The sequence below is a fragment of the Lactuca virosa genome, chromosome 8, assembly GCF_052849685.1.
Source record: "Lactuca virosa cultivar CGN04683 chromosome 8, Lactuca_virosa_CGN04683_v6, whole genome shotgun sequence".
In the NCBI taxonomy this organism is placed as follows: Eukaryota; Viridiplantae; Streptophyta; class Magnoliopsida; order Asterales; family Asteraceae; genus Lactuca; species Lactuca virosa.
The window spans coordinates 336,893,144-336,965,232 of NC_136433.1; the positions used below are offsets into that span (position 1 = coordinate 336,893,144).

Consider the following 72,089-nt stretch of genomic DNA (forward strand, 5'->3'; position numbering starts at 1 on the left):
GTCTTTATAACCATACTAATATGACGGAGTGCCGGTCTAGCTGTAGCGAACAACGAAGGTGCGGGTTGTCAACCCCGTATAGATCTATACACAAATTCCCGCTCCCCCTCCAGGAGACTCTGGTTATAACTCTTACAGGACTTAAAGCGTACACTATTATATATATATATATATATATATATATATATATATATATATATATATATATATATATATATATATATATATATATAGGTACTATGAAGATGCGTCTGACTAGAATACTAACAGGTGTTTGTATCAAAAATCGTTGTAATCCGTTATTTATTACATAAACAACAACGGTGTACTCGTTGACAAGATATTTCGTTTTCGTTTGTAGAAAATATTCCTTTTTAAATCAGGTTTGTCAAAATGACCCAATATTCTTGATGTTGGCAAAATGGTCCTGTATTTTATAATTTGTCAAAAGGTGGCTCAAAGCTATGTGAATTATTAAAAGTGGTCCATTTCCTCCAAAATACTTGTTTAAGCAATTTTTGACGTAAATACTTATGGTTTTTGTCATAAAAACTTGTAACTTATATTTTGTAACATACCAGTTCTTGCTTCTTTGTATAATTTGTGAAATATGATTCAAACACTTGAGACTTGCCCAAGATTTCGAGTTCTTGGAGTTTTCATAACTTTAGCACATATAATTTAGCATACAAATATAACAAGCAAATAAATTAAGGTTTAAAACAAGGTTTTGACTTGTATTCTCCCCCAAAAACAATAAAAACTCGAAAAAGTAGGGGTATGAAGCTCACCTTGGTTTAGCTTGTTGGATGATTTGAAGAGGCGTTAAGGAGTTTCCAAGTTCTAAAACTTGAAGGGTTTGATAACTCTTTGAACTTTAGAATATCCTAAGAATATGTACCCAAAATTTTTATGTGTAAATATAATGAAATTTACAGAATAATGTGGAGAACCACCAGTCAAGAAGATGAGATACTTACAAAAAAAAATTCTAGGAATTGCTTTGAAGGAGTATGACTTGAAGCTTGAATAAGTTGAGAGCACACTTAGGAGTTCCTAGCTTGTGGATATGAGCAGTGGGATATGGAAGAGTAGTTCACGTTTCTAAATAGAGAGGATAAGGAGTGACTTGACACTTGCTTGGAGTATTGGTGGACAAGGATTTGTTATCTATGGTTATTTTGTGTTTTACTGGGATTTGCATGGGAAATGGGGGATCACATCAAATCATAAAGTCAAACCCCCTTATCACTTTATGATTTAATATAATACTTTTATAAATATTAATTATTATTTTATGTAAATATGTTTTAAATATTCAAATTTGGCATAAAATAAGGGTTTAAGGGGTCTAAGTTATGAAAAATACGAGTTTGGTGGGATTCCTGACATTAAAATGCCTTAAAATGAAGAAAAGGTCCGAAATGGTCTAAAATCCGGAGCCAAATAGTGAGTTCCGGAGCCACTTCACAAATTCCGGAGTGGGTTCAAGAGGTTCCGGAGTAAATCCTTGAGTTTCGAAGTCAGGCCAATCAGTTCTGAAGTCCTTCTCGAATTCCGGAGTCGCACAGCAGCTTCCGGAGTGGCTGATCTTCCGAGAGGGTTTGGTCCGGAACATGCGAGATTGTCCGGGGCAAAGCCTTCCGAAGTGTGCGAGGCCTTCCGGAGTCAACAGGAGGTTCCGACGCAAGAGGAAGTTCCGGAGCGAGATTGTCCGGGTGGGAGGGTCCGAAGCCACCTAAGGGGTTCCGAACTGGGCTTGCTCCTTCAAGTTTTCTCCTTTCATTTTGAGTTGGTTTCGACTAAGGTAACTTCATAGGAAGATTTGAGAGCGATTTGAGGTACATAGAGAGATGTGGGAGAGATTTGAGATACATAGAGAGATTTGCATTATAACAATACACGGTTCATTAGGAATCATAATGTAAACTTTAATGCGTTGATACAAGCCTTACAATAGTTGTGCTTACATGAGAACAAAATTTCCTAGCTAAAAATGCTAGTTGTGACATTTGGGACCTTAGATCCCGCTGGAAAGGACTGAACACAAAAGGACTGAAGGAACTCGTCGAGTCCATTAGTCGACTCGACGAGTCGGGGTAGGGTTTACTCGTTTTCGAGTTTCTGAATGAGCGTAGTGAAGGATTAGAGTGTTGGTCTGAATGAACTTTTGGTTTTCTGGACATTGGATGACCTCGACGAGTCGCTTAGGTGACTCGGCGAGTTGACTCGCGATTCAGTGGAATGGACTCGGGAGGAACTCGACGAGTTGTTGGATGCACTCGACGAGTTGAGGTCAACATGGACTGTTGACCTTGACTTTGACCAGGGTTGACTTTGAGGGTATTTATGGTATTTCGGGATTATGACAAGTTAATCACATGTTGATTATAGGCAGTTGAGTTGAAGCAGTGTATGGGATATATCTGATCTTAGCTTGCTAGTTCAGCATTCGAGAGGTGAGTCTCCTCACCATACCAATGGGTCTAAGGTACCAAGGCCGACCCATTTTGTGATATGTGGTACACTAGTTGTAGTAGAGATATGTGGTATGATAGTCAACTATATGCTAAGTGGTATGCTAGTGATTATATGATACTTGCAGGGAAGACCTTTTAGACAACCTATGCTCCTAAGACATGATGCCCCACATGCTTGCAAGAGTGCCCTTACTTTTGATTAAACTAATCAAAAGACCATATCACTTTTCTTTTCTCTAACTTTCGGCCATAAGTATAAAAAAAAAATACATGAGTTTTATAGGAGTATTTTATAAACCAAGTTTATAAAATATAAACTTTAACCTTTTGGTAAAAGACAAAAGTCCTTATAGTTCAAAATGTTGTACATGACTTAATAAATCATACCTTATGATATATTATGTTACTTGCCATTGAAAATTATTTCCATGAAATAAATAATTTACAATTAATTATAAGAGTTTACTCAATATTTATTAAAATCAATTTCTAATAAATAATCAATTGTATCAAGTTGTTGTTAGTGAGACCCATTAGTATCATATTAATTAGCAATATCACTTTAATATGATTTTTGAGCATACTAGATCTTTCATAATCAAGGTCAGTGTGTGTGTGTGTGTGTGTGTGAAATGAAGATCAACTAGGCTTTTTATACATAATCAAAATAACAAATAACCTGATATTCTAGGGTTCCTCATTGATCCATGCTTGACCCGACTTTTTTGAGGGTCCTCAACCGCTCAACGTTCATCCAGATTTGAACACGTGCTACTGACTTGGTCTTATTCTTTTTCTAGTCAATTTTGATATTGTGACATCCCCATTTTCACGGCCAGAAAAGACCGATTTTTGTTTATGCTTTATAAAAATCAGAGTACTTCTTTTAATAAAAATGTTGCGGAATTTGTTCCCAGAAAAACATGATAAATACGTTATCAAAGCATTTCCGAAGAAATGTATTTTTATTCATTTAAAACATTTGGGATGTCATCGTCAATACAGAAACATAAGCATAAACAGAACTTACATTCATTTACACTAGTGATCTACATCTCTTTTAAATCTCTCAGTGCAAAGTAGCTTCGTATCGACACCTGTGATACAAATATGCTGGAGTGGGTCAGGTTGGGAAACCTGGTGAGTACATAGGGTTTTCAACCCACAATAATATAATTATTATATTTAAACATCAAACAATCAACCCGATTACCCATCCCTGTTATCTTCTTTAATATTCCTTAAAGAATTATCTTAAGGGTTATCTCCTATATCATATTTACCTCTCATCTTTCTACCTCACATTTCCTTATATGCTCATTCCTAAGGCATGAATACGTAGTTACAACGTCGCCTGAACTCGTAATTCATAGTAAGGGTTAGAGTATCATCGCATGAATATACAGTCACCACATCACCTGGACTCGTAATTCATCACCTATAGGTTATAAGCCTGCTGGTGTTTCCACGGGTTGTCTAGAATATTCCGTGGTCGCCATCTATACTCTAGTAGATGACTACATCTCCAAATTGTTGGACAAGGTTATAGTATCTTTCATCCTACATCACCGATTCATCATCACCTATCCATCACCTAATTATCATCACCTTCCTATCATCACCTATCTCTCATCATTTTATTTCATCACACACCAACTATTTCATCTACCCATGTTTTATCCCAACGTATTTGTAGATATAAAATAAATATATATTTAAATCATTTAAAACATGTATAAAATCATTCATCCATCATAGACAGCAAGTATTCAGATAATATGCACACATAGCACGTAATTTATATAAAATACTTCATATCTATGTGTAAGATGAAAGGGACCATGCACTCACCTGTTAAAGTGATGATTCCAAACTCAGACAGCGCTTCGTTACTCTTAAAACAATTCCTTCGACAAAACCTAGTATCAATACCACTAGGGTTTAGTCTAACGTTAACCGCGACTAATTAATAGTCTAGCTATTATTATTATTATTATTATTATTATTATTATTATTATTATTATTATTATTATTATTATTATTATTATATAAGCGTTAAACAACACTCTTATATAACTCATAATAATATCCCAAATAATTGTTTTAAGGTCCTAATAATGTTACTATAATTAATTAGAAGTTATATTAAAAATAGCGTAGGCGTAGCTCACTTACAGCGAGTTTTTATTAAAAACCGGGCTTCGTTGGAGCAGCGTTTCCGAGCCGAAAGCTTTTCTTCTCGGAGCCGTCGGGCGCTCCGGGGCTTTCTTCTCGTGCTAGGGAGGTTCCCTAGACTTGGGAGGGGTTTAGGGAGGTTAGAGAGAAGTTAGAGAGAGAAAGAAATGTTTGAAGGTGTGAGGAAATTATGAAGAGTTCATCTCTTATTTATAGGAATTGTATAGTAAAGTAGTCTCCAAGCTTCGTCCGTAACTTTCGCATACGAGCTCCGTTTTTGTCTGTCTTTTTACCGTTGAGTTCCTATTAATGAGATCTTCAACTCTCATTTAGACCTCGTTGGCTAATTCTCATTCTATCTCGGATTTACAAAACTGTATCGAATTCGCCGCGCTCGAAAAGTAGAGACTAAGCTTCGTCCATAACTTTTGCATACGAGCTCCATTTTTGTCTGTTTTTTTTCAGTTGAGTTCCTATTAATGAGATCTTCAACTCTCATTTAGACCTCGTTGGCTAATTCTCATTCTATCTCGGATTTACAAAACTGTATCGAATTCGCCGCGCTCGAAAAGTAGAGACTAAGCTTCGTCCATAACTTTCGCATACGAGCTCCGTTTTTGTCTGTCTTTTTACCATTAATGAGATCTTCAACTCTCATTTAGATCGCGTAAGCCAAAAACCGCTCGAACTAAAATTCGAGTTTCGGGCTGTACATTGCTAAGCCGAAACTTCGAAAAATCATAACTTCCTCATACGAAGTCAGATTTGGGCGTTCTTCTTATGGACGCTCTCGGTTTAACATTTTCTACGACTTTTGTTTAGATCACTAAGGCTAAAAGTCGCTCCATCGTAAATTCATTATTTACGTTTCCCGGTGTCGTGCCGATTTTGCCGTAAAACTTCGACGGGCCATAACTTCTTCGTTATAACTCGGATTTCGGAGTTCTTTATATGTACGGAAACCTTGAGAAATATTCTACAACTTGGTTAAGATTATTTATTATAAATAATCTTTTGCCGAAAATTCGTTTTCGACACTCATTGCCTCTAAATTGACTAGCCCGGATCTACGGGCGTTACAGATATACCTGCATAAGAGATTACAAGCAAACGAAGGCAGTCCCAATATATTGACTAAGTCCAAGATCTTGGGTTACTCATGATCTTAGCATGAGTTCAAGATACTAAAAATGGTAAGATAAAATTTTTATCCATAACAATTACATATGGAACAATAGTCTTGGAATAACCATGCCCTTCATCCATATCCATTACCTACGACTGGTCAACTACATACTTGACAAGTTGGTTTAAATCAAGCTTTGTACTACAAGATACCGTTTCTCTTCTACAAGGCTTCTTTCTATTCAGTTCTGGTGACACACTGTCAGGTTCCAACTCCTCATTAACAACTTTTGAAGGAGACTTAAAATAAGTAGGTACCCTAGTTTGTCCATTTTCAGTATACACCCTTATAAGTATGTGTTTAGGGTCATATAAAACCATTTTAAGTACATCTTGGTCATGCCCTTAAGGTAATAAGCCATAGTCTAAGGGGTACTCAGGGATACAAAAATGGTAGTAAAGGGACTGCTCGGTTTGGTACCCTAATTCTCGAACCATGTCATAAAGTTCATGGATTGAAAATAAATCAATGTCTACGTCATCTATATATAATACAATATCGTCAATGTATTTTCTTTCAAGTGACTTGGTGAAGATACCACTATAGTGTATCTTCAATGTGAAATAGTTGTCATATCCTTCTGCAAATATAAAAATAGATAGGGTAAACACAATGATTTCTCTTCATGAACACGTACTACAAATTTTTTTTTTTTTTTTTGTAGAATCATACCGTATCTGGCTTGCAAGTCCTTCAAGCTCGAATATTTTTCATGCAAAGTCCATATTGAGAGAACCATTGTCGATTCCTTCTGAATAAACCCTAAAACCCAAATTTGCTTCCTATAAGCGAACAGTTGGATGAAGACGAAGCTTTGTGTTTTCTTGGGAGAGGGACGCGTCTTGGAGTTGACATGAAGATGATCGAATGCATGATCATTTCCTTTATCTAATCAGAGGTTACAAGCGAAATGACGGAAATACCCTCTAATTATTTTAATCAGATAGCAGTTAACGGTCAAAACTTGACAGGGTGAGTAAAAACAACTCTTTGTTAAAAGTTTTGAAATCACTGGAAGGGACCATCTATGAGGTTTTTTAAACTTAAAGACTATATCCCAAATTTTTAAAAACCATAGGGACCATTTATGAGTTTTGTCTATTACTTATTAGAGTAAAAGTTTAACAATACCCAAATCGTGTAGGGACTTATTTGCAAATTTTCAAATAATGCGAAGGTCATACGAGTAGGTATAAAAGGGCAATTGAGTCACAACACAAAGTAAGTGGTTAGTATTCATTTCACGTCATTATATACATTCCCGAAACGGCACCGTTCGCTCAAGCCAAACACGCCACTATTTTCGTTGCTAAAACGTTTTTCTATACCCATTCCACGTCACTAACAGATTAGCTGCTCGCCAGTCATTCGGCGACGATAACACCCTCAATCGGCAGCCATTTTTTTTGGCGGCGAAAACGGCGAGATTCGAATCTACGAGCTTCAGTATCCGTTAATTTCTGTTTAATTTAATGAACAATGACTTTGATTCTTAATAATCATCATCATCGTCATCCTAGCTTCATTTACTCAAATATTCATACGAAAAAGTTCAATTTCACCACCAAATTAGGGGTAAAATACTCTTGCCGGAGAGCGAACAGAAGACTTGTTTTTACGCCGGTGAATTCGGCGTCGGTTAATGGATATTCACTGCGGAATCATGATAATAGTCCAGAGGTTTCAGATGGAGTGGGAACGAATTACGGAGAGGATAATGCCGTTGGGGTGTCGGAAAGGTTGTTGAGATTTGTTCATCTGGTTTCGTCGGTGCTTCCTGGTGGAAATTGGTGGAGGTTTTCTGATGAAGTGGAAGTCTCGGTAACTGCGAAGCCGGTGACTTTGGTGCGTGCTCTTCGACGGATGTGGGGATTGATTGCGAATGATCGTTGGGTTATCTTTGCTGCCTTCTCTGCCCTAATACTAACCGCGGTAATGCTCTCTTTTTTATTTTGCATTGAAGGCATTAATTATCCTGGTAACAATCTCACTGAAATGAGGCCAGAATTGGACTTAAATCAGGTAGAATTAGGTCGAGTCATTCCTATTTATTGCCATAGAAATTCGAGTTGAATCAGTTTACCTTTTAACTTGCCGAAATTCAAACTATTCTTCCATTAACAATCCCTCAGTTGCAAATTTGGTTTTGAGTTCGAACCTTGCAAAGAACTGTATAATGATCTAGCATAATTGTCCTGTAGCAAACAGTCATATTCTTGATAAAATAACTGTATAATGATCTACAACATGAGCGCTATTGATTTCTTATTATCTATTTGTCTTCTTCACAATGTTTATTGGGTACTCTGCTGATTGATTTACTATTCAATTGTGTTGTTAATTTAATCCTTTTTTCTGCGCCACTAACTTAGATTTTGTTTTTTTTTCATTCAGCTTACAGAGATCTCCATTCCTCATTTCCTTACAGCATCTATATTTTCAGCCCAAAGTGGTGAGACAGCTGTGTTTCAGGGTAATGTGAAGCTACTGATGTTTCTATGCATCACTTCCGGTATTTGCAGGTTAAAACCTTGTATGGTCAAATCTTCCTCTTCTTTGAAACAAACTAGTGGCTTGTTCTTGTTTGCTTCCATGACTATTGCATATAAGATTAACTGTTTAATGTCCTTTAATAGCAGTTATAGATTTTAATAAGAAGTTTCTGACATGTGATCTTTTATTTAAATTCCCAGTGGATTAAGAGGTTGCTGGTTTGGCATTGCAAATATGATCCTTGTGAGTTCATTTACTACATGTATCTTGATATAAACTTATCTATTTCAACCAAAACCATTTCAACGTTAGACTTTAAACTAATTTTACTAAAAGGGTTTGACTTTTAGTTCAAAGAAGTTTTATCAGAAATGTTGTTCACTGTAGATGTTGATCTTGGTTTTATTTATTGAAGGTAAAACGAATGAGGGAAACATTATACTCCATCCTTCTTCTCCAGGTTTATAAACAATGGTTCTATGAAGCTTTCTGGACTAAAACATCATTATGATATATCAACATCATCTGTAACCTCACTTTTTTCACAGGATATAAACTTTTTTGACTCTGAAAGTATTGGAGATTTGACTAGTAGACTAGGATCAGATTGTCAGCAGGTTTCACGGGTTATTGGGAATGATCTTAACCTAATATTACGCAATCTTCTTCAGGTATTTGTATTTCAAAACAAATAAAAAGTATCCATGACCTCACCTTAAATTACATAACTTAGTTTATATATTTTATTTCAGGCCACAGGGGCTTTGATCTACTTGTTAGTGTTGTCTTGGCCACTTGGCTTATGCACATTGGCCATTTGCTCTACTTTGTCACTAGTTATGTTAAAATATGGACAGTAAGTTCTCCTAGTTGTCTTCTAGTAAATGTAAATATTGATGCTTTTAACAAATACAAAAGTTTAAATTGAAACACACATCATAAATAACTCTTTTAGTTGTAAAAAATGGTGACTGATTTTTCCATAGGTACCAGAAGAAAGCAGCAAAGTTAACACAAGAGTTCACTGCATCTGCAAATGAAGTACTACTACAAAAAAGTTTAATTATGTTCCCAAAGAGTGCAACTCATATATATATATATATATATATATATATATATATATATATATATATATCTTTTTTTTTTCTTAACAATCTAAAAGGTGGATTTTTTTTTTTCTTATATAGGTTGCACAAGAGACATTTTCTTTGATGAGAACAGTTCGAGTTTATGGAACTGAGCATAAAGAACTTGAAAGGTATACTTCTTTAAAAAGTATTCAATTGGTTTCATTTATGACATACACTAAAGTTGAATTTAATATTTATTTATTTATTCACAAATAGGTACACCACCTGGCTGGAAAAACTAGCTGATATAAGCTTGAGAACAAGTGGTGCATATGGCATATGGAATTTCAGTTTCAACACTCTGTATCATTCTACACAGGTCATGCTCCTTGTATTCTTAATAATATCATAAAAATGTAAAATTATATTAAAAAAAGGTTTGTAATTTTTTTATAGGTTCTTGCTGTATTGGTAGGAGGAATGTCTATTATGGCTGGTAAAATAACAGCCGAACAGCTTACAAAGTTCATATTATACAGTGAATGGCTGATTTACTCAACATGGTTTGTGGGTGACAATTTATCAAACTTAATGCAATCTGTTGGAGCAAGTGAAAAAGTATTCCAAATGATGGATCTTGCGCCTAGTCAGCAGTTCACATCCAAAGGCAAGCATTAAGCAACCAATTTTTTCATTTCCTGATTTTTTTTTGTAATAAAGAAACACAAAATAGTACCCAATTTACTAAATGTTAAAAACTAGTATCTTTATTGCATATTGACTTGTAGCAGGATCAAAATTGCCAAATTTGAAGGGTCTTATTGAGTTTGTGAATGTATCATTTAGCTATACATCAAGGGAAACGGTATGTTTCTAATTTTTCTCATATCCCTAAACAAGTAGTAGAGTCTGTTTGATTGGATGGATCATGGAATGGAATGAGTGATTCCATTCCTTTGATTCTTTCTTAATATTTTGAACAGGTACATGTGTTAAAAGATATAAGCATTACTGTGAATCCTTATGAAGTAGTTGCACTTGTAAGTAAGTCTATAATTCTATCCGCCTAATTTTGTTTCTTCAACAACTACAAAAGACGTAAATGCCCTCCTTCTTCATTAGGTTGGTCTTAGTGGTAGTGGGAAGAGCACAATAGTAAATCTCCTTCTTCGTCTCTATGAACCAACAAGTGGTCAGGTACACATAACTTTGTTTGACATGCATTCATCTTTTCTTTGAACAAAAGACGTAAATGCCCTCGTTGTTGTGGTGTAATGTAGATTTTGATCGATGGGCATCCGTTAAACAACATGGACATCAAGTGGCTTAGAGAAAGAATCGGATATGTTGGACAGGTTGGTTCTCTTTATTTAAAAAAAAAAAAAGCGGATCCTTTTTATTATTAATTATTATATATTTGGAGCAAACAGGAACCTCGGCTTTTTCGGATGGATGTGAGATCAAATATAGCATATGGATGCACACGAGATGTAAGTGAAGAAGATATTGAAGATGCAGCGAAACAAGCGTATGCTCATGACTTCATATCCTCACTACCTGAAGGCTATAACACAATTGTTGATGATGATTTGTTAAGTGGAGGCCAAAAGCAAAGAATTGCTATTGCAAGAGCTGTTCTAAGGGACCCATCAATTTTGATTCTTGATGAAGCTACTAGCGCTTTAGATGCCGAGAGTGAATACAACGTCAAGGTATATATTATTTATGTAAAAAAAATAAAAATTACTCCAATCAATTTTAGGGTTTAATATATGATGATGTAGGGTGTACTGAGTGCGGATGGAGATAAGTGTAAGAGGAGTGTTATAATAATTGCACACAGGCTTTCCACTATACAAGCTGCAGACAGAATAATTGTCATGGACAGTGGCCGGATCATTGAGGTATCTATCTATCCGCCTATATTTTTGTTTTTATAAAAAATAAGTTAAAACCATATTGGCTTTGTGAATTCAGATGGGAAATCATAAACAACTTCTCCTTAAAGACGGATTGTATGCGCGATTAACTAGAAGACAAGTTGATTCTGTATGATGAGAATATTAATTCCAATTAGAATTGTATACAATACAACAACAGAGGTGTGTGTAATCATGGATGTTAGTCATGGTTGAATCCTAGCTTTGGAGATTCATCATATAAAATGTTGTAATTGTTAGGAATACAAGCTATTCTTCTACTTTATATCGAGTATTGTACTCATAAATATCAAGTTACTTTTTTTTTTTTTTTGACCGAGTCTCCCAGTCCACGACATGTTACTTTTGCTTTTGGGTTGATATTAGGGAAAATCACTTATTATACTAATTCACATCTAGGTAACTATTTATTTTTTACCTAGATTTTTTTTACACATCTAAGTAACAAACTTGTTAGAAGTGTTCACATATGACCATTATGACTTGCTATAGTATGTTAAATCCTAGATGTTGATACTTTCAACAAGTTCGTTACCTAGACGTGTACAAAAAAAAATAGTTACCCAAATATGAACAAAACGAAAAGTAAAAATAAATTACACAAATGGTCCTTATGGTTTTGGAGAATTTGTGTTTTTGGTCCCTAACTTATTTTTTTAACTCGGATGGTCTCTACTGTTTATTTTTGTTACACGTTTGATCTCTGTCTTACCTAAAAAGACTATTTTGTCCTTATTAATTTATTTTTAATTAATTTCCTTATTTATATATTTATTTTTTATATATTTTAAAAAATTAATAGACCCCACATATCTGTATCTCCTCACCATAAACCTCAAACCACATTTGAGAAATTTAATTCGGATGATCTCTACTGTTTATTTTTGTTGAGCGTTTGGTCCCTGTCTTACCTAAAAAGACTATTGTGCCCTTAGTAATTTATTTTTTAATTAATTTTCTTATTTATGTATTTATTTTTTATATATTTAAAAAAATTAATAGACCTCACCTATCTGTAAAAAATATGTGGGGTCTATTAATTTTTTTAATTTTTATATGTGGGGTCTATTAATTTTTTTAAATATGTAAAAAAATAAATACATAAATAAGAAAATTAATTAAAAAATAAATTAATAAGGGCACAATAGTCTTTTTAGGTAAGACAGGGACCAAACGCGCAACAAAAATAAACAGTAGGGACCGTCCAAGTTAAAAAAATAAGTTAGGGACCAAAAACACAGATTCCCCCAAACCACATGGACCATTTGTGTAATTTACTTTTACTTTTCGTTTTGTTCATATTTGGGTAACTATTTTTTTTGTACACATCTAGGTAACGAACTTGTTGAAAGCGTTCACATCTAGGATTTAACATGCTATAGCAAGTCATAATGGTCATATGTGAACACTTCTAACAAATTTGTTACCTATATGTACAAAAAAAAAGATAGTTACCCATATGTGAACATACCGAAAAGTTAATTACCTTAATAAGTCATTTTCCCTTGATATTATAAGACCTTATATTTTCAAAAACATATACTTTTTGTATTTAAAAAAAACCCTCACATTTTTCCAAATTTTGATTTGGCATTTTTAGCAGGTTTACGAGTAATCTTCCGGGGTTTATATATATATATATATATATATATATATATATATATATATATATAAACTCATACTTTCCCGTGAATCTGAGAACTAAAGGTGAAACGTTAGATCAAAATTAACTTATTAAAGACATTATCGTCATCTTACCAATCTCATTTAATGTTTAATTTTTGTGTTATTGGAAATATTAATAAAAATGTCTAAATATTAGCATAAAAAATCAAATTTTCAGATTTTTTTTAAATAATAAATTTTTGATTTTAAAAAAAATGCATTATTTTTAAATTTTTTTAGAAAACATGAATTTTTAAAAAAATATTAAAAACAATATATATATTTTTAAAAAATGCATATTTCTATACTATAATATTCATAAGTAAATAATAAAAAAAACTAATTTTTATTTACTAATATATAAATACAATAGTGCAAGTATTTTATTTGTTCCATATTTATCACTTTTCACATCTTCAATATTTTCCACAAATTCTTCCAAATATACAAGAAATTAAAAAAATTGATTAATAAAATAACACTTACAAAAATGCATATATATATATATATATATATATATATATATATATATATATCACGTACGATTCACATGTGATTGTATCTTTTAAGATTCAAATGTGAAATTCACAAAAAAGAATTTAAAAAAGAATTAACGAAAAACACTCACACAAAATGCATGTGTGCATATAGACGTAATTCATATGTGATTCACTTGTGATTTACATGTGAATCACATGTAATTCATGTGATTCACTTGTGATTTACATGTGAATCACATGTGATTCGTATGTGAATTACATGTAATTACATGTGAATCGCATGTGATTTGTATGTGAATTACATGTGAATCGCAAGTAATTTATATGTGATTCGTGTATGATTTACATGTGAATCAAACGTGATTCATGCGTGAATGTGAGTCACATGTAATTTATATGCGATTCACGTGCGAATTTACATGTGAATTACATGTAATTCTGTAACATCCCAAATTTCAAGACCAAAAATTTCGTTTTTACTTGAGTAATTTATAAAACAGTTTACTGAAAACATTATCAATATCATATCAACCCATAAACCCATAAGTCAAATGTCATAAAACATGTCATGGAATAAAAATGTCAGAGTACAATCCCAAGAACATCATGGTGAGGAAATAATGGTGTGATGCGCTGCTACTGAGTCGGCTCCTTTCCCTTCGAAGAAGAAGGACGTGAAACAAAAACTGTAAACCGTAAGCACAAAGCTTAGTGATTTCCCTCATCATACCTCATACCAAACTATAAACATATTGTCAAGCATATATGGGTGCCCGACCTACCCTGCTGAGCATACCAGGGTGCTCAACCTACCCCTGCTAGGCATACCGGGGTGCCTAACCTACCCCATGTCAGGCATATATGGGTGCCCGGCCTACCCTCCGGTGTATCTCAACCGGTTACGGGGACTATTTCTCCCCTACCACTACCACATAACAACATAATATAAACATACTGTCAGGCATACCGGGGTGCCCGACCTACCCCTTTGGTCCTTTCGACATGGTACGAGGACTATTCCCCCTACTACCACTATCACATAAAATCATACCATGCTAGCACATAAAACATAACAGATAGTGGCATACCAGACAATTATCACAAAGACAATCATCTAACAAACAACACCTACTAGTGGGCCGACATTGTGGCCTTAGACCCACTTCTACAGGAAGGTAACTCACCTCAATGTCGTGCAGTAACTGAACTGTCCTCGGTGCTGGGATCAACTCTCCTCAAACTCCTACACATAACCGTCTCCTTTAGTTACTCATTCAAATTCATATCCCCTTTAAGGGTCAATCTTGGGTAATGGTCAAAGTCAAAGTCAACGCCCTGGTCAAAGTCAACGTCCTGGTTGACTCAACTCGCCGAGTTGGTCCATCAACTCGTCGAGTTCCATAATTCAGAGAATCTCAAATTTGCGATCTGACTCGTCGAGTTACCCTCTAACTCGTCGAGTTTCTCCTTATGACAGAATCGGCACTTTCCATTTGAACTCGTTGAGTCCTTCCTTGGACTCGTCGAGTTCTCCTTCATACAGTCGGGACATTTGCTCACTGACTCGGCGAGTTCATCCTTGGACTCGTCTAGTTATTGACCTTTAAGTCCAAAACACCTATAACTGGCTGAGTCATCTTCTAGACTTAACAAGTTGCTAAGTAACAAAGAAGGTTGGGAGAACCACGACCCGACTCGTCGAGTCCTAAGAACGACTCGTCGAGTCCCCCATGCTCCAAAACTATACAATCGATTTCAGTATGGCTTAACGCATCCAAAACATAGATTTGGCCTACTAGGGTAGATATAACACGTAAAGTTTCTAACTTTATGTAAAAACCGGTAAAATTCTGTCAGAATTCGACGATCAAACCCCCGTGAGCCGTTATGCAATAAAGACCAATGGCACGTAAATTGGGGTCTATTAAGTATATGTGTTTGTATTTCTAATTTAACCAACCGAGATTTAACGAATTAATAAATGTTACGACCTCATTATATATATATATATATATATATATATATATATATATATATATATATATATATATATATATATATATATATATATGTGTGTGTGTTAATTACTTTTGCAAAATATCTAAATACAAGTATGATATATAATGTATATATATTCGAAATAAATTATACACTTAAGATTATGTATTGTGTATGTTTCCAAAGGACCAAATTCATGTTATAAATACATACACCAATACATCGATTTAATCAACCAAATTCAAATAAATAAATTATAAGTTAAAGTTAAATACAAAGTTATAACAAATTATCATTATACACTAACAAATATATAACAAGTTACAATTATTCAAATATATCACCATTTACAATTATTCAAATATATAACCATTATCATTATACACTAACAAATATTTAACAAATTTACAAGTATTCAAATATATAGCAATTATGTAAGCTGTCAAATTGAGGCAATTGTAAATCTTCTTCCGTGATTCCAGCACACTCAATTCTTTTTCTCCTTGTTTCTTGCAAACCATCAAACAAACCCAATTCATATTCTTTTCTTTCTATAACTCGTTTCCAGTAAGAACACTTGGTTCTTAAATTCGTGTATAACATCAACTTATCTGTCAAATGAAACAACAAAACAATTGTTTTTCCCTTCTTCAGTTTCTTTGAATCACCCAATCCCAAACACCCATTGAATTCTCATTCATTCTCCTGTCAAAAACAAACCAAAACACCCATTTTTGTGCCCCATCGGTTTCTATCAAGAACAACCAAAAGAAAAAGGAAAACCTGTATCAAAGCAAGAACACTCCTGTTCTTGATTCTCGAGTACACCTGCAAACAAGAAGAACAATAACACGTTTGTGTTTCCTTCCTTTTCCTGTCATATAGCACCACCCAAACACCCTTATGCTTCAGACATCGCAGCTTCCAAGCACCCATGAGATGATTCCTTAGCAACAGTAGCCAATCAACTCCTTTTCTTCTTCCTTCTACATCTGAGCCAAACCAAAGCACCGGAGGTGTTCTTCTGATCGGAGCTAATCGTTACTGCTCTTCCCGTCGCCCTAATTGTCTCGTCGAGGGCTCCTTCTGATGAAGAAGCTGTCTGGGAATCAAGAAGCTGCCACCGCCACTCCTAAACTCTTCTCCAGTCGCGGAGCAACCCACAAACCTCCCCATCAGCACCGACGATTTGTTCGTCCTTCCCTTATCCCCTTCACGACCCCACCTGTTTCCCCGATCGGAACCACCCAACCCACCCTAAACATCGACTGATGTTGTTATTGCTCTCCAATCGGATCGATACCGGCGAAGAAGCAAAAAGGATCAAGAAGAGCTCACCTGAGAAGTCGTCTCCCCCTCTCATGATTACCATCGGCCATGTCTGCCTTCGTCTTCAAGCTCCAATCGAATCAAGCCCGGCGCATCCTTGAACAGCGACTGAGGCGGCTGCCTCGTTCCCTCGGGCTAAGTTTTCCGTCGTCTGAGGTAGAACCTTCACAGGGACGTCGGAGCCGGGCGGTGATGGTGGTGATTCTGATGCTTTTCGGTTCTATGACCGGTCGCCTCCACCCCCGTACCTGTTGTTCGCCATTTTGCAGTCCCGTGCACCCGAAGCTCCCGACTGAGTCTTTCTTTAGGAAGCGATCGGGCATAATGAGGGCAAAAGCCCTAATCCTTGATACTGGATCGGATACGGGGCTCCAACAAAAAAAAAAGGGGAAATGGGTTCCGGGTTTGACCCAGTCAAAGGTCAAACATAAATCAAACCTCCTTTTAAATTATCAAAACTTAACCTCCTTTGACAAATACCTTGCAATTTCAGTCCAAACCCCAATCTTTGATTCCAATTGTTGATAATAACCCCTCCTTTGAAATTATTTTTACCCAATCAGTCCCACTTTGGTTAAAATAATTTACAAACAATCCATATACTGTAAACCTGTTACAAAACGGTCCCGGTAATACTTCAAGGTTCAAGGATTATGAATTTGCGGTTCACTCGGAATGTTTTTCGTTTCTCAAAGGAATGCAAATGCCGTACCAATCGAACTCACGCTTCAAGGGTGAGTTCATACCCCTACATTTACATGTTTTTCTTAAGTTTTAAGGGGGGAATACAAGTAAAATCATCAAGAACACAATTAAACTTTTTCTAACAGATTACATCAGAAAAGATGGACTTTAATCACAGACTGTTTTGGTCAACTTAAATATTTTAGTTTTCAAAACTGTTCCAGGTGCAAGTAGTTCAAACTCTTAGCTTTAAAATGGATACTTGCACATCTCCATATGATTTTTCTACAATTTATGGTGATTTTTACAAAACTGTCTGTCATTTCAGAGGCAAACCCGGACCAGTCTGTGATTATGGACATTTTCACCTCTGTTAGAGATCACTAAAAATCTTGATAAAATTTACAAACAAACTAGACTCATATTCCAAACTCTCAAAATTTTCGGATTTGGATTTGGAGCTTTGATGATTTTTCTATAAATTTTCTAAAAACAGTAACAGAAACTGTTTTCAACAAAAAGTTGCTGTCAATTTCATTTCACCTTGTAACATGTTGAGCAAGGTGTATATCTTTATATGATTATATGTTATTGCAATATATGTCATTTTATCTTAATATATGGACACATCAGTTTACAAATGGATTTGGACATATTGAATATAAAGAATAACAAGTGATTATAATCAAAGTACAACCGATATATTCAAACATTTAATAAACTATTTTAAATATAGTTTGCATACATTACTACGTACTACCCTTGGTTGATAAACTATAATAGGTATAGTTTATGATACATTACATAACACATACATTTAAAAAAATGGTACATTTATACAAAGGATATTTTCATTAAGCAAGGTACGGCCATACGGTACCAAGTTTTCATAACACGTAATTCCGTTAATTACTTTGTGAGACATTTACTTCAAATTACCATTAAGTCTTGTATTGTAACCAGAGTCTCCTTGAGGGAGAGCGTGATACTTGTGTATAGATCTATATTGGGTTTGACAAACCCACACCTAAGCTGCATGCAACAGCTAGACCGGCAGGTCTGGGGTGACAAATGTCATAACATTTCCGACGCCTGAAGAACGTCGTTTCAGGCCAACTAGGTCATAGCATGGTTATAATAACTCACATAAAGTATTAATAAACATTGGAATTTACGTAAACTTCATTAAAATTTAACGAGTTTATGTCGATTTAAACTTGCATTGTTTTACTATAAATATGACAAATTACTTGTACATTTCGGTCTTTGGGTTTTAAGACTACATTTACACATTAAGGAAAATATTGGATTTTCTAACACAAATACTACTTTCACAAACGAAAGGCTTTAATAATACCAAACAAAAGCTTATGAACTCACCAACCTTTGTGTTGACACTTTTTCAAACAACTTGTATTCTCAGGAACTCATTAAACAGGTAATCAAGTGCTTTTGAGGATGGGACGCTAAGGCGTCTACTATTTCATATTTTGTCAACATATTGTAATTGATTCGTAAACATGTAATTCATACAATGATGTAACTTTTTCAATTATATATATGTTGGTTGTGTTTGCTTGAATTACTATTACAATTGTTGTTATGATACTATACATGAAGTCCTCCACCCCCGGACGTTTCCGCCATCCTTGGTTTGGGGGTGTGATAGATTGGTATCAGAGCACAGTTTATAGTGAATTAAGTATATCAAACCACATAAGATATACAAACTATAAACACAATTGGGACTAATAGTCTCTGATTTGTGCATTTTTCAAATAAATATACTTTTAGAAAATAAATGATTTTTTTTATTAAAAGTATAAATACATGCATACATGCTCATATAGTGTCATAACTAGAAGAACATAAAATAAAAGAAGAGGAGTTGTACATTATGGGTATGCCTTGGTATATGTAAATCAAGTCTGGGAAGGATATAGCCTGATCAACTATATCTGTCCGAGGAGTGACTTGCATATACTGGGGGATAGTCATAATGGGCAACAAATCTATCAACCTAACTACACCCTACAGAGAATACTTTTAGAATCGAATCTAAACAGCTAAAAATACTATAGGAGTATTTGGTGATACTATAACCAACTTATGTGAAAACTAAAGACCTCTATTAGTAGGCCTATGATAACTGAGTGCATACGCCAAGGTTATGCATAATTAAAGATATTATAGACTCAGAATCTATGACTATTGCTCTACTTCCTGTTCCTTGTTTGGTTGTGGACTTAGAGTAGAGTCATTTATTCGAAAGTCTATTCTATCTCAAATTATGTATAACTGATATGCACTACGTGATTATAGACGTAACTAATAAGGATCACCCCTATAAGTAATTATAGGATTAGGCGTCTATTAATTATCTCTTCTACCCCTATTCTCGCAGGAGTAACATGATGTGTAAATTTTAACGCCCGTACAAAACCTACTTCTACCCACTACCATAACTCCATCTCCAAGACGTTAACAGAAACACCAAGAATAGTTCACTAAAGTGCGAAATTATACATGTGTATATAAATGGTAAGAATATTTACTAAAAGGTTTATCAATGAAATAAGCAGGCATTTTATTTCATTGAATCTCACTACTTGGTATTACAAACAATTTACAACTGGTAACTCTAAGATTCTTTAGGTGTACCTCGAAGTTATGTGTAATTAAGGAATGATTGACCTAGAAATGGTGAGTCCGCCTTAGGACCTGTTCCTTGTTTGGTTGTGGACTTAGGGTAGACTCATTAGGATCAACAGTCTAATAAAATTTTAATTACACATAACTGGGGGCATGTCAAGTGAATCTTAGGAGTGGATCAGACATGGAACAAATCACAAGATTATAATCAAGTTATTCCTACTAAATTCATAAGTCTATTTATATAGACCTCTGGTATAGAGTCGTCGGCGTAGTCATGTCGGCAATCTAAAATATGGCTAAATACATAATACAAACTATAATACCCAAATTATACAAAATTTTCTGCATTAAAAATCAATAGACAAATACATAAAATGAAACTAAAAAAAAAGAGTATCAAACTATCAAGAGAAAAACACATACAATGTAGATTAAAATCCACGAATGATAACAAAATGGCTAAGGATTGTTAAGTCCTCTCTTCTTATAAATAGCTTTGAAGCAAGCTTGCCTAAACTTCTTTGTTCTTTCTGTCAATTCCATACCTGGCAATTTCTCCATCATCTTCTTGTACCCTTCTAACGTCTCTATCTCCTCGTTTAATCCCAACTCCTAAATTTTTTTAAAGGTAGATACAATATATTTTTCATGTGAGTTCACAAAATTTACAATGAGTTAAGTTTATATAAATATAAATCAGGAGATCGTAGTAAATCAATTGATTTGATGTGACATATGCCTAGGACCTATGTTTAGTTATAAAGAAGCTAACGATTAAAATTTTAGAAAATACCAAAACTACTTTGGTTACCAAGTGCATGAGTAATGTATAGAAGGTTATTATCATAATTTACCTTGGCATTTTCAATGAGGGATTGAAGGCTCTTAAGTTTTCTATGAGGCCATCTGTTTATGTTTAGCTCTCTGCATCTTTTCTTCAACACTGTTAAACTTATCCTTAGTTCCTTTGCTGCCATGATTATCGGCATCTCAAAGTACTTCTCTATCTCTTCAAACTCCAATGGTCTCAATCTCTTTGTTACCTTCCGGCCACCGTGATCAGTGGTGACAGCACTAGCACTACATGTAGCCTCACCACCGGATTTATAGTCTTCACTGAAACTAACCAATGGTAAATTACCATCCTCCCAACAATCCCATAAGCTTATATCTTCAAGGGGATCAAGATCGTGAAACTCATTTCTAGAAATGATGTTTTGATCCTTGTTAAGTACTGTGGAAACGTTCTGATCGAGCCCTTCATGCAATTTTTCCGACAACTCGTAATCATGATGGTTGAGCATGTCACCACTGCAAAAATCCAAAAAAAAAAAAAAAAAAAAAAAACTCAAGATAATCAAATCCAACACGATGAAATACTCTTTTTGATCACTACAAATCCAAACCATGTTTTGATAAATGTCGACAAAATCACTTTTCTGTGCGTAAGATGGTGTAATGAGTGACGTTTATATATACTTGAAAAGATCTTGATGATCAAAGTACTGAAACCAATCGAGGTCATCTATGGGGTTTTGATGATCTGCAGGTGGATCCATTTGTGAGGGAGAAGTTAAAAGTCGCGGTAAGAATGTGATGATTTATATAAGTAAAGTGGGAGAAGTAATTAATAAGCAAATTGTTGGGAATGCAACAAAACAAGTTAAGCACTTCTGAAAAATTGATAAATGATTTCGGTAACACTCGCGGAATATAAACTAGCGAAAATTACAAATGAAATAGAATATATATAGTCTATGATGTTATGGTTATTGTGTATCTAACAAATGAAGAGAAAATGAATATATATATATATTCTTTGAGCCGTAACTTTCTTCTTCCATTCACACACGTATAAGTATATACTGCTAAAATCTTGACTTGTGTGCCGCATGCATTTAATGCTTCACATGTCTACCCTGCAAATCCTTGACTTTGAAGCGACGTATCAGTTCCCATATACCTCAGATTAAATTCTTTTCACTGCATACTACAAGTCTTCAATCATGCAAAAGAAAACATGACTTGTCGTAGCTAAACTACTTACGTTCGTTATAATTATTTGACTCGTATAAACTTGGTTGCTATAAGCTGCTTTGTATGTGTATGCTAGTGTCAATTCATGAGGTCTTATCACATTTAAGTCCCTGGAATCAGTTCACACTAATCATTAACTCATTTGAGTATATGGTCATCATGGATAACGCTAGCCAGAAGTAGACAACTCCTCACTTGCACGATTCGCTTGAGTGCATTTTACCATTTTATACACTATGTTTTTGATACACATAGTAGTCACTAGGACACAATTCGGTCATTAGGCTGGGGTTATGAACTCATGAATGGGGACTTGGTACATCTACGAGTCTTACATCACGTTTTATCAACAAATCTTGTATACTCATTTTAGCAACAAATATGGTATCTCATTCTAGCAACAAATCGTGTATCTCATGTTAGCAACAAATCTTGTATCACGTTTTAGCAACAAACTTTGTTTCCCCTGAGAATATGAAAGTTGCATCTCATTTGGGCAACATACTTCATCTCTCATGATAACAACAAGTCATTGTAATAAAATAAACTTGACATCATTAGTAGTTACGTCTCATATAACTTCTTTGTAAACATCATACTTTGACATTACTACCAATATTTATGTAAATTTCTTTTGTGTTTCAGAATTTTAAATTTATGTTTGAGTAAGAATTAGGTTTAGTGAGTTGCAGATTCATTAAGGAAGACCTCAACCGTATAAGGACAATCTAGTTTTATCATACATATATAACATCTGGAAGAGAAACATGTTTTGTATTCAGTTCCCTTCTCTGTTATAATTCTAACATTGTCATGCTTTAGCATTTTAAATTTACGAAGAAATGATTGAACCCTTAATTCCCATATCAGCAAAGTAGAATAAATCAATCATTCTCATCGCTATCAAACAACTTCATTCCACTAAATGTGAAAACCTAACAATATTGTAAACCATAAACAAGTCCATATATATTTTTCATCCATACAAAACTTATCTTGTAGTCGATTATCCCTAATCAAAGCATCGTATGTTCACCACGACGGTATACATCATTAACATCCTAAATGGTTATGACGGATGATGATCAATCAACATCTTTCGTATAGTAAACTAAGAATTTTAATTTCACCGATAAAATTAGCAAAGCTAAGTTTAATTTACACAACTCATTTGGTTGAAATAATTCCTCAAATCTGATAAAATCCTTTTGAACCTATACATATTTGTAAATTTTATATTACTCGTCCTATAGTTTGAAAATAATTAGCAAACCCAATGGGGCAAATTTTCACAAAACTAGTCCAAACATATGTATCTAATATCGTAATAAATTAAAACTGGTACCGAAAACCCACAACTTTTCTCTTAAGGTACTCCTTTCTTAAATTTCGGGACGAAATTCCCTTCAACAGGGGGATAATGTAAAAACCGGTAAAATTCGGTCAGAATTCGACGATCAAACCCCCGTGAGCCGTTATGCAATAAAGACCAATGGCACGTAAATTGGGGTCTATTAAGTATATGTGTTTGTATTTCTAATTTAACCAACCGAGATTTAACGAATTAATAAATGTTACGACCTCATTATATATATATATATATATATATGTGTGTGTGTTAATTACTTTTGCAAAATATCTAAATACAAGTATGATATATAATGTATATATATTCGAAATAAATTATACACTTAAGATTATGTATTGTGTATGTTTCCAAAGGACCAAATTCATGTTATAAATACATACACCAATACATCGATTTAATCAACCAAATTCAAATAAATAAATTATAAGTTAAAGTTAAATACAAAGTTATAACAAATTATCATTATACACTAACAAATATATAACAAGTTACAATTATTCAAATATATCACCATTTACAATTATTCAAATATATAACCATTATCATTATACACTAACAAATATTTAACAAATTTACAAGTATTCAAATATATAGCAATTATGTAAGCTGTCAAATTGAGGCAATTGTAAATCTTCTTCCGTGATTCCAGCACACTCAATTCTTTTTCTCCTTGTTTCTTGCAAACCATCAAACAAACCCAATTCATATTCTTTTCTTTCTATAACTCGTTTCCAGTAAGAACACTTGGTTCTTAAATTCGTGTATAACATCAACTTATCTGTCAAATGAAACAACAAAACAATTGTTTTTCCCTTCTTCAGTTTCTTTGAATCACCCAATCCCAAACACCCATTGAATTCTCATTCATTCTCCTGTCAAAAACAAACCAAAACACCCATTTTTGTGCCCCATCGGTTTCTATCAAGAACAACCAAAAGAAAAAGGAAAACCTGTATCAAAGCAAGAACACTCCTGTTCTTGATTCTCGAGTACACCTGCAAACAAGAAGAACAATAACACGTTTGTGTTTCCTTCCTTTTCCTGTCATATAGCACCACCCAAACACCCTTATGCTTCAGACATCGCAGCTTCCAAGCACCCATGAGATGATTCCTTAGCAACAGTAGCCAATCAACTCCTTTTCTTCTTCCTTCTACATCTGAGCCAAACCAAAGCACCGGAGGTGTTCTTCTGATCGGAGCTAATCGTTACTGCTCTTCCCGTCGCCCTAATTGTCTCGTCGAGGGCTCCTTCTGATGAAGAAGCTGTCTGGGAATCAAGAAGCTGCCACCGCCACTCCTAAACTCTTCTCCAGTCGCGGAGCAACCCACAAACCTCCCCATCAGCACCGACGATTTGTTCGTCCTTCCCTTATCCCCTTCACGACCCCACCTGTTTCCCCGATCGGAACCACCCAACCCACCCTAAACATCGACTGATGTTGTTATTGCTCTCCAATCGGATCGATACCGGCGAAGAAGCAAAAAGGATCAAGAAGAGCTCACCTGAGAAGTCGTCTCCCCCTCTCATGATTACCATCGGCCATGTCTGCCTTCGTCTTCAAGCTCCAATCGAATCAAGCCCGGCGCATCCTTGAACAGCGACTGAGGCGGCTGCCTCGTTCCCTCGGGCTAAGTTTTCCGTCGTCTGAGGTAGAACCTTCACAGGGACGTCGGAGCCGGGCGGTGATGGTGGTGATTCTGATGCTTTTCGGTTCTATGACCGGTCGCCTCCACCCCCGTACCTGTTGTTCGCCATTTTGCAGTCCCGTGCACCCGAAGCTCCCGACTGAGTCTTTCTTTAGGAAGCGATCGGGCATAATGAGGGCAAAAGCCCTAATCCTTGATACTGGATCGGATACGGGGCTCCAACAAAAAAAAAAGGGGAAATGGGTTCCGGGTTTGACCCAGTCAAAGGTCAAACATAAATCAAACCTCCTTTTAAATTATCAAAACTTAACCTCCTTTGACAAATACCTTGCAATTTCAGTCCAAACCCCAATCTTTGATTCCAATTGTTGATAATAACCCCTCCTTTGAAATTATTTTTACCCAATCAGTCCCACTTTGGTTAAAATAATTTACAAACAATCCATATACTGTAAACCTGTTACAAAACGGTCCCGGTAATACTTCAAGGTTCAAGGATTATGAATTTGCGGTTCACTCGGAATGTTTTTCGTTTCTCAAAGGAATGCAAATGTCGTACCAATCGAACTCACGCTTCAAGGGTGAGTTCATACCCCTACATTTACATGTTTTCTTTAAGTTTTAAGGGGGGAATACAAGTAAAATCATCAAGAACACAATTAAACTTTTTCTAACAGATTACATCAGAAAAGATGGACTTTAATCACAGACTGTTTTGGTCAACTTAAATATTTTAGTTTTCAAAACTGTTCCAGGTGCAAGTAGTTCAAACTCTTAGCTTTAAAATGGATACTTGCACATCTCCATATGATTTTTCTACAATTTATGGTGATTTTTACAAAACTGTCTGTCATTTCAGAGGCAAACCCGGACCAGTCTGTGATTATGGACATTTTCACCTCTGTTAGAGATCACTAAAAATCTTGATAAAATTTACAAACAAACTAGACTCATATTCCAAACTCTCAAAATTTTCGGATTTGGATTTGGAGCTTTGATGATTTTTCTATAAATTTTCTAAAAACAGTAACAGAAACTGTTTTCAACAAAAAGTTGCTGTCAATTTCATTTCACCTTGTAACATGTTGAGCAAGGTGTATATCTTTATATGATTATATGTTATTGCAATATATGTCATTTTATCTTAATATATGGACACATCAGTTTACAAATGGATTTGGACATATTGAATATAAAGAATAACAAGTGATTATAATCAAAGTACAACCGATATATTCAAACATTTAATAAACTATTTTAAATATAGTTTGCATACATTACTACGTACTACCCTTGGTTGATAAACTATAATAGGTATAGTTTATGATACATTACATAACACATACATTTAAAAAAATGGTACATTTATACAAAGGATATTTTCATTAAGCAAGGTACGGCCATACGGTACCAAGTTTTCATAACACGTAATTCCGTTAATTACTTTGTGAGACATTTACTTCAAATTACCATTAAGTCTTGTATTGTAACCAGAGTCTCCTTGAGGGAGAGCGTGATACTTGTGTATAGATCTATATTGGGTTTGACAAACCCACACCTAAGCTGCATGCAACAGCTAGACCGGCAGGTCTGGGGTGACAAATGTCATAACATTTCCGACGCCTGAAGAACGTCGTTTCAGGCCAACTAGGTCATAGCATGGTTATAATAACTCACATAAAGTATTAATAAACATTGGAATTTACGTAAACTTCATTAAAATTTAACGAGTTTATGTCGATTTAAACTTGCATTGTTTTACTATAAATATGACAAATTACTTGTACATTTCGGTCTTTGGGTTTTAAGACTACATTTACACATTAAGGAAAATATTGGATTTTCTAACACAAATACTACTTTCACAAATGAAAGGCTTTAATAATACCAAACAAAAGCTTATGAACTCACCAACCTTTGTGTTGACACTTTTTCAAACAACTTGTATTCTCAGGAACTCATTAAACAGGTAATCAAGTGCTTTTGAGGATGGGACGCTAAGGCGTCTACTATTTCATATTTTGTCAACATATTGTAATTGATTCGTAAACATGTAATTCATACAATGATGTAACTTTTTCAATTATATATATGTTGGTTGTGTTTGCTTGAATTACTATTACAATTGTTGTTATGATACTATACATGAAGTCCTCCACCCCCGGACGTTTCCGCCATCCTTGGTTTGGGGGTGTGATACTTTACGTGCATGCATGGTTCATTTAGCTCAAAAAGCCCTACAAAGTGGTTCCTAGGATACATGGGACTCCCATGGCCATAAAGTTGGCACCTTTATGCCATGGAGTCCCTCAAAGACTCTGGATCTGAAGTCAATACCCCAAAACATGCTTGCATCCATGAATGGTTCCAAAAATGGCTCCTTAAAGCCCTAAACTACTCCAAGAAGAGAGCTAATAGATAAATGGACAAGGTATAAACTTTATACCTCAAATAAGCTGGAAATAGAACACAACCTCTGGATCTACTTGCTTTTTCTTGAACTCCCAAGCTTCTCCTTCTTTCTCAAGCTTCAAAACCACCAAAAACACAAAAAAATGGCTCAAGAACACTCAAAATGGGTTAGGGTTTCGAATTAGGGTTTTCTGGACTAAGGGAGATGATGAGAGAGGCCACAGTGGGGGTGTTAAGGTGTTTAAATAGGGTGCAAACACTGAAAATTAGGGTTTCACTCTGGCAGGCCTACTCGTCGAGTCGAGGCTCATCGACTCGTCGAGTAGACTTCAAGTCCCGCGTCCACATATCCAATTCCTACTCGACGAGTTTGGGGCCTCCAACTCGTCGAGTCCCTTTGTGAAAATGCTTAATTCTTATTTAAAATACGTACCAGGAACCGGACGTTACAAATTCATATGTGATTTCATCCGCTTCATCAAATTGCTCTCTAGTTAAAGCCATTAACTATACCAAGAAATCAATTACTTATTAATGAAATTTACAATTTACTCCCACAGGTAAATAAATAATTTAATGGTAAAGAAACAAGGAGAAAGATAAAAGATGTATACACACTATTTCAAGCCACATAGTTTCAAGGGCATGCTTGCTACTACTAGTAACGTGTGAAAAAGTAGTTTAATTATTAAAAAATATATGTTAAAATCAATGGTAATGAAATGCATATAAATAACGTCTTTAAGGTTTTGTGTTATATGTGACTAGATAAGCTTTTTAGGATGGTGCAAAAAATTGTAATTATTGTCTAATATTTTCTTACGTCAGTTGTTTCTTAAAACTTGTTACCATTGGAATGAGACTTTTTTTGTAGTTTAAGCTTAACCACCTTGCAAGTCCAACTTATTCGTTATGTGAAAGTGTTTTTCTCAAATATAAGTTAGTTAATTTGGCATAAATATTTTGGAAATGGTGATAGATTAGGAAGCCAAAAGTAATAAAGGTATTTCATAATTTGTAACAACCGGTTATTTCGGGTCAATAAAAGTCAAAGAAAGTCAATAGTTAAAAATTAATTCCAATAAATAATGAATTATACCCCACTTTAAGGGTTTCCGGTTTTAGGAATCAAAAGTCAAAACCTCACTTGCCTTGACCGAGAACCCTCTTGGCCGAGAACATGAGAGGCCGAAATCTCAAACCTTAGACCGAAATCCCTCCCATGACTGAGAACCCCATTTAGACCGAAGACTTGGTTCTCGGTTGGACTAATGGACCGAAATCAAAGAAGATAGGCGGAAATCCTTGGTTTTAAACGGTGGCACACTATCCAATGTGATAAAATACATATTCCAATGCAAATGTCAAATCACTTATATATATATATATATATATATATATATATATATATATATATATATATATATATATATATATATATATATATAACGCCCGCAGATCCGGACTAGTCAATTTAGAGACGATAAGCATAAAAAATGAGTTTTTGATGGAAGATTATTTAGAAGGATTAATCTTAACCAAGTTGTAGTATATGTTACAAGGGTTCCGTACATATAAAGAACGCCGAAATCTGAGTTATAACGAAGAAGTTATGGCCCGTCGAAGTTTTACAGCAAAACCGGCACGACACCGGGAGACGTAAATAGCGAATTTACGGTAGAAGACTTTTTAGCCTTAGTGATCTAAACAAAATTTGTAGTATACGTTAATACAAAAAAAGAACGCCCAAATCTGACTTCGTATGAGAAAGTTATGAATTTTCTAAGATTTGACATAGCAGTGCACGACCCGAAACTTGAATTTTAGTTCGAGCGGTTTTTGGCCTACGCGACCTAAATGAGAGTTGAAGATCTCATTAATAGGAACTCAACGGTAAAAAGACAGATGAAAACGGAGTTCGTATGTAGAAGTTATGAATTTTACGCGGACATTTAACAGTATAATCTCCTCCTACTGTTAAATTTAAGATCGGTCGAGAATTAGCCGACGGAGTCTAAATGAAAGTTTTAGATATTGGTTTTACCTACGCGTGGATATAAATGATGTCGATAGTAGAGCTCGTATGTTAAAGATATGGACGAAACTTGGTCCCTACTCTTCGAGCGCGATAAATTCGATACAGTTTTGTAAATCTGAGATAGAATGAGAATTAGCTGACGGCGTCTAAATGAAAGTTGTAGCACTCGTAAATACCAACGCGTGGATATAAAGAACGTCAAAAATGGAGTTCTTATGAACGAGTTACAAATTATAATAGCATATTTACGTATTAAAATAAAGTATAAATCATATATACGTACACATATATATACAAATGTATATATCATTAGAAAGGTATCGACGATGCGGTTATTATAAGACTAGTGTTGAGTACTTTCGACATTAGTTTAGTACAAATATCGTTAAATCTATTTAAAATAGTATTATGAAGGGGTGTTTAGTAGTTTATATAACTATAAGGTTAGACTAAAATCTAGTGGTAATGATACTAGGTTTTGTCGAAGGAAATTGTTTTAAGTAAACAAAGCGCTGTCCGAGTACAGAGTCACCACCTTATCAGGTGAGTGCATAGTTACTTTCATCTTACACATAGATATGAAGTATTTTATATAAACTACGTGTTATGTGTGCATATTGTCTGAATACTTGCTGTCTATGCTGGATGAACGTTTTTATACATCTTTTAAATGATTTAAACTGTATATGTATTTTATATCTACAAATATGTTGGGTAAACATGGGTAGATGAATGATGAGAGATGAAAGATGATATGAGTGAACATAGGCAGCTATAGACTTAGTGCCTAATAAATAACATCGACAGCTATGGACTTAGTGCCAATTGAATAAACGCTGGTAGCTATGGACTTAGTACCTGATAAATAAACGCTGGTAGCTATGGACTTAGTACTTGTTAGATAAACGTTGGTAGCTATGGACTTAGTACCTATTAGATACACACTGGTAGCTATGGATTTAGTACCCGATGAATGAACTTTAACAACTATGGAATTAGTGCTTTACGAACGAGCATTGGCAGCTCTGGACTTAGTGCCTGTCTTATAAACCCTGGAAGAAAGGGAATTCGGAATGAACGAATGCAGGATAGATGACTCTTAGGGTAGACCCTTAAGAATAAGGAAGATAATGGGGATGGGTAATTGGGTTGATTGTTTGATGTTTAAACATAATAATTATATTATTGTGGGTTGAAAACCCTATGTACTCACCAGGTTTCCCAACCTGACCCACTCAAGCTTATTTGTATCACAGGTGTCGATATGAAGTTACATTACACTGAGAGATTAAGGGGATATAAATCACTAGTGATAATGAATGTAAGTTCTGTTTATGCTTATGTTTCTGTATTGACGATGACATCCCAAATGTTTTAAAATGAATAAAAATATGTTTCTTTGGAAATGATTTGATAACGTATTTATCATATTTTTCTGGGAACAAATTCCGCAACACTTTTATTTAAAATGTTACTCTGATTTTCAAACAGCATAAACAAAATCGGTCTTTTCTGGCCGTGAAAATGGGGATGTCACAATATATATATATATATATATATATATATATATATATATATATATATATATATATATATATTCAACCGAAATCATTCACCCCATTCCTCATTTTCACTTCAAAGTTCCTTCACATTTGCTCTCAAAACTTATACGAACACCTTCAGATATTCATACAATCATCAAATCTTCATCAGTTTCTCAAGAACACCTTCAAGCTTTTCCCAGAAAGTTATTTTACATAGTTGATTCCTATGAGATCTTGGTAAGGTAACCTAAATAATCTAGTGTTTTTATAAACACTTTCATATTAGTACAACTAATTTATACACGTTAACGTATGATAAAAACTCGTAGGACACGAACACTTTCAAGTGTTTTAGCTTAAAGATTATCACCGTCATTTCGTTATCCAGCCAAGAACACACTCGAGGTAAGTTCATACCCTTACGTTTTCCACGATTTTTCTATGTTTTAGGGGGGGGGGGGGGGAATAGAAGTAAAATAGAAGAAAACTTGTGTTAAAAATACAATATGATTACACATATTTTTACTATTGTTTGTGCAAATATACTAAATTACACGAAATATATTTATTTCCACACTTGTAAGCATATACATGATAAGTTTTGCAAAATTTTCAAAGCTATGAAGTTTCGTACAAATACACTACGGTTTTCTTACGATATATATATATATATATATATATATATATATATATATATACACACACACACGAAATATACAATTGGATTCCAATAAATAAACTATATTTAAAATAGTTTATAAACTATAACCCTTTTGTAACATGTTGAGCAAAAAGGTATAATTATACAAAAATAAATATATAATTATTTCCATTCATTTTTATTATCATAGTACAAAATGATAATGTATATACTAAGAATTCATCATTTAAGTGAAACAGTTTTATAAACTATAATAGGTATAGTTTATGAAGCATACATACTATTTTACCATTTCAAGATACAATATATATACTGATTATTTAAAGGCATAAATATTATATACCATGTAAACACTACAAAAGGATGATACATACATTTACAAGAAAAGGAGTTTTCATCATACTACACGTAAATAATCAATATGGCTTTGTGAGACACGTCTCCAAGTACTTATCTAAGTACCAACAAAAGTCCTGAATTATAACCAGAATCTCCCGTAAGAGAGCGAGACAATTATGTATAGATCTATACGGGACTGACAATCCTGTACCTAAACTGTTAGCTACAGTTGGATCGGCAGGTCTGGGTGATAAATGACGTTACATTCCGACACCTGAAGAACGTCGTATCAGGCCAACACGGTCATTAAGTATGGTTAAAATAACTCACAAGGGGTATTAACAATACGTTTGGTTTACGAATACATACATATCTTCAAATGGTTTTATTTAGATAAAACTACATTACATTATTTTCCAGTACAATACAATTTACATTTATGGAAACATACACTCAAAGGGTTTTACACAGATACAACTACAGTATATTATTTTCCAGTATAATACAGTTTACAATTATGGAAACACGCATTCAAATGGTTTTATAAAGATATAAAACTACATTATACTACTACAAAGTACAACAATACTTATATATATTTTGGTCTTGGAACATTTAAGACTACATCACATCTAAAAGAAAATATTGGATTTTCTGGAAGAACATATTATCATTTTCAAGGAACAAAGACATATATTTCTCATACAAAATACTTATGAACTTACCAATTTAAATGTTGACACTTTTTCAAAACCACTTGTATTCTCAGGAAATCAGTAGACAGGTACCCACACAGGTTTTGGTGAAGACGAAGCTTAGTATTGTTACGTCTTATATTTTTGTTGTATGCTTTTGGAGTCAAACAATGATTCGAATACAATGTAAAAACTAATCAATTATCAATATAATGTTTGGAATGCTTTGATCTCTATTATTCAATTGTTCTGATACTGTACATGACGTCATCCGCCCCCATATGTTTCCACCGTTTTACCGATTTGGGGGTGTGACAGATTGGTATCAGAGCATTGTTTATAGTGAACTAAGTATATCAAACCATATAAGATATACAACTATAAATCAATGGGGCTAAAACGATCTGACTAAAAGTATACTTTTAAAATATAACGTATTTTTATAAAAGTATACGTACATGCATACATACTACAAACAGTGTCGTAATAAGAACCATATAAAAGTATTTAGATAAGTTGGACGTTGCGGTTAAGCCTAGATAGTTATGTAATCATATATGGGATAAATATAGCATGCTCAACTATATTTATGCGAGATATGACTAACATGTGTTTAGGAATGATCGTGGCCCCTGTTCTATTCAGCTTAATTCATTAAGCCCTTAATCCTTTATCCCACTTATTCATACTTTCCAGAAGGCTTTCTTACACCCGATGGATCATAAAAATCATTGATTTATAGACATGGATGTCCTATGCAAGTGTTGAGCTCAAGTTAGGTTAAAATGGTGAAAATGAGGTCAAAATCTCTTGCATGGAAACAAAACCCTATAACTTTTCAAATCTATAACATATAACCACCAAGGGCCTCAAGGTTCCATAAAGTTTCCAACTTTATGGAACATATGATGGGTTTTATAGGTTACAAAATATATGTATTTGCGGAAAATCTCTTAACAATTAAGGGCACATGCAACCTAAAGGATCTATGTCATAACACTTTGAAGGCAACATACTATGAACAACAAAACTAACATGAACCCTAATGAAACCCTAGTATAATCAAACTACAAGAATTAGGGTTACATACCTTTGATTTTTTGTAGTAAACAAATCACTTCAATCCATTGTAGTTGTTGGTCTTGGAAAGCCTAGCACCAAAAGTATGATGCCTCTAATGGCTCACACCCAAAACCCTAGAAACCCTAGATGAAGAGGAGTGAGAGGATAGAGGTAGAATTTTTGTTCATATGCTTCTAGGAAAGAGTATTCACCAAAATAACGAGCCAAGGGATCCTACTTATAATTTAAGTAACTTGCAGACAAATCTAGACTTGAATCGATTAAATAAGGAAATTAATCCCAGTTCAAGTCTTTTCCTTATCTACAGCCAAGAAACTTCCATCAACCCTAGGAAACCCTCCAAAACTGCCCATACCATGGGGGGGGGGGGGTGTTCTAGAATTGCTTCTTTTTGTTCAACCATTGAACAATTACAATTCACCAATTGCATATTTAATTAATTTCAATTAATCCCGAACTAATTCTATATTAATTCTGACTAATAATTAAATAATTCTCATTGATTTCATATTAATTTATTATCATATAAATTAACAAATTAATTATATTGATCTCATATTCATCTATTAATCACATAATAAATTAACAAACCAATTATCTATTTCCAATTAATATATTAATCATATAATATATTAACAAATCATTTCCTCGTAATTTCCAATTAGTTTATTAATCATATAATAATATAATATATTATCATTCTCTCTTTTAATATCATTTCTAGCTATTTCTGGTTATAAGGGCAACCCAAAATGGACTTTGCCTCTAATTATAAGTATATACCAATTTACTTTTGAGCTTAGACACCTTACTCCAATAGTCTCCCACTTGGGTTAGTCTATAACTACATTTTCAAGTATAACCTTGAACCAAACAGCATAGTGTGCCATCCAAAGCCACTGTCGAACTCTGATTCAAATCAAATGTTGGCCCTGAGATAAGTGATCAACTATTCCTTCGTTCTATAAGATATCGTATGAACATGAGACATTGATTAGAATCAATCTCATAGTCCAAGATTCTGTTTCTCGATTTCTCGATTTATGACGACTGAATTTAGACTACTGATTAAACAATTCAATTTAGTTCGGGCTCGGCCAAGCACTTCAGATGTCGGCACCAAATCATCGAGGGGCCAAAAGATATCAATTTTCCTATTAAGGAAAAAGGAACGAATAAACTTTGACTATATAATCATACATTTTACTCTTTCTCCTTCGTTCACCCATTCCACAGAAATCACCACAAACAATGGATTCAACATCGAAGCAAAAGTTAGTTTATTGAGCCAATTCTCTTCCAGTTGAGCAAAATTTAAAGTTGACAGTTATGATTTGACTTCAAAAGCAGAGGTAGTACTAATTGCTATACAAATTTTGTTAGTTTATTGATGATTCAAAGATGGAAAAGTCGAATTACTGTTGAAATTTGGAATGACAGCTTTTTCCGTTTCTAATTCGTGAATTATGATGTAATCTGCAGAGGTTCAATTGATGAAAGATCGGTTTTCTAAACTGTTGCTCGGGGAAGATATGTCTAAAAGAGGAAACAGAGTTTGTACTACTCTTGCTATCTCCAATGCCAGTACACATCTCTATGGTTTGTTAATTTTTAAGCTAGCGGCGCAGCTTGTTGCCTGTTTGTCTTCCATCGATATGTATTGAACTGTTTTTGAATCCGATATCTATACAATTTAAAAACTTATCTGTTTGATAATGGTGATGACTGATGATGTTTTTCTTCATTTCAACTATTGTATTTGGAGATCTATGGAAATTGGAACCCTTGACTCCACAAATGAAGTCAATGTGGAGAAAAATGTGGAGAAAAGAGATGAAATAGCTTTTATTAGTAACTGATTCCGTCGTGGAGCTTACTCCATCGTTCCAACAATTCTCAGATGGAGGCACCTTTGAGGTTATGGTGACCCGAACCAGGTCTGATTTATACATAAACCTTCCAGCACTCAAAAAACTCGATGCCATGCTTGACGGATTCCACGATTCAGAGTTCTGCTATGTTGATCGTGGGTTAGTCGTTTCCGATCATTGCAGAAACATTAAACAACGACATTCCAACACTTCACAATCCGATAGCCCTTTGATCCAGTATGAAGAGAAATAGTGGTTGCCGTTCCCAAAAGTTCTGATGAAAGGTAATCGGGTACCTCAGGTTACCACAAGCCTTCATGTGTACTTTGTTGGTGTTTTTTATACAAAATTTTCAATTTAATGGTATTTTTTACACTAAAAAAGGAATAATGGTAATTTCCGTATCTTTTTGAAAATTTGTTACCTTTTAAAGTCATTTCCCACCCAAAAAATAACAAAGTGTGTTATACAAAATGATCCATTTCCATTGATGAAAAAAAAAAAGAAAAATATCTATTGAGTTTTACAACATTTATGCAACTTTAGAAATAAACTGCAATTTACTATATCGATATAAATTTTGCTCCTGCTAAAAAATTCTCGCTTTGCGTTTCTGTCGACCAACGCCGTTGGCCGCGTCTCACACCGGAGAATTTCCGTCTCCGCCGCCGTTTTATCTCCGTTCCGGTCCACCGTCTTCTTCCTCCGTCTATCTTCGTCCAAATCTGTCCCTACAATCCTTGTATTTTAAGCAATAATAAGGCCAAGAAAAAAAACCCTAATATACTGTAAATGGACCTCCGATACGTGAGGCCGCCGCCTCCGCCTCCTCCTTCTTCGGATCCACACCAACGACCGCCACAACAACCAGTTCCACCACCTCCAGGGACTTGGTATTCCGGTCAATTTCAGTACCACTCGCCGTCACCTCCTCCGCCACAGTGGGCTCCCCAACCTCAACACCCCGATCACCACCTTCCTCCCCCTCCTTATGCGGTAGCTCCCCCTCCACCGATGCCGTATTCTTCAAACCCTTACCCCCTTCCTCCTAGACCTCATATGCCACTACCGCCACCACAACCTCATTATCCTCCTGTCAATCAGGTAACCCTAAATACTACTATACGTATCGTTCATGAATGTTAATATTTACATTATCGAGGTGTTCGCGGATCGTGCTGTGATTTTCTCTACACTTTGTATGTTTCAAGTTTCGAGCATTGTTGTTTACTGATTGTTTATGATAGGAGTGGAGTAATACAAACTGGGGTCATCAAGGATGGGACCATTCAGGTTCGAATTTCTGTTTGTTGTTCACATCTGAGTCTACTGATCAGAGTATCAAAAAACGTGCTGATTCTGTTGTTAACATTTTCCTATAGCAGCACATAACAAAAATGAAGATGATTGGGCTGCCAGGGCTAGAGCATGGGCAGCTTCAAAAGCTGTAACAGATGATCAGCATCAGCATCAGCATCCACAGTCAAACCCTGCCAGTCGACAAGAAGAAACAAGCTACCAGGATCAATATACCCAGAACTTGGATCCTCCATACACAGAGTTTCAACAACATTCACTTCCTCCATCAAACTATCAACAATATCCATCTTCTTTTCCACCTCCACCTAGAACACCTGCAAACCATTTGCAGGAGCCATCGTCATTCACATCTGGATATGCCTCGGATGGAAACTTTTCATATACTGCCAGAGATGGAAACTTGCGGGACCCAGCTGCTGCATTTCCTCATCAAGAACCTGCACCTACAAGTTTATCAGCTCACCAGCAGGAGGTACCTTCTAGTTATTCTTCTGTTGCAGGTAATGAGTTAACTGATGTATTCGATTTAGCAATTGGAGCTTGTTCACAGAATTGCTTCCAATAGTTTTCTCCCCTTCCCCAGAAGTACATTGTCACTATAAGCTTCTTAGTTCATCAGCTTCTTACTTCTATTACGTTTATCTCCTCTTTTATGTTCTAACTGCTGAAGTGATTTCTGTGGACATCATTTTCTACTCTCACCTCAACTTGTAAATATGATTGCTTGAAATTATTTTATGGTTTATATGACCAACATAACTTGTAAGTAGTTGTTGATAATCTTACACACAGCTGACTTAAGACTGAAGAATGATATGTAATTTAGTCGAGTGACTGACTTGAGACCTGTAGTGCTCTTTCGTATGGAAGAGACAGCTTTAGCTGCAATGAAGATTGGTTTAACTACCAAGTATTACAGTTACCTTGTTATGTTTCGAATGAAGAAGATGATCGTTGAAGATTGTTTAGGATTTTTAAATGATGTGTTTTGCAGGATCATCAGTTGCTGGAAGAAACTAAAGGAAGAAGAGAAGTCAAAGTTGTGATTTTTTTTTTCTTTTTACATTATCATATGGAACTAAACTTACTCGAATAACTGAAAAATCTTGTTTTTAAACTGTATGTTGCTAAAAGAAAAGAAATATTTGGTAAAGATACATAATTTGGAAGAAATAAACAATCAAATAAGTAGAGAAAGTCCGTATTCTATATTTTTCTTTTTCTTTTAGAAAATATCTTATAAGCTCTGTACTCTATCAATGGCTATATGAAACTTTAACAACAGTCAACATTTCAGTGGATTGACTTCCTCATTTGAATGTCAGGAAAAGAAGATTCAAGAGAAACAAAGGGGAAATTTTATCAACCATCACATCTACCTTTTGCTTCAGCTCCACAACACCAAATCCCACCACCAATATCTCCTAGAGATAGATTAATTTCCATTGAACAACCTCATTATTCATTTAGCAACCCATCTATTGACCCAACAACCGATCTTAGCAATCAACCTTTAGATTTTGGGCCAAGATTCAGTCATGATCATGACCCAACAGGGGCAATATCCTCTGGTATGCACCTCACACCTTCATTTGGAAGATCAAGCTTCCAACCAACCATGGCATCTGGAAATGCAACTTTTCCCATTGGGGCATCAAATGCATTTCATGTAACAAGTGGCTTCCCTATTGATACATACGGGACCCCTGGATTTCCTGAAAGAAATAAAAAGGTATAATATAGAATATCATTTCTGCTGTTGTGTTGTTTTCTACTATGTATCTGAGATTGGAAGAGTATTTAGGTTTCAGTGCCAAATTGGCTTAGAGAGGAAATAATTAAGAAGAAAGCAGTAATTGGAACAGAGATTTCCAGGCAGGATACCGAGTCTAATGAAGATGAAGTTATGGAGGGATCTCTTGGGAAAGGAGATCAGGTGGATGGAAAAAGCATGTCTACAGAAGAAGAGGATGATGATGAGGTTCTATTATAATTTTGATTCATTGAATTTAGGCAGTGTTTGGTATGATCATGATGGAATCAGAGAAGAAATGGAATGGTTCATTCCATGACATTGCTTATTCCATTCCATCCAACCAAACTGACATTGCAAGAGTGGTGTTACTTTTCTGGTTTACTTTATTTATCCTCAAAACTGACATCTGCCTTCATTTTTCTATGTAGGATTATGTGGAAGCAGCTAGAACAGCTGCAATAAACCAGGAAATAAAGCGAATCTTGACTGAAGTCCTTTTAAAGGTGCCCCAAATACATACTAATCATTCATCTATGATCTATGATCTTGCTTGTTTTTTGTACTAAGTTAGTTGCCTACAATGCTTTTGAACAGGTCACAGATGAACTCTTTGATGAAATTGCAACCAAAGTTCTTGAGGAAGATGAACTTTCTGTGGAAGGTCTTTTTTATTTTTTCTTATTTTCATTAGCTGTGATCTTCTTTATTACCTCATTGTAACATAATCTAGGTTTGTGGTTATGTAGTTGAGCATAAACCGATTGCTTCAAGTGATATGATTCCAGCAATTCCAACTCCCAAGTCTTCTTCTGCAAAGGTTCTACTAATTCCAGCTAAGACCAAAGGAACCGATGCCGATGATAGTCGGAATTCCAATTCCAGTTCACCTGGAGATGTTTTAGGACTCGGTAATTATGCTTCTGATGATGATGATGATGATGATGAAGAGAAAGAAGTCCAGAATCCATCTTCTTCCATAAATAGCAAGCCAACTGAGAATGGCAGTTCACATGTAGATGGTAGCAAGTTTCTTGAAAAGGAAAGTGATTCCCATGGAGTGAGCCCAAATGGTAAAAGTTCTTCTCAGACAGATGCAGATGCAGACCATGTCACTCAAGAACATCGGAATCATGATTCCGGTGATGAGAAAGTATCAGATGGCAAACACGAACCGTTAATTGATGGTATTAGTCACAAGAATTTATTACCAAATGATTCTCAAGGTAAGAGCCACAGACATCACCTCTAGACAGAAGGGTAAAATAGTCATTTACATTTACACTCATTCAGTCGAAAAAAGAGACGTTTTTTGTTCATACACACATCATTTATCCATTTAACACTTGGAAAAAAAGAAACAAGCCCTTAGTGATCGAACCATTTTGGTGTTTAGTCTTTTTTTTGTTTCTAGATAGAAGGTTAAAATAGTCATTTACTCTCATTTGGTGTCCAAAAAAAAAACAATCTTTGTTCTTACACACATCATTTAATGGAAACACGCCCTTAGTGATTAAAACAAAAATGTTTTTGACAATTTAGAAAAACCGTTTTTCCAGGTGAGCAGGTTTTGATAACAGGGAAAAATACGGATAAAAGAAAGTTGGATAGTAAAGACTACAATGGTGAGGTGGATGCAAATGCAAAGGCAAAGGTAGATGAGAATAGTAGGAATCAGGATGAAAAAGAAAAAAACACAAAGAAGGGAAATAAAGATGATAGAAATGGTAATAAAGATAAAATAAAGGATCAAAGGTTTAGCAAGAGTGAGAATAAAAAAGAAACAGAAAGATCTCATGGGAAAGAAGATGGTAGAAAGCGAGAAAGAACAAAAGATGAAAAGAATGAAAGATCAAGTAAAAATAGGCACAAAAGACATCATTCTCCTTCAAGTGACACTTCTTCAGATGACTCAAGAAGGTATTTATTTCATTTTTGGAGCTTAAATTTATTTATACTTCACTTCAATAAAACATTAAGTCAAAACATCCACAATTGTTAACCCCTTGAAATAAACATCTTCTTCAATGCAAGGCTTTTTCTTATTAGTCATCATCTATTTGAAATGTTTTTTAATTATATAAACCCCTCCTCTAATCACAAATTATATTTGATATTTGGTGTTAGTTTGATCAACAAGTTTGCAGAGTTATAAAGAAACAAATATAAAAATATTCTTTGGTCGTTTTGTTTGTTTTCTTTTTCTTTAAATTTTGATATTGGTGTCATTTTTTATCATCTTGACGAATGCTCTCTAATGATATAAAAAAATATATATATTCTGTTTGACATTGCATATTTAATAAAATATATTAATTAGTCAAAAAATGAAAATTTTATTGAGAATACAAAACTACAAATGAGTTTGTTTGAATGAATTTGGTACATTGCAGAAAGGTGCATTCTAGAAGGCACAATTCATCACCATCTCCTGTGAGATCAAGAAGGTACTTATTATTTAATTAATCTTAACATTATAAATTTATAATATTCTAACTCAAATTGAATATAACTTTTTTTTTTTGGTCCTAAGTTTCTTATGCTTGCATATCATTTATTAGGAACAATAGTATTACCTTTTGTATATGAGGGATTTGAACACTTATTTTTGGAGGGTATAATAGTAATTAGGTGACAAAATATGCAAAAGTGTTGATAGGTTTTTGCATATTTACATTTTGTGAAAAGGGTATAAACGGAAATTAACATGTACCTCCCAAATCCCAATGTCTTTTTATATATATATATATATATATATATATATATATATATATGACTCTCATTCATTGGCTTAGCATGAGATGTTTGATTTCTAGACAAGTGTCAAGGTCTCCACCTAGCAAGCGTTCTCAGCACAAGCATAATAACTATTCTTCTCTTGAAACCACCAGGTATGTCAATTGTCAAAGTCAAACATACATTTTGACTCTAATGGTCAAACATCTTGACTTTTAACCTCAAACATTTTGACTTTACAGTCCTATTGGTTTATGAACTGGTTTATATTTTTATGCAGGGAAAGGAAGCGCTCAAGATCCAGGTCACGAAGGGGATAAGTGTAAAAAGGGATTATGAACATATGTTGTAATACGCAATTATTTTTTTTGATGTCCTAATCATGAAGCTAGGTTTTATAAAGCCCTTATTTCTTGTACTTGATCTTGGAACAAGTTTGTGAATTGTGGTTTCACCTGGATTTTGCATATTGGGAAGTGTATTAGTGTAGTTGTAATCCTTCATTGAATTTGTTAGCTTATGTGATGGGGGTTGAATATAATGTTTCAAACTTCAAAGTAGTTTCTTATTAGTAAACTCTTTAAAATGAATGTTTAACTTTTGTTGTGAAATAAACACTTAGCAACATGGTTGATAAGGTTTAAACAAATTGTCATAATGTGTATAAATGAAGCTTTGAATACAATTTGCAATTTGAGAATATAGAACTTTGAATACATCTTACAATTTGAGAATATTCGAGTTCAAGATCTTTGTTGAATTGTTCAAGGTTCTCATTGTTGAATTCTTCAATGCATTAACTAAATGCACTACTTGTAACATTTTGTTTTAGTGTTTATGGCAAATTGTGTTAATTTAAACTTTTAAAGATCATTGTAGGAATATATCTAAAGTGTTCAACAACAAAACCCAAAATCCAATAAAAATGAGATAATGGTAAGGTTAGATGAGATTGCATCGACAAATGGCCTTACTATATGGAAACATGAGTATGCAATTATATTGGTAATAAAGTAAAAGGCAGGGGAGCAAGCAGATAGTCAAATACATGCAAATACAAACATGCGACATAAAGTAAATACGAACAAGCATAATGAAGGAAATATCGAAAAACATAGTGGAAAAAGTAAGCATATAGACATTATACATAAGGCATAATCATACCCTTAGAGCAACATCGACCTACACAACTTTATTCAATGCTTTGCTTTTAACCTTACGTTATATTTATACTTCCTTGTGAGTCCTATCATGCTTATATCATCGATCAAGACCATCTCCACTATTTTAACCGTAATAGCCAATTGTTTTCTTTAGACATGATAATACCATTATAATATTCTCTCCTAAAATTTTCAATGATCAAACGCTACTGCCATTGCTATTTTTTTTTTTTTTTTTAAATTTTGTCCAATGATGCTCTATTGCCATCATCTTCATTTCCACAACTTCCATCTTTATCTCATGCTCCTTAATTGGTTAATATTCAGATTCATACAATATAACTTGCTTAATCATCACCTTATTAAATTCTCCCATAAGTTTCACTAAGACCTACTTGTTGCATAAAATTCTTTTAGTTGCCCTCCATTTAAACTAGACTTGACAATTTGTATATTCGTGTCGTTTTCACGTGTTAGACACATATTTGGTACGACACGAATACACATACATAAATAAGCTTTATCTCCCTTTTCAAGATGTATTCATGTCATGTATTCGTGGCCTGTTGTGTCACTCATGAATTTGTATATTCGTGTCTTGAATTGTCAAGTATAATTTAAACATAGTGGGTGATGTTTCCTTATAGATCATAAATCTCAAGTACTTAAAATTCTACTGTGAGTATAGAACATTCTCCCGATACATACTTAAACATATTCATCAATGTGCTCTCAACATAAATTGCACCGAAGATATTCCATATTAAGTGTGTTGATCTATACTCCTTATCTTTCAAGGTGGTTCTCCAAATGTCCATCCTAGCATTCAACTCAGCCTTAGAAACTAAAATGACTATTTGAAATGTCAAAGTAGAGTATAATGGTTATAATTTGAAATGTTCATTGTTTTATCTATATTTTGCTTATGGTATGTTTTGTGACATTTTTAAAAGTACGGGGTTCAACTTTATTTCCCATAAACTTTAGGGGTAGAGCTAGAAATTTTATACAGAAAATGGTCAAAGAAGGTTTGACCTGGCGACTGCGTGTTAGTGGGTGGGGTGACGCCCACTCAACGTCAAGTCTCACATGTCTCTTGCTCGGTTGCTCCTCCACCAACGCCTTTTCCGGCGGCTCTGGTGGTGGATTTCCCACCAAAGAAGCTTCACTTTTACGTTAAAGTTTCTCTTTTTCTCCTTTTCACACTTAATTCCTTCTTTTCCGTGAAAAATGAAGGTCTATTCTACTCTTTTATACAACAAAAAGTTTGATTAAGAAAAACCCAAATTCAATTCTTTTTATTGTTTATCTAATAGTTTCTTTCTTCAATTCTTGGTATTCGATCAAAGCCATTTCAAATCTTAGATGGTTTGTTGGTTTTTTTTAATTATTTTAACATACCAAGTTTTTCGATTCTCTTATTAATTATTATAATTCTTGGTCTTGATTTAATAATGTTACTTCCCTATCAGACCCATCTCAAGTCCTCAGATAAATTGATTGTTTTTTCAGTTTCTTTTTTTTCTGGAAAAAGGGGGGAAACCCCTTGGCAAATAGTATTAATGAGAAAAAGAAATACAAAAGGAGGGCAAACGGCCAAGAAAATAAAGAAAAACCAAGCTAAGGGACATGCCCCGCAAGGACAAAGCAAACAAGGAACTAACTACCTAAAGACCTAAAATCGTCATCCCTGATCAATCGAGAAGAGATACGACCACCATGAGAAGAGCTCCGCTGTGCGTCAGAAGCTGGGAGGGGATCTCTGGAATGAATCAAAGTAGGGATACGAGAGACGTCATCGGTATCATCCACTCTTTGATGAGAAAGAGTGTCAAACATGTTAGTTGTAACTTTTTTCTTTGGCTCCACGCGGATCACTGGTTTGTAGACTTGGGATATCTTTATAGCGGGCCCTTTTCCTTTACGGTTGTCGATGGGAGGCTTCTTTTTTGGTAGGAAATGTTCTAGATCTCCTTTTGACCATTTGGTATCCTTCATTATCAACTTCTTTTGGAATGGGCATAGTCAGCTAGGACGGGGGTACTAGTCTTGTGAACGGGGCATGTGGTATGATGTCTTACCCTAAATCCGGAACGGCGGAAACGTTCTGGGGCGGAGGACGTCATGTACAGTATCATAACAAAGCATAATAGTAAACAAGCAACAACATCCATTGCATTTATAGAATAATTAAATACATGTGTGTTATTTTGTAAGGTTTAAATGACACCAAAAATGTATAAACAAAATAAAGACGAGTCTTGGATCCACTCCGTCCTTCAAAAGCTGCTTGAGTGCACCTGTCTTACTGGTTCCCTGAGAATACAAGTTATTTTGAAAGAGTTTATCAGCATTAAAGCTGGTGAGTCCATAAGTATTTAGTGTCATTGTTTGTATGAAAATGTTTGTAAGTTTGAAGAACATGTTTGTAAGTTTTCAATGTAAATGTTTGCAGTAAATAATTGTATCTCCTAGAAAATCCTATATTTTCTACTAAAAGTAGCCTTCTACCAAGGCATTAAATGTTCTGTATGTTTGTTTCTTGTAAAAGTGTGTATTTTCCCAAGTATGACTATCATTAACTAAATATAGTTTATACATTAATGAATATGCGAGAAGATCACGAGGTAAATGTAATAGGGAAAATAATGTTTTACCTCAGCAGTGACACTGCTGGCTATAAAGTGATAAAATACAGACTCCAGGTAGTATTAAATGTACAATACCCCTCAGGGAGTCTTTTTGCCTTTAATCCTTAGTCGATTAATTACAAGTTTAAATGTGAACTCGTTTGTAACCATGCTGATCGACGACTGAATAACTGATGACCTTCCGGTGTCATAATATAGTAAGGTGACATTTTGTCACCCCTTGGCCTTATCGGCTGGGACTGTAGCTAGCAGTCGGGGTGTGGGAGTGTCTGTCCCATATAGATCTATACACACGATGCCCGCTCTCCCTCCAGGAGACTCTGGTTACAATATGATACAACATTGTCTTGTTGTATCCTTAAATAGTATGTCACATTCTAGTTATCGTATTCTAATGTTTGTATAGTATATTATTATGTATAGTATGGTGTAAGTTTCTTTAGTTTCTCTTCATAGTATGGTCTATTGTATAGTGTATAATATGTATTGTTTCTCGTTATAGTATTTGTATATGATAGTATTCTCCTAAACTATACCTATTATAGTTTACTGGTAATTTCTGTAGTTCGAATGGATGAAGGTATGCCCTTGCTACTCAAAGGTACTGAACTGATTGATAGTACTTTTATATCTACATATATATACTTAATATATAACTAATATTTAGACGACATTCGGACAAATAACCGATACCCTAAGGCCACATCCAAACAAGGAAAAGGAAATAAAGTGAGTTATCAGTCCTAAGTCCTTTAAACATTACTTATATAACTATACATATATAGACATGCTTTTGACAATATATAAGTTTAAAAAGAAGTTTTGTAAAACATTTGAAGAGTTTAATTAATGAATATTGATGACTTGATATCAGTTTATAAAACGATTTAAAAGTAATTTGATTGACAAGACAATTTAAAGTATAAGAAGTCCTTTGTTTGAAACACAGTTAAAGTATAAGAAATCCTTTGTTTGAAACACAGTTATAAATCACATGTGATTGATTATATAACTACATGTTTTCTACTTGTATTCCCCCCCATAAAAGCATTTAAAATCATTTAAAAGATAGATTAAGGGGTATGAACTCACCTGTAGTGAGTGATACGGAAGTATGTTTGGAAGATGGTTGCAGAGTGTCAGGTGTAACCTTGAGCACACAAAGATCCTAATAAACATATAATGACATGAATGTGTATGTAATTAGTGTCTAAACAACTAATTAAGAAGGGTAACACCCTTATTGGTTAGGAAACTCTAAGATTTATGGGATACAATCACCTATGATTGCATAACTAGGTTATATGGCCACCCTATAGAGTTTACGGTCAAAGAGGTATGACCATTGGAGTTCACGGTCCTTGGAGTTTACGGTCTTAGTTGTTTACGGTCTTAGTGTTTACGGTCCAATGACCTTACAGTCATGGAGTTCACGGTCTAAGGAGATTCAACCGCAAACTCATCAAATCTTGCACAAATGATGTTTTTCAAGGGCTTCATTCAAAGGCATCGGATTCTAGGGACCATGCTTAGCCTTAGGAAGGGTAAAGGCTATAAGAACACCCTTTATAAGGGTTTACGGTCTATGAAGATTCATAGACCGTAAACTCTTTTGTTCAAGTAAAGAGTGATGATCTTAAGTCCAAAATGAAGGATTGTAACTAGATTCATGAAAGGTAAGATGATACTTACGGTTTTGAAGGCAAAGAAGGTATTTTCGGTCCAAAACACAATCGTGTTCTTGAGGATCTTTGATGATCTAGATAAAAGATGAAACCCTTGGATGAATCAAGAGTGAAACATGGATTTAGGAAGGATCTAACATACAAAGAAGGAATCACTTACTTGTTCTTGAAGATTTTGAAGTAAAAGTTTATGCTTTTTGAGAGAGAATCGGTTCTAAGGCTTGAAGGAGGGAAAATAATGGCTGAAGTGATCACCCTCCATATATATAGGGATGGGTTTACGGTCACAATGACCGTAAACTCATTGGTCTTGACCGTAAACTCCCTTTTTGAGGAGGTTTACGGTTGCAGGCAGTTAAGAACTTAAGCTGCTATTCCCAATCTCTTATTTCTTTGATGTACTAGGGTTAGAGCACTCAAAACAGGTTCCAAACAGTGATAACTGGAAGCCAAATGAGTCTAACACTGATAGGTTTAATTAATTAAACAAGCGTGGAAATTTCGAGTTGTCACATCATCCCCCCGTTGGAGGGAATTTCGTCTCGAAATTAGAGTTTAAGCAACTAAGTTATTACAAATAATTAAGTAAAAAGATGAGGATATTTAAGTTTCATTTGATCCTCGTGCTCCCAAGTGAATTCAGGACCTCGCTTGGCATTCCAGAGAACTTTCACTATCGGGATACGGCTTTGCTTCGTTCTTTTGACCTCTCGGTCCATGATCTCTATAGGTTCTTCCACGAAGTTGAGGCTCTCGTTGATCTCGATCTCGTCGAGTGGGATAACAAGAGTCTCATCGGATAGACACTTTTTCAAGTTCGAGACGTGGAAGGTAGAATGTACGTTGCTGAGTTCGCGGGGTAGATTGAGTTTGTAAGCTACAGGGCCGATTCTAGCTAGGATATCAAAAGGCCCTATGTATCTTGGATTGAGCTTCCCACGCTTTCCGAAGCGTATCAAGCCCTTCCAGGGTGAGACTTTCAAAAGAACGCGATCTCGCACCTGGAACTCCAAAGGTTTCCTTCTCTTGTCAGCGTAGCTTTTCTGTCGGTCCCTAGAGGCTTTCAATCATTCACAAATCCGAACGATCTTCTCTGTCGTTTCCCGAATGATCTCCGGACATGTGAGAGTGCTGTCAGGAATTCGTCCTTTAGCTAACTGTGTGTCACCTACCTCAGCCCAACACAGAGGGGATCTGCACTTCCGGCCATAGAGGGCTTCGAATGGAGCAGCCTTTATGCTCGTGTGATAACTATTATTGTAAGAAAACTCGAAAAGGGGTAAATGAGTATCCCATGCCTTCCCAAAGTCGATCACACAGGCTCGCAGCATATCTTCTAAGGTTTGAATAGTCCTCTCACTTTGTCCGTCGGTCTGCAGATGGTAGGCTATACTCATGTCCAACCTCGTTCCTAGGGAACTTTGTAGCGACTGCCAGAACCTCGAAGTGAATCTACTATCCCTATCAGAGATAATAGATATAGGAACACCATGCAGTCGTACAATCTCCCGTATGTATGCTCTTGTGAGCTTCTCCATCTTGTCAGTTTCCTTGATGGGCAGGAAGTGTGCAGATTTGGTCAATCTATCGACGATGACCCAAATGGTATCAAGTCCACCCGTTGTCTTGGGTAACTTGGTTATGAAGTCCATAGTGATCCGCTCCCACTTCCATTCAGGTATCTCCGGTTGCTGAAGTAGACCTGATGGTTTCTGGTATTCGACCTTGACCTTCGCGCAAGTAAGGCATTTACTTACGAAGGTAGTAATTTCTGCTTTCATGTTAGGCCACCAGTATAACTTTTTAAGATCCAGATACATCTTATCTGAACCAGGGTGGACGGAATATCGAGTGTTGTGCGCTTCGGTCATGACCAAGTTTCTGAAACCACCGTGTTTCGGTGTCCAGATCCAGTCCATGAGATATAAGGCTCCGCCACCCTTGACTTCCAAGTTCTTATCCATCCCTCCCAGGGATTCACCCGCCACATTTTCAGGTTTCAAGGCCTCGAGTTGAGCCTCTTTGATTTGCGTGGACAGGTGCGAATGGATAGTCATGGTCAATGATTTAACTCTTCGACCCAAATATTCTTTGCGACTTAGGGCGTCTGCTACTACGTTGGCTTTACCCGGATGATAACGAATTTCGCATTCGTAGTCATTGAGTAGCTCGACCCACCGTCGTTGTCTCATGTTGAGCTCCTTCTGGTCGAATATGTGTTGTAAACTTTTGTGGTCTGTAAAGATAGTGCTTTTCGTACCATACAGATAGTGTCTCCAGATCTTCAAAGCAAACACAACTGCTCCTAGCTCAAGATCGTGTGTGGTGTAGTTGACCTCGTGTGTCTTCAGCTTCCTTGAGGCATAGGCGATGACCTTACCTCGTTGCATCAGAACACAGCCGTGCCCCTGGTTGGATGCATCACAGTATACTACGAAGTCTTCTATCCCTTCCGGGAGGGATAGTACCGGTGCGGTGCATAAGGCTCGCTTCAGTGTTTGAAACGCCTTCTCTTGTTTCTCTTCCCAGTCAAAGGCCACACCTTTCTGGGTTAATGTCGTAAGGGGTTTCGCAATTCGAGAGAAGTTCTGTATGAACCTGCGGTAGTAGCCAGCGAGGCCTAGAAATTGACGAATTTCTGTAGTCGTCTTCGGTGCTGACCAGTTATCGATGGCTTTAATTTTGGAAGGGTCCACGTGGATTCCTTCTTCGCTAACCACGTGACCTAAGAATTCGACTCTGTGGGTCCAAAATTCGCATTTAGAGAACTTCGCATAGAGCTTCTCCGATCGTAAGGTTCCTAGGATATGTCGTAGATGATCACTATGTTCCTCCTTACTTCGAGAGTAGATAAGTATGTCATCGATGAAGACGATGACGAACTGATCCAAGTAAGGACGCCATACCCTATTCATTAAGTCCATGAATACTGCGGGCGCATTAGTCAATCCGAATGGCATCACTACGAACTCGTAGTGTCCGTAACGAGTTCAGAAGGCTGTCTTCGGAACATCCTCCTCAAGCACTCATAACTGGTGATACCCGGATCTCAGATCAATCTTAGAAAAGTAGCTCGCCCCTTGCAGCTGGTCGAATAAATCGTCTATGCGAGGAAGAGGGTAACGATTTTTGACCGTAAGTTTGTTGAGTTCCATGTAGTCAATGCACATACAGAACGATCTGTCTTTCTTCTTCACTAATAAGACCGGTGCTGTCACACCCCCAAAACCTATGAACAGCGGAAACGTTCTGGGGTGGAGGACGTCATGTACAGTATCACAACAATGCAAGTAGTAAACAAGCAACAACATCATCCATTGCATTAATAATATAATTTCATACAAGTGTGTTCTGTCAAGTTTTAAAGACACCAAAACAATATACATCAAAAATATAAGATGAGTCTGGAACGAGCTCCATCTTCTCAAAACCTGGCTCCGGTACCTGTCTACTGGTGACCTGAGAATACAAGTTATTTTGAAAGAGTTTATCAGCTTTAAAGCTGGTGAGATCATAAGTATATTAGTGTCTGTGTTTGTATGAAAGCATTTGTAAGATGTTTTGTAAAATGTACTGTATATGTTTGTAAAAAGTTTGTATTTGTTTGAACTCTCCTAGAAAACCCTATGTTTCCTACTAAAAGTAGCCTTCTACCAAGGCATCTAGTGTCTGTGTGTGTATCTCTTGTAAAAGTGTGTATTTTCCCAAATCCGACTATCATTAACCAAAAATATAGTTTTTACATCATTGTTTATTGTGTGAATAACACAAAGTAACATGTAAGGGAAAATGTTATAGTACTGTAGTGCTGTATTAAGTAATTACTGCTGTACTAACTACCTTAAGCCAAATGTAAAATTTTAAGGTAACATGTGATCGGCCTGTATCTTGCTACCGACTCAATAGTAAAACGACAATGTAAGATGCCGTAAAAATGACGTTTGGCACCCGTAGACTTGCAAGTCCCACTGTAGCGAGCAGCAAGGTGTAGGATAGTCAATCCAGTATAGATCTATACACAAACTCATACGCTCCCCAATTAAGGAGATTTTGATACAAAAACAGTCATGGCAGGTAGTGCCATGCCCTGTTTAATGGCTCACATAAATGTATTAATGTAAATGTTATGTGATTTGTGTGCTAGCTGTATTGTGTTCTTTCTCTGTCTAGCCTGTATGTTTGTTTCTCGTCATAGTGTCTATTGTTTGTTTCTCATCACTCTGTATTATGTTTGTTTCTCATAACTCTTTTTTATGTTTGTTTCTCATCATAGTATGTATTGACTCATGTATGAACTGACTCATTGTATGTTTCATTGTTCTAGTAATAGTATCTTCCTAAACTACCCCTATGGTAGCTTACTAGCAATATATGAACATGTTTGTATACCCTTGCTACCCAAGGGCATGTAACTGAATGAAAGAAATAACCTTTTATATCCATATACATATACATAATATATAACTTGGATTCAAACGACCTTCGGACAACTAACCTTGATACCCTAAGTCCACAACCAAACAAGGAACAGGAAGTAAGGTAGGCTAGCAGTCCTAAGTCCTTTCAATCCTACTTATATAACTATATCTATATAGATACACAGAATATAAGTTTAAAAGAGTTTAAGTAAACGTAATTGATAAGTAAAAGAGTTTGTAAAGTAGTTTGAGGTAAAACAGTTTGATAAACAGTTTGAAAAGCAAGAAAACCATTTGTTTGGTAGTTATTAATCATAGGTGATTGATATAATAACTATAGTTGTTCAACTTGTATCCCCCCATAAAAGCATTTAAAAACATTTAAAAGGTTAATTAAGGGGGTATGAACTCACCTGTAGTGAGAGGTTTGGATGAACTGAAGAGATAGGATTGCTAGGTGTCAAGTAAAGACTTGTACACACAGTGATCCTATTTAACATATAAATACACATATATGTATTCACTTAGTCTTTAAACAACTAATTTATAAAGTTAAGACATCCTAAGACAAGTTAAACACTTTATATAAGTGTTATAAGTCCCAAGGATTGCATCTAAGTGTTGTAGGACCAAGCTATGGGGTTTAGGGTTCAAGGGAACCCCTTTCATGAGTTTACGGTTTCTTGACCATAACCACATGAGTTTACGGTCGTAAACCCATGAGTTTACGGCCTTAAACTCACACCCTTTTGACCATTTGTTGTTTTGAAGGTTTCTAAGTCCTTAGTAGTGTTTCCATTTGAAGTATAAGTCTATGGAAGAAGTTAGGGCACCATTTCACTCCTAAAATGAGTTTATGGCCCTAAGACCGTTTCCCTTTGGGTTTACGGTCGTAAAACCCTATGGATGATGGTATTTTGATGTTTACAAGTCCTAAACACATTAAGGTATAAGTCTAGACTAGTTTCCAAGGCTAAGGAAGGGACTAGGGTCACTTTGGCCCCTTAAGAAGGGTTTACGGTCCAAGGCGTTCTTGGACCGTAAACACCTTTGATCTTGGTGTTTCCTTGTGTTTTCTTGATGTAAAGATGTGTAGCAAGCTTAAACATACTCTAGGATAGAAGTACTTACAATATAGAAGCTTGAAATGAGCCAAAAGTCCAAGAACACTAGTGTGTGTTCTTGGTGTTCTTGGTGAAACTTGAAGATCAAGCCTTTTGGACTAATTTTTCGGATAGAAGTGTGTTAAAACACTAGATTAAGTGATATACTAACTCAAAAGGGTTAGAAACACTTACTAGATTGAAGATCTTGAATAAAACTTGGATGATACTTGAGAGAGTTTGATATTTGTTCTTGAAAAAGTGGAAAAGTGTTAAAAATGGCTAAATGCCACTTATATACCCCTTTCCCTTAGGGTTTACGGCCGTAAACACCAAGTTTAGGCCGTAAACTCTAAACTTTTGATGTGTCGGGACTTTATTGTTGCACAATAAACCCTAGGGCATCCTCTCTCCTGATATCTCCTAAAGTATTAATCCTAAAATACTCAAACTTATTCCAAAAAGTCTGAAAATTTAACAGTAACTGTTTTGACTTCTATTGACTTGACATGTTGTACAGAATAGAAATTTCGGGTTGTCACATCATCCCCTCCTTAGAAGGAATTTCGTCCCGAAATTAGAATTTAAGCAAATAAGTAGTTATAGATAACTAAGTAAAAAGACGAGGATATTTCAGTTTCATCTGATCCTCTCGCTCCCAAGTGAATTCAGGTCCTCGCTTGGCGTTCCAGCGAACCTTCACTATCGGGATACGGCTTTGTTTCGTTTGCTTGACCTCCCGGTCCATGATCTCTACTGGTTCTTCCACGAAGTTGAGGCTCTCGTTGATCTCGATCTCGTCGAGTGGGATTACAAGAGTCTCGTTGGACAGACACTTTTTCAAGTTCGAGACGTGGAAGGTAGAATGTACGTTACTGAGTTCGCTCGGTAAGTTAAGTTTGTAAGCTACAGAGCCGATTCTGGCAAGAATCTCGAAAGGCCCAATGTACCTTGGATTTAGCTTTCCACGCTTTCCGAAGCGTATTAAGCCCTTCCAGGGTGAGACCTTTAATAGAACACGGTCGCCCACCTGGAATTCCAACGGTTTCCTTCGTTTATCAGCGTAGCTTTTCTGTCGGTCTCTGGAGGCTTTCAATCGTTCACGAATCTGAACGATCTTCTCCGTCGTTTCCCGAATGATTTCCGGACCTGTGAGAGTGCTTTCAGGAACTCGTCCCTTAGCTAACTGGGTCTCACCCACCTCGGCCCAGCACAGAGGGGATCTGCACTTGCGGCCGTAGAGGGCCTCGAATGGAGCAGCCTTTATGCTTGTGTGATAACTGTTGTTGTAGAAAAATTCGACAAGGGGTAAATGAGTATCCCATGCTTTCCCAAAGTCAATCACACAGGCTCGTAACATGTCCTCCAAGGTTTGGATAGTCCTCTCACTTTGCCCGTCTGTCTGCGGATGGTAGGCTGTACTCATATCCAGCCTAGTTCCTAGGGAATTTTGTAGTGACTGCCAGAACCTAGAAGTGAACCTACTATCTCTGTCCGAGATAATGGATATAGGAACACCGTGCAGTCGTACAATCTCTCTAATGTAAGTTCTTGTAAGCTTCTCCATCTTGTCTGTCTCTTTGATGGGCAGGAAGTGCGCGGACTTGGTCAATCTGTCGACGATGACCCATATGGTATCAAGTCCACCCGTTGTCTTGGACAACTTGGTTATGAAATCCATAGTGATCCGCTCCCACTTCCATTCTGGGATCTCAGGCTGTTGAAGAAGACCTGAGGGTTTCTGGTACTCGACCTTGACCTTTGCGCAAGTAAGGCATTTACTTACGAAGGTAGCAATCTCTGCTTTCATGTTAGGCCACCAGTATAACTTTTTAAGATCCAGATACATCTTATCTGAACCTGGGTGGACGGAATAACGAGTGTTGTGCGCCTCGTTCATGACCAAGTCTCTGAAACCACCAAGTTTCGGGGTCCAGATCCGATCCATGAGATAATAGGATCCGCCACCTTTGACTTCCAAGTTCTTATCCATCCCTCGAAGGGATTCACTGTTCACATTTTCAGGTTTCAAAGCGTCGAGCGGAGCTGCCTGTATTTGTGTGGATAAGTGTGAATGGATAGTCATAGTCAATGATTTGACTCTACGACCAGAATATTCTTTCCGACTTAGGGCGTCAGCTACTACATTGGCCTTGCCAGGATGATAATGAATTTCGCATTCGTAGTCACTGAGTAGTTCGACCCACCGTCGTTGTCTCATGTTGAGCTCCTTCTGGTCGAATATATGCTGCAGGCTCTTGTGGTCTGTAAAGATTGTGCTCTTCGTACCGTACATGTAGTGTCTCCAGATCTTCAAAGCAAAAACAACTGCTCCTAGTTCAAGATCGTGGGTCGTGTAGTTGACCTCATCTGTCTTCAGCTGTCTCGACGCATAGGCGATGACCTTACCTCGCTGCATCAGAACACATCCGAGACCTTGGTTCGATGCATCGCAATAGACAACGAAGTCTTCTATCCCTTCGGGGAGGGATAGTATTGGTGCGGTGCACAAGGCTCGTTTGAGCGTTTGGAACGCTCTCTCCTGCTTTTCTTCCCAGTCAAAGGGTACGCCCTTCTGGGTAAGCGTTGTAAGAGGCTTTGCAATGCGGGAGAAGTTCTGAATGAACCTGCGATAGTAGCCAGCGAGGCCTAGAAATTGACGAATTTCTGTAGGCGTCTTCGGTGCTGACCAACTCTCAATGGCTTTGATTTTGGATGGGTACACGTGGATTCCCTCTTCGCTAACCACGTGCCCTAAGAATTCGACTCGTCGGATCCAAAATTCGCATTTTGAGAACTTCGCATAAAGCTTCTCCGCGCGCAGGGTTTGTAAGACTAATCGCAGATGTTGGCTATGCTCCTCCTTACTTCGAGAGTAGATAAGTATGTCATCGATGAAGACGATGACGAACTGATCCAAGTAAGGACGACACACCCTATTCATTAAATCCATGAATACTGCGGGTGCGTTTGTTAATCCGAATGGCATCACTACGAATTCGTAGTGCCCATAACGAGTTCGGAAGGCCGTCTTCGGAACATCCTCCTCTAGCACTCGTAGTTGGTGATATCCGGATCTTAAGTCGATTTTGGAAAAGAAATTCGCCCCTTGAAGTTGATCGAATAAATCGTCGATCCGAGGCAAAGGATAACGATTTTTGACGGTCAGTTTGTTGAGCTCCCTGTAGTCGATGCACATACGAAATGATCCGTCTTTCTTCTTGACGAACAATACTGGAGCTCCCCAGGGTGAGAAACTCGGTCTTATAAAGCCTTTGCTGAGCAGCTCGTTAAGTTGACAGGATAGTTCTTGCATCTCTGCAGGTGCTAGACGATAAGGCAATTTGGCTACGGGAGTAGCCCCTGGAACTAAGTCGATTCTGAACTCGACTTGTCGTTGCGGAGGTAATCCTGGTAGCTCTTCTGGAAAGATGTCGGGAAAGTTGCGTACTACTGGAATGTTCTGAATAGGTTTCGTTTCTTGGTTCACATCGACCACATGAGCAAGGAATGCGCGACATTCCTTTCGCAAGAATTTCTGAGCTTGAATGCTCGAGATAATACGAAGGTTTGTGTCGGGTTTGTCGCCATATACTACTAGGGTTTTGCCAGACGAAAGATTAAGGCGGACAGCCTTTTCGTAACACATGATGTCGGCACGAAGAAAACTCAACCAATCCATGCCGATGATGACGTCGAAACTTTTAATTGAGACCGGCATGAGATCGATCGAGAATGAATGGCTATCTAAGGTTAAGGTACACCCTATGAATATGCAGCTAGTGCTCTCTGTCTTCCTATTAGCCATTTCTACTGTGAACGGTTCTTTGAGTGCTCGTGATTTTTGCTTAAGTAAATGAGCAAATTTTTGGTTCACGAAGCTCCTCTCCGCTCCACTATCAAATAGTATACAAGCATAAGAGTTGTCGAGGAGAAACGTACCAGTAACCACTGTGGGGTCGGCAACCGCCTCCTCATGACCTATAGCCAGAACTCTTCCTACTCCACCGGCAGTCCCTGCCTTGGGGCAGATCCTTTTGTAGTGGCCCACATCGCCACAATTGTAGCAAGCTTGGCCCACTCCAGCGCCGGGGACTTGGGTGATTGGCCTCACCGGAGATTTGCAGAAACGGGCTGTGTGCCCCTTCCTGTTGCAGTTTACACACTGCATTTCCCGGCAGGCTCCCACATGGTGGTAGTTACACTTGTTGCATAGCGGCAAACTTCCAGAATACTGCTTTAATGGAGCAGCAGCAGTGGCAGGTGTTGTCGCACTATGAACTGCCACGATCTGCTGTTTCTTGGCAGCCTTCTTCTTTTTCTTGTCATCCCAGAATTTCCGCTTGGACTCTGCAGTTCTGGCGGTTTCTGAGATGGCCAGGGTGGTTGTTGCAGCCGGGGTACGGACCCCGTGGTCAATTAGCTGCTGTGCCAATCGCTTGGCACTATCAAATGTAGTGGGGCGTGATGACAATACATTTCCCTGGTATGGTGGCACCAGCCCCCATATATATCTCTCGATCTTCTTTCCCTCTGTATGAATCATGTTGGGACAGAGGGCCACCAGTTCACAGAACCTGGCGGTATATGCGACGATGTCGGAGCCCTTCATGGTTAGGCGCCAAAGTTCTTCCTCCAGCTTTTGGATCTCGCCTCTCGGGCAGTACTCCTCAATCATGAGGTCTTTCATGGTGTCCCAGCCCATATCATTTGCCACCACTAGAGATAGTGACTTAACATGGCTATTCCACCATGTTAGGGCTTTTGATTCGAAGGTGCAAGCGGCAAACTTGACCTTGCTTCTCTCTGGGCACGAGCAGATTTCAAAGACCGATTCTGTCTTCTCGAACCATTGTGAGAGTACAATGACTCCGCCAGTTCCCCTAAAGGACAATGGCTTGCAGTTTGTGAAGTCTTTGTAGGAGCACTCTCTCGAGCGCACAGGGGTTTCAACCTGAATAGTCGGAACAGGAGTCCCTCCTCCAGTGGAACTTGAGGAATGATATTCAGCCATGGCTGTAGCCACAGCCGCAGCTATAGCAGCATTTAGAGCTGCTGTATCAAATTGAGGAGTAGGTGGAGTTGGTGCGGGAGGATTGCGTCTTGTTGATTTACGTGGAGGCATCTTTAAACTGAAAGTTTAGAAAGATGAAAACATTGATAAGAATTTGATAGAAATATGATGAGAATGACTCATGGACTAACTCTTCATAGCCCAACAACGTAATTGAATGAATACTTGAATGAAGATGAAAGCATTTGGATAATAATTTCCATTAGATTAGATATCTGTCAAAGACACTGGGATTACAGATGTAACAAGTTCGGGAAAAATGACCTAGAAGTAGGTCTTACATCAACCAAGATTGGAAAATTTTGACAGAACTACGACCTAATAATTGACCTAACAGGTCTAAGGTTGAACAAGATAGGAAATTAGCCTAAAGTTTTTACATAAACTAGGTTATATCCAAAAGAGAAGTCGATAAGACTCTAACGGCGACGAGAACTGCTAGAGTGAGTTCTTGAATCCGATAGGAGACGCTCTATGTCCCTCACACGCCTATCAGATCTTGCTTGCTGAGTTCGAAGTTCCCTGACTTCGGCTCGGGTTTCAGCAAGTTCCCTCTGAAGCATTGCATTACTAACCTGAGCCCTTTCATGAGCGGACTCCAGCTGGCGAATGCGGACAGTGTTAACACCAAAATTGGCATCCACTTCTACTACCCGGTCGATAGCTGCTCGACCCTACTCGGTGTTCCGAGCAATCCTACGAACCATGATAGGTAGGACCCTATCAACTGTACCTCCCTCAGTAAGGTTGTAGAAACTTCTGTCTCCATTGTAGGGAAAAGGTTGACCTTGTTCCTGACTCCACCTATTCAAGTTTGTGGCCCATAGAGGTGTGGGTCCTTGGAATGCGGGACGAGGGTTTGGGTTTTGAACAGCTGGGGGTTGGTTGTTGACTTCTGGCTCCGATTCGGAACCATCAGAAAAACCTTCAGCTTCATAATCATCTAAAGGGATTGGGTGATTATCTTCTGGTTCTTCTTCCAGCCATCCTGCGTTGTCGTGGTTGGGATAGTACGGGTCTCCGTGGGGATGGAATCCAGCCATGATATCTACGCGAGAAAAGGGATATAAGAAATAACTAAATTAGACTAACTAAGTAGATAATTATAAGATGATCTTTATTAGTTGCTTCAGTACTTGTTTGAAGCATACTAGTTACATGTAACGCAGACGGGATAGACCTTCGAATAAGTGACCCTAACCCTAAGCCCACAACCAAACAAGGAACAGGAAGTAAGGCAAAGATCACAGATTCTAAGTCTATGACATGCTAGCACATATAACCTTAGTGTATCCACTAAACAACCATTGATATACTAATAAAGACCTTTAGTTCTCAAATAAGTAATTATTGTAACACAAAATACTCCTATAGTATTTTCAAGTTTAATGTTCTGTTCTACTGTTCTCATTGTAGTAGTGTTGGTAAGTTTTTAGACTTGTTGCAACCTCACAACCACACTTAGGCACATACTAATCACTCCTCGGATAACGTAGTTGGTCAGGCTACATCTTCCTAGGGTTGACCATATGTCTCTAAGTCTACTTGTGCTATCCAACAATCGTAATACTTTGGTTCTGTCCTAGTGACACTGATTTTAGTATGAATGCAGGTATGTATACTTTATTAAACATTTTATTATTTAAAGTATAAACTCTTCATCAAAGTATTTTAAATCCCGCTTGTGTTTATAGTTTGTATATCTTTAATGGGTTGATACACTCGATTCACTATAAACAATGCTCTGATACCAATCTGTCACACCCCCAAAACCTATGAACAACGGAAACGTTCTGGGGTGGAGGACGTCATGTACAGTATCACAACAATGCAAATAGTAAACAAGCAACAACATCATCCATTGCATTAATAATATAATTTCATACAAGTGTGTTCTGTCAAGTTTTAAAGACACCAAAACAATATACATCAAAAATATAAGATGAGTCTGGAACGAGCTCCATCTTCTCAAAACCTGGCTCCGGTACCTGTCTACTGGTGACCTGAGAATACAAGTTATTTTGAAAGAGTTTATCAGCTTTAAAGCTGGTGAGATCATAAGTATATTAGTGTCTGTGTTTGTATGAAAGCATTTGTAAGATGTTTTGTAAAATGTACTGTATATGTTTGTAAAAAGTTTGTATTTGTTTGAACTCTCCTAGAAAACCCTATGTTTCCTACTAAAAGTAGCCTTCTACCAAGGCATCTAGTGTCTGTGTGTGTATCTCTTGTAAAAGTGTGTATTTTCCCAAATCCGACTATCATTAACCAAAAATATAGTTTTTACATCATTGTTTATTGTGTGAATAACACAAAGTAACATGTAAGGGAAAATGTTATAGTACTGTAGTGCTGTGTTAAGTAACTACTGCTGTACTAACTACCTTAAGCCAAATGTAAAATTTTAAGGTAACATCTGATCGGCCTGTATCTTGCTACCGACTCAATAGTAAAACGACAATGTAAGATGCCGTAAAAATGACGTTTGGCACCCGTAGACTTGCAAGTCCAACTGTAGCGAGCATTAAGGTGTAGGATAGTCAATCCAGTATAGATCTATACACAAACTCATACGCTCCCCAATTAAGGAGATTCTGATACAAAAACAGTCATGGCAGGTAGTGCCATGCCCTGTTTAATGGCTCACATAAATGTATTAATGTAAATGTTATGTGATTTGTGTGCTAGCTATATTGTGTTCTTTCTCTGTCTAGCCTGTATGTTTGTTTCTCGTCATAGTGTCTATTGTTTGTTTCTCATCACTCTGTATTATGTTTGTTTCTCATCACTCTGTTTTATGTTTGTTTCTCATCATAGTATGTATTGACTCATGTATGAACTGACTCATTGTATGTTTCATTGTTCTAGTAATAGTATCTTCCTAAACTACCCCTATGGTAGCTTACTAGCAATGTATGAACATGTTTGTATACCCTTGCTACCCAAGGGCATGTAACTGAATGAAAGAAATAACCTTTTATATCCATATACATATACATAATATATAACTAGGATTCAAACGACCTTCGGACAACTAACCTTGATACCCTAAGTCCACAACCAAACAAGGAACAGGAAGTAAGGTAGGCTAGCAGTCCTAAGTCCTTTCAATCCTACTTATATAACTATATCTATATAGATACACAGAATATAAGTTTAAAAGAGTTTAATTAAAAGTAATTGATAAGTAAAAGAGTTTGTAAAGTAGTTTGAGGTAAAACAGTTTGATAAACAGTTTGAAAAGCAAGAAAACCATTTGTTTGGTAGTTATTAATCATAGGTGATTGATATAATAACTATAGTTGTTCAACTTGTATCCCCCCCATAAAAGCATTTAAAAACATTTAAAAGGTTAATTAAGGGGGTATGAACTCACCTGTAGTGAGAGGTTTGGATGAACTGAAGAGATAGGATTGCTAGGTGTCAAGTAAAGACTTGTACACACAGTGATCCTATTTAACATATAAATACACATATATGTATTCACTTAGTCTTTAAACAACTAATTTATAAAGTTAAGACATCCTAAGACAAGTTAAACACTTTATATAAGTGTTATAAGTCCCAAGGATTGCATCTAAGTGTTGTAGGACCAAGCTATGGGGTTTAGGGTTCAAGGGAACCCCTTTCATGAGTTTACGGTTTCTTGACCATAACCACATGAGTTTACGGTCGTAAACCCATGAGTTTACGGCCGTAAACTCACACCCTTTTGACCATTTGTTGTTTTGAAGGTTTCTAAGTCCTTAGTAGTGTTTCCATTTGAAGTATAAGTCTATGGAAGAAGTTAGGGCACCATTTCACTCCTAAAAGGAGTTTATGGCCCTAAGACCGTTTCCCTTTGGGTTTACGGTCGTAAACCCTTATGGATGATGGTATTTTGATGTTGCACAATAAACCCTGGGGCATCCTCTCTCCTGATATGTCCTAAAGTATTAATCCTAAAATACTCAAACTTATTCCAAAAAGTCTGAAAATTTAACAATAACTGTTTTGACTTCTATTGACTCGACATGTTATACAGAATAGAAATTTCGGGTTGTCACAGGTGCTCCCCAGGGTGAGAAGCTTGGTCTTATAAAGCCCTTGCTGAGCAGTTCGTTAAGTTGACCGGACAGTTCTTGCATCTCTGCAGGTGCTAGACGATAGGGCGATTTGGCTACGGGGGTAGCCCCTGGAACTAAGTCGATCCTGAATTCGACTTGACGTTAGGGAGGTAAACCCGGTAGTTCTTCTGGAAAAACGTCGGGGAAGTCGCGTACTACGGGGAGGTCTTTTAGGTCTTTTGTTTTCTGGTTCACATCGACTATATGAGCAAGGAACGCACAATATTCCTTTCGTAGGTATTTCTGGGCTTGCATGCACGGGATAATACGAAGGTTTGTACTGGGTTTGTCTCCGTAGATCAACAAGGTTTCGTTATTCGGTAGGTTTAGACGGACTGCTTTCTCGAAACACAAAATATCGATACAATGAAGACTCAACCAGTCCATGCCCACAATGACGTCGAAACTCATGATTGCCACGGGTATGAGGTCGATTGGAAATGAATGATTATCTAGTGTGAGGGTACAACCTATGTAAATCTCGTTAGAACTCTCTGTCTTCCCGTTAGCCATTTCTACGACGAAGGTTTCTTTTAGTGCTTGCGGTGCTTGATTAAGTAAGTGTTTAAATTTTTGGTTCACGAAGCTCCTTTCTGCCCCACTATCAAATAAGACGCATGCATATGAGTTATTGAGGAGAAACGTACCTGTGACTATTGTGGGGTCTGCCACTGCTTCATTGTGGCCAATAGCAAGTAGTCTCCCTGCTCCTCCCGCATTCCCCGCTTTAGGACAGTTCCTTTTGAAGTGCCCTGTCTCGCCACACCCGTAGCAGGCCTAGCTTACTCCTATACTAGGGACCTGGGTGATGGGTGTTGGTGGAGCTTTGCAAAACCGGACAGTATGGCCCTTCCGGTCGCAGTTGGTGTAGTGCATTTCCCGGCAGGGGCCGTTGTGATGGAAATTGCACTTAGTGCACTTGGGTAGGCTCCCTGCATATGGCTTTGTTGGTACAGGGGCAACCGGAGTTGCTGCTGCAGAGCCTCATTGGTTCTCCTAGTCCTTTCCATACCTCTTCGAGTTGGCGAATGCGGACCGTGTTAACGCCAGAGTTGGCATCAATTTCCATGACTCGGTCGATGGTTGCTCGACCTTGCTCCACATTCTCAGCAATCCTACGGACCATAATGGGTAGGACTCGGTCAGCTGCGCCTCCCTCGCTTATATTGTAAAAGCTTCTGTCTCCGTTGTAGGGTAGAGGTTGACCCTGTTCATGGCTCCATTGGTTCAAGTTTGTCGCCCACAAAGGTGTGGGGCCTTGAAACGCTGGTCGGGGGTTGAGGTTTGGGATTTGGGCCTCTTGAGGCAGGTTGTTGACTTCTGGCTCGGAGTCAGAACCATCCGAAAAACCTTCTGCGAGGTGATCATCCAAAGGGATTGGATGATCATCTTCTGGCTCTTCTTCAAGCCATCCAACATTGCCTTGGTTTGGGAAGTATGGGTCGCCGTGGGATGGAATCCAACCATGATATCTATGCGAGAAAAGGGGTATAAGAATCTTATAAAAATAGACATACTACTTAAGATAATTATAAGATGATCCTTACTAGTTACTTCAATACTTGCATAGTGCATACCAGTTACATGTAATCAAAACAGGATAGACCTTCGAATAAGTGACCCTAACTCTAAATCCACAACCAAACAAGGAACAGGAAGTAAAGCAAAGGTCACAGATTCTAAGTCTATAACACCTTAGTCACATATAACCTTAGTGTATCCACCTAGCAACTATTGACCTACTAGTAAAGACCTTTTTAGTTCTCAAATAAGTAACTATAGTAACACAAAATACTCCTATAGTATTTTAGGTTTATGTTCTGTTCTAATATTCTCGTTGTAGTAGTGTTGGTAAGTTTTTAGACTTGTTGCAACACCACAACCATTCTTAGGCACATGCTAGTCACTCCTCAGAAAATATAGTTGATCAGGCAATATCCTCCCAGGTTTGACTATATGTCTCTAAGCCGAATCGTGTTGTTCAACAATCGTAATACTTTTGTTCTGTCCTAATGACACTGATTTTAGTATGAATGCAGGTATGTATACTTAGTTAAATATTTTATTATTTAAAAGTATAAACTCTTGGTCAGAGTATATTAATCCCGTTGCGTTTATAGTTTGTATATCTTTTATGGGTTGATATACTCGATTCACTATAAACAATGCTCTGATACCAATCTGTCGCACCCCAAAACTGGAACGGCGGAAACGTTCTGGGGCGGAGGACGTCATGTACAGTATCATAACAAAGCATAATAGTAAACAAGCAACAACATCCATTGCATTTATAGAATAATTAAATACATGTGTGTTCTTTTGTAAGGTTTAAATGACACCAAAAATGTATAAACAAAATAAAGACGAGTCTTGGATCCACTCCGTCCTTCAAAAGCTGCTTGAGTGCACCTGTCTTACTGGTTCCCTGAGAATACAAGTTATTTTGAAAGAGTTTATCAACATTAAAGCTGGTGAGTCCATAAGTATTTAGTGTCATTGTTTGTATGAAAATGTTTGTAAGTTTGAAGAACATGTTTGTAAGTTTTCAATGTAAATGTTTGCAGTAAATAATTGTATCTCCTAGAAAATCCTATATTTTCTACTAAAAGTAGCCTTCTACCAAGGCATCAAATGTTCTGTATGTTTGTTTCTTGTAAAAGTGTGTATTTTCCCAAGTATGACTATCATTAACTAAATATAGTTTATACATTAATGAATATGCGAGAAGATCACAAGGTAAATGTAATAGGGAAAATAATGTTTTACCTCAGCAGTGACACTGCTGGCTATAAAGTGATAAAATACAGACTCCAGGTAGTATTAAATGTACAATACCCCTCAGGGAGTCTTTTTGCCTTTAATCCTTAGTCGATTAATTACAAGTTTAAATGTGAACTCGTTTGTAACCATGCTGATCGACGACTGAATAACTGATGACCTTCCGGTGTCATAATATAGTAAGGTGACATTTTGTCACCCCTTGGCCTTATCGGCTGGGACTGTAGCTAGCAGTCGGGGTGTGGGAGTGTCTGTCCCGTATAGATCTATACACACGATGCCCGCTCTCCCTCCATGAGACTCTGGTTACAATATGATACAACATTGTCTTGTTGTATCCTTAAATAGTATGTCACATTCTAGTTATCGTATTCTAATGTTTGTATAGTATATTATTATGTATAGTATGGTGTAAGTTTCTTTAGTTTCTCTTCATAGTATGTTCTATTGTATAGTGTATAGTATGTATTGTTTCTCGTTATAGTATTTGTATATGATAGTATTCTCCTAAACTATACCTGTTATAGTTTACTGGTAATTTCTGTAGTTCGAATGGATGAAGGTATGCCCTTGCTACTCAAAGGTACTGAACTGATTTATAGTACTTTTATATCTACATATATATACTTAATATATAACTAATATTTAGACGACATTCAGACAAATAACCGATACCCTAAGGCCACATCCAAACAAGGAAAAGGAAATAAAGTGAGTTATCAGTCCTAAGTCCTTTAAACATTACTTATATAACTATACATGTATAGACATGCTTTTGACAATATATAAGTTTAAAAAGAAGTTTTGTACAACATTTGAAGAGTTTAATTAATGAATATTGATGACTTGATATCAGTTTATAAAACGATTTAAAAGTGATTTGATTGACAAGACAATTTAAAGTATAAGAAGTCCTTTGTTTGAAACACAGTTAAAGTATAAGAAATCCTTTGTTTGAAACACAGTTATAAATCACATGTGATTGATTATATAACTACATGTTTTCTACTTGTATTCCCCCCATAAAAGCATTTAAAATCATTTAAAAGATAGATTAAGGGGTATGAACTCACCTGTAGTGAGTGATACGGAAGTATGTTTGGAAGATGGTTGCAGAGTGTCAGGTGTAACCTTGAGCACACAAAGATCCTAATAAACATATAATGACATGAATGTGTATGTAATTAGTGTCTAAACAACTAATTAAGAAGGGTAACACCCTTATTGGTTAGGAAACTCTAAGATTTATGGGATACAATCACCTATGATTGCATAACTAGGTTATATGGCCACCCTATAGAGTTTACGGTCAAAGAGGTATGACCATTGGAGTTCACGGTCCTTGGAGTTTACGGTCTTAGTTGTTTACGGTCCAATGACCTTACAGTCATGGAGTTCACGGTCTAAGGAGATTCAACCGCAAACTTATCAAATCTTGCACAAATGATGTTTTTCAAGGGCTTCATTCAAAGGCATCGGATTCTAGGGACCATGCTTAGCCTTAGGAAGGGTAAAGGCTATAAGAACACCCTTTATAAGGGTTTACGGTCTATGAAGATTCATAGACCATAAACTCTTTTGTTCAAGTAAAGAGTGATGATCTTAAGTCAAAAATGAAGGATTGTAACTAGATTCATGAAAGGTAAGATGATACTTACGGTTTTGAAGGCAAAGAAGGTGTTTTCGGTCCAAAACACAATCGTGTTCTTGAGGATCTTTGATGATCTAGATAAAAGATGAAACCCTTGGATGAATCAAGAGTGAAACATGGATTTAGGAAGGATCTAACATACAAAGAAGGAATCACTTACTTGTTCTTGAAGATTTTGAAGTAAAAGTTTATGCTTTTTGAGAGAGAATCGGTTCTAAGGCTTGAAGGAGGGAAAAGAATGGCTGAAGTGATCACCCTCCATATATATAGGGATGGGTTTACGGTCACCATGACCGTAAACTCATTGGTCTTGACCGTAAACTCCCTTTTTGAGGAGGTTTACGGTTGCAGGCAGTTAAGAACTTAAGCTGCTATTCCCAATCTCTTATTTCTTTGATGTACTAGGGTTAGAGCACTCAAAACAGGTTCCAAACAGTGATAACTGGAAGCCAAATGAGTCTAACACTGATAGGTTTAATTAATTAAACAAGCGTGGAAATTTCGAGTTGTCACATCATCCCCCCGTTGGAGGGAATTTCGTCTCGAAATTAGAGTTTAAGCAACTAAGTTATTACAAATAATTAAGTAAAAAGATGAGGATATTTAAGTTTCATTTGATCCTCGTGCTCCCAAGTGAATTCAGGACCTCGCTTGGCATTCCAGAGAACTTTCACTATCGGGATACGGCTTTGCTTCGTTCTTTTGACCTCTCGGTCCATGATCTCTATAGGTTCTTCCACGAAGTTGAGGCTCTCGTTGATCTCGATCTCGTCGAGTGGGATAACAAGAGTCTCATCGGATAGACACTTTTTCAAGTTCGAGACGTGGAAGGTAGAATGTACGTTGCTGAGTTCGCGGGGTAGATTGAGTTTGTAAGCTACAGGGCCGATTCTAGCTAGGATATCAAAAGGCCTTATGTATCTTGGATTGAGCTTCCCACGCTTTCCGAAGCGTATCAAGCCCTTCCAGGGTGAGACTTTCAAAAGAACGCGATCTCGCACCTGGAACTCCAAAGGTTTCCTTCTCTTGTCAGCGTAGCTTTTCTGTCGGTCCCTAGAGGCTTTCAATCATTCACAAATCCGAACGATCTTCTCTGTCGTTTCCCGAATGATCTCCGGACATGTGAGAGTGCTGTCAGGAATTCGTCCTTTAGCTAACTGTGTGTCACCTACCTCAGCCCAACACAGAGGGGATCTGCACTTCCGGCCATAGAGGGCTTCGAATGGAGCAGCCTTTATGCTCGTGTGATAACTATCATTGTAAGAAAACTCGAAAAGGGGTAAATGAGTATCCCATGCCTTCCCAAAGTCGATCACACAGGCTCGCAGCATATCTTCTAAGGTTTGAATAGTCCTCTCACTTTGTCCGTCGGTCTGCGGATGGTAGGCTGTACTCATTTCCAACCTCCTTCCTAGGGAACTTTGTAGCGACTGCCAGAACCTCGAAGTGAATCTACTATCCCTATCAGAGATAATAGATATAGGAACACCATGCAGTCGTACAATCTCCCGTATGTATGCTCTTGTGAGCTTCTCCATCTTGTCAGTTTCCTTGATGGGCAGGAAGTGTGCAGATTTGGTCAATCTATCGACGATGACCCAAATGGTATCAAGTCCACCCGTTGTCTTGGGTAACTTGGTTATGAAGTCCATAGTGATCCGCTCCCACTTCCATTCAGGTATCTCCGGTTGCTGAAGTAGACCTGATGGTTTCTGGTATTCGACCTTGACCTTCGCGCAAGTAAGGCATTTACTTACGAAGGTAGTAATTTCTGCTTTCATGTTAGGCCACCAGTATAACTTTTTAAGATCCAGATACATCTTATCTGAACCAGGGTGGACGGAATATCGAGTGTTGTGCGCTTCGGTCATGACCAAGTTTCTGAAACCACCGTGTTTCGGTGTCCAGATCCAGTCCATGAGATATAAGGCTCCGCCACCCTTGACTTCCAAGTTCTTATCCATCCCTCCCAGGGATTCACCCGCCACATTTTTAGGTTTCAAGGCCTCGAGTTGAGCCTCTTTGATTTGCGTGGACAGGTGCGAATGGATAGTCATGGTCAATGATTTAACTCTTCGACCCAAATATTCTTTGCGACTTAGGGCGTCTGCTACTACGTTGGCTTTACCCGGATGATAACGAATTTCGCATTCGTAGTCATTGAGTAGCTCGACCCACCGTCGTTGTCTCATGTTGAGCTCCTTCTGGTCGAATATGTGTTGTAAACTTTTGTGGTCTGTAAAGATAGTGCTTTTCGTACCATACAGATAGTGTCTCCAGATCTTCAAAGCAAACACAACTGCTCCTAGCTCAAGATCGTGTGTGGTGTAGTTGACCTCGTGTGTCTTCAGCTGCCTTGAGGCATAGGCGATGACCTTACCTCGTTGCATCAGAACACAGCCGTGCCCCTGGTTGGATGCATCACAGTATACTACGAAGTCTTCTATCCCTTCCGGGAGGGATAGTACCGGTGCGGTGCATAAGGCTCGCTTCAGTGTTTGAAACGCCTTCTCTTGTTTCTCTTCCCAGTCAAAGGCCACACCTTTCTGGGTTAATGTCGTAAGGGGTTTCGCAATTCGAGAGAAGTTCTGTATGAACCTGCGGTAGTAGCCAGCGAGGCCTAGAAATTGACGAATTTGTGTAGTCGTCTTCGGTGCTGACCAATTATCGATGGCTTTAATTTTGGAAGGGTCCACGTGGATTCCTTCTTCGCTAACCACGTGACCTAAGAATTTGACTCTGTGGATCCAAAATTCGCATTTAGAGAACTTCGCATAGAGCTTCTCCGATCGTAAGGTTCCTAGGATATGTCGTAGATGATCACTATGTTCCTCCTTACTTCGAGAGTAGATAAGTATGTCATCGATGAAGACGATGACGAACTGATCCAAGTAAGGACGCCATACCCTATTCATTAAGTCCATGAATACTGCGGGCGCATTAGTCAATCCGAATGGCATCACTATGAACTCGTAGTGTCCGTAACGAGTTCAGAAGGCTGTCTTCGGAACATCCTCCTCAAGCACTCATAACTGGTGATACCCGGATCTCAGATCAATCTTAGAAAAGTAGCTCGCCCCTTGCAGCTGGTCGAATAAATCGTCTATGCGAGGAAGAGGGTAACGATTTTTGACCGTAAGTTTGTTGAGTTCCATGTAGTCAATGCACATACGGAACGATCTGTCTTTCTTCTTCACTAATAAGACCGGTGCTGTCACACCCCCAAAACCTATGAACAGCGGAAACGTTCTGGGGTGGAGGACGTCATGTACAGTATCACAACAATGCAAGTAGTAAACAAGCAACAACATCATCCATTGCATTAATAATATAATTTCATACAAGTGTGTTCTGTCAAGTTTTAAAGACACCAAAACAATATACATCAAAAATATAAGATGAGTCTGGAACGAGCTCCATCTTCTCAAAACCTGGCTCCGGTACCTGTCTACTGGTGACCTGAGAATACAAGTTATTTTGAAAGAGTTTATCAGCTTTAAAGCTGGTGAGATCATAAGTATATTAGTGTCTGTGTTTGTATGAAAGCATTTGTAAGATGTTTTGTAAAATGTACTGTATATGTTTGTAAAAAGTTTGTATTTGTTTGAACTCTCCTAGAAAACCCTATGTTTCCTACTAAAAGTATCCTTCTACCAAGGCATCTAGTGTCTGTGTGTGTATCTCTTGTAAAAGTGTGTATTTTCCCAAATCCGACTATCATTAACCAAAAATATAGTTTTTACATCATTGTTTATTGTGTGAATAACACAAAGTAACATGTAAGGGAAAATGTTATAGAACTGTAGTGCTGTATTAAGTAATTACTGCTGTACTAACTACCTTAAGCCAAATGTAAAATTTTAAGGTAACATCTGATCGGCCTGTATCTTGCTACCGACTCAATAGTAAAACGACAATGTAAGATGCCGTAAAAATGACGTTTGGCACCCGTAGACTTGCAAGTCCCACTGTAGCGAGCAGCAAGGTGTAGGATAGTCAATCCAGTATAGATCTATACACAAACTCATACGCTCCCCAATTAAGGAGATTTTGATACAAAAACAGTCATGGCAGGTAGTGTCATGCCCTGTTTAATGGCTCACATAAATGTATTAATGTAAATGTTATGTGATTTGTGTGCTAGCTGTATTGTGTTCTTTCTCTGTCTAGCCTGTATGTTTGTTTCTCGTCATAGTGTCTATTGTTTGTTTCTCATCACTCTGTATTATGTTTGTTTCTCATAACTCTTTTTTATGTTTGTTTCTCATCATAGTATGTATTGACTCATGTATGAACTGACTCATTGTATGTTTCATTGTTCTAGTAATAGTATCTTCCTAAACTACCCCTATGGTAGCTTACTAGCAATATATGAACATGTTTGTATACCCTTGCTACCCAAGGGCATGTAACTGAATGAAAGAAATAACCTTTTATATCCATATACATATACATAATATATAACTTGGATTCAAACGACCTTCGGACAACTAACCTTGATACCCTAAGTCCACAACCAAACAAGGAACAGGAAGTAAGGTAGGCTAGCAGTCCTAAGTCCTTTCAATCCTACTTATATAACTATATCTATATATATACACAGAATATAAGTTTAAAAGAGTTTAAGTAAACGTAATTGATAAGTAAAAGAGTTTGTAAAGTAGTTTGAGGTAAAACAGTTTGATAAACAGTTTGAAAAGTAAGAAAACCATTTGTTTGGTAGTTATTAATCATAGGTGATTGATATAATAACTATAGTTGTTCAACTTGTATCCCCCCATAAAAGCATTTAAAAACATTTAAAAGGTTAATTAAGGGGGTATGAACTCACCTGTAGTGAGAGGTTTGGATGAACTGAAGAGATAGGATTGCTAGGTGTCAAGTAAAGACTTGTACACACAGTGATCCTATTTAACATATAAATACACATATATGTATTCAATTAGTCTTTAAACAACTAATTTATAAAGTTAAGACATCCTAAGACAAGTTAAACACTTTATATAAGTGTTATAAGTCCCAAGGATTGCATCTAAGTGTTGTAGGACCAAGCTATGGGGTTTAGGGTTCAAGGGAACCCCTTTCATGAGTTTACGGTTTCTTGACCATAACCACATGAGTTTACGGTCGTAAACCCATGAGTTTACGGCCTTAAACTCACACCCTTTTGACCATTTGTTGTTTTGAAGGTTTCTAAGTCCTTAGTAGTGTTTCCATTTGAAGTATAAGTCTATGGAAGAAGTTAGGGCACCATTTCACTCCTAAAAGGAGTTTATGGCCCTAAGACCGTTTCCCTTTGGGTTTACGGTCGTAAAACCCTATGGATGATGGTATTTTGATGTTTACAAGTCCTAAACACATTAAGGTATAAGTCTAGACTAGTTTCCAAGGCTAAGGAAGGGACTAGGGTCACTTTGGCCCCTTAAGAAGGGTTTACGGTCCAAGGCGTTCTTGGACCGTAAACACCTTTGATCTTGGTGTTTCCTTGTGTTTTCTTGATGTAAAGATGTGTAGCAAGCTTAAACATACTCTAGGATAGAAGTACTTACAATATAGAAGCTTGAAATGAGCCAAAAGTCCAAGAACACTAGTGTGTGTTCTTGGTGTTCTTGGTGAAACTTGAAGATCAAGCCTTTTGGACTAATTTTTCGGATAGAAGTGTGTTAAAACACTAGATTAAGTGATATACTAACTCAAAAGGGTTAGAAACACTTACTAGATTGAAGATCTTGAATAAAACTTGGATGATACTTGAGAGAGTTTGATATTTGTTCTTGA

General features: G+C 36.8%; 2 protein-coding genes across 6 annotated transcripts; both read left to right on the plus strand.

Moving 5' to 3' along the window:
* Window positions 1-7,108: 7,108 nt before the first annotated feature.
* Window positions 7,109-11,657, plus strand: ABCB26 (transporter associated with antigen processing protein 1). Of its 3 annotated transcripts, none has more exons than XM_079066855.1 (17): window positions 7,109-7,773; window positions 8,236-8,363; window positions 8,535-8,577; window positions 8,750-8,794; window positions 8,883-9,005; window positions 9,087-9,190; window positions 9,321-9,375; window positions 9,522-9,592; window positions 9,681-9,783; window positions 9,861-10,071; window positions 10,193-10,269; window positions 10,388-10,444; window positions 10,527-10,601; window positions 10,685-10,759; window positions 10,835-11,116; window positions 11,189-11,308; window positions 11,382-11,657. In XM_079066855.1, the coding sequence occupies exons 1-17, from the start codon at window positions 7,321-7,323 to the stop codon at window positions 11,457-11,459; spliced, it is 2,100 nt and encodes a 699-aa protein (XP_078922981.1). In that variant the 5' UTR covers window positions 7,109-7,320; the 3' UTR covers window positions 11,460-11,657. The 3 variants fall into 3 exon arrangements, with proteins under 3 accessions (XP_078922981.1, XP_078922983.1, XP_078922984.1); XM_079066857.1 differs by having other exon boundaries at window positions 7,110-7,773; window positions 10,196-10,269; XM_079066858.1 differs by having other exon boundaries at window positions 7,635-7,773; window positions 8,236-8,374; window positions 10,196-10,269.
* A 24,784-nt stretch (window positions 11,658-36,441) lies between these two features.
* LOC145132392 (cyclin-like protein) lies at window positions 36,442-42,242 on the plus strand. Of its 3 annotated transcripts, none has more exons than XM_079067149.1 (12): window positions 36,442-36,977; window positions 37,121-37,166; window positions 37,256-37,693; window positions 38,519-38,925; window positions 38,998-39,174; window positions 39,378-39,452; window positions 39,544-39,610; window positions 39,696-40,172; window positions 40,506-40,866; window positions 41,340-41,393; window positions 41,763-41,837; window positions 41,963-42,242. In XM_079067149.1, exons 1-12 carry the CDS (start codon window positions 36,666-36,668, stop codon window positions 42,000-42,002), a joined length of 2,529 nt encoding a protein of 842 aa, XP_078923275.1. In that variant the 5' UTR covers window positions 36,442-36,665; the 3' UTR covers window positions 42,003-42,242. The 3 variants fall into 3 exon arrangements, with proteins under 3 accessions (XP_078923275.1, XP_078923277.1, XP_078923278.1); XM_079067151.1 differs by having other exon boundaries at window positions 37,259-37,693; XM_079067152.1 differs by lacking the exon at window positions 41,763-41,837.
* The last annotated feature ends 29,847 nt before the right edge of the window (window positions 42,243-72,089 follow it).

What these genes read in the sequence shown, in the direction of transcription:
- LOC145132392 (XM_079067149.1), top strand. Translation starts at nt 36,666, where the DNA reads ATGGACCTCCGATACGTGAGGCCGCCGCCTCCGCCTCCTCCTTCTTCG. An exon ending in ATTATCCTCCTGTCAATCAG is followed by an intron (nt 36,978 to 37,120) that starts GTAACCCTAAAT and finishes TGTTTATGATAG; the next exon opens with GAGTGGAGTAATACAAACTG. An exon ending in TGACTGAAGTCCTTTTAAAG is followed by an intron (nt 39,453 to 39,543) that starts GTGCCCCAAATA and finishes GCTTTTGAACAG; the next exon opens with GTCACAGATGAACTCTTTGA.
- ABCB26 (XM_079066855.1), top strand. Translation starts at nt 7,321, where the DNA reads ATGACTTTGATTCTTAATAATCATCATCATCGTCATCCTAGCTTCATT. An exon ending in GCATTGCAAATATGATCCTT is followed by an intron (nt 8,578 to 8,749) that starts GTGAGTTCATTT and finishes TATTTATTGAAG; the next exon opens with GTAAAACGAATGAGGGAAAC. An exon ending in GAATCGGATATGTTGGACAG is followed by an intron (nt 10,760 to 10,834) that starts GTTGGTTCTCTT and finishes TGGAGCAAACAG; the next exon opens with GAACCTCGGCTTTTTCGGAT.